This window comes from Carex rostrata, chromosome 7 (assembly GCF_964058835.1).
Source record: "Carex rostrata chromosome 7, lpCarRost1.2, whole genome shotgun sequence".
Lineage (NCBI taxonomy): Eukaryota > Viridiplantae > Streptophyta > Magnoliopsida > Poales > Cyperaceae > Carex > Carex rostrata.
In genome coordinates this window covers 12,534,177-12,606,265 of record NC_135924.1, presented here as the reverse complement: position 1 = coordinate 12,606,265, position 72,089 = coordinate 12,534,177, and the positions used below count along the sequence as shown (strand labels likewise).

The 72,089-nt window shown below is 33.8% G+C and overlaps 4 protein-coding genes, 2 long non-coding RNA genes and 1 other non-coding gene across 10 annotated transcripts; 6 read left to right on the top strand and 1 right to left on the bottom strand.

The window, feature by feature from the left end:
* The first annotated feature begins 10,072 nt into the window (after positions 1-10,072).
* Positions 10,073-12,442, top strand: LOC144556953 (uncharacterized). The gene is made up of 3 exons (XM_078305466.1): positions 10,073-10,453; positions 10,839-11,049; positions 11,214-12,442. Exons 1-3 carry the CDS (start codon positions 10,074-10,076, stop codon positions 12,399-12,401), a joined length of 1,779 nt encoding a protein of 592 aa, XP_078161592.1. The 5' UTR covers position 10,073; the 3' UTR covers positions 12,402-12,442.
* A 21,377-nt stretch (positions 12,443-33,819) lies between these two features.
* Positions 33,820-60,742, top strand: LOC144557305 (uncharacterized). Its single transcript, XR_013512599.1, has 3 exons — positions 33,820-34,370; positions 59,186-59,805; positions 60,656-60,742. It is a non-coding gene; the product is annotated as an uncharacterized LOC144557305 (long non-coding RNA).
* LOC144557660 (U6 spliceosomal RNA) lies at positions 33,841-33,943 on the top strand. The gene has a single exon (XR_013512742.1). It is a non-coding gene; the product is annotated as a U6 spliceosomal RNA (small nuclear RNA).
* On the top strand, positions 35,446-38,463 carry LOC144557307 (uncharacterized). 2 transcript variants are annotated; one of them, XR_013512601.1, is made up of 4 exons: positions 35,446-36,254; positions 37,347-37,438; positions 37,524-37,614; positions 38,152-38,463. It is a non-coding gene; the product is annotated as an uncharacterized LOC144557307 (long non-coding RNA). The 2 variants fall into 2 exon arrangements; XR_013512600.1 differs by having other exon boundaries at positions 37,524-38,463.
* MED8 (mediator subunit 8) lies at positions 38,776-43,479 on the bottom strand. Of its 3 annotated transcripts, none has more exons than XM_078305865.1 (14): positions 43,342-43,479; positions 42,755-42,813; positions 42,086-42,438; positions 41,875-41,999; positions 41,652-41,776; positions 41,399-41,582; positions 41,189-41,302; positions 40,660-40,691; positions 40,227-40,526; positions 39,833-39,889; positions 39,511-39,699; positions 39,377-39,415; positions 39,229-39,277; positions 38,776-39,126 (listed from the first exon to the last, which is right to left on the bottom strand). In XM_078305865.1, exons 3-14 carry the CDS (start codon positions 42,268-42,270, stop codon positions 38,954-38,956), a joined length of 1,572 nt encoding a protein of 523 aa, XP_078161991.1. In that variant the 5' UTR covers positions 42,271-42,438; positions 42,755-42,813; positions 43,342-43,479; the 3' UTR covers positions 38,776-38,953. The 3 variants fall into 3 exon arrangements, with proteins under 3 accessions (XP_078161991.1, XP_078161992.1, XP_078161993.1); XM_078305866.1 differs by having other exon boundaries at positions 42,086-42,341; XM_078305867.1 differs by having other exon boundaries at positions 40,227-40,523; positions 43,342-43,472.
* On the top strand, positions 44,677-47,555 carry LOC144556603 (uncharacterized). The gene is made up of 3 exons (XM_078304982.1): positions 44,677-46,372; positions 46,480-47,296; positions 47,368-47,555. The coding sequence occupies exons 1-3, from the start codon at positions 44,771-44,773 to the stop codon at positions 47,553-47,555; spliced, it is 2,607 nt and encodes an 868-aa protein (XP_078161108.1). The 5' UTR covers positions 44,677-44,770.
* LOC144557304 (protein-tyrosine sulfotransferase-like) lies at positions 53,036-58,608 on the top strand. Its single transcript, XM_078305868.1, has 11 exons — positions 53,036-53,373; positions 54,265-54,344; positions 54,896-54,965; positions 55,076-55,247; positions 55,341-55,848; positions 55,946-56,201; positions 56,815-56,870; positions 56,986-57,045; positions 57,812-57,931; positions 58,010-58,162; positions 58,337-58,608. Exons 3-11 carry the CDS (start codon positions 54,911-54,913, stop codon positions 58,451-58,453), a joined length of 1,497 nt encoding a protein of 498 aa, XP_078161994.1. The 5' UTR covers positions 53,036-53,373; positions 54,265-54,344; positions 54,896-54,910; the 3' UTR covers positions 58,454-58,608.
* Positions 60,743-72,089: the final 11,347 nt, after the last annotated feature.

The window sequence follows — 72,089 nt, the reverse complement described above, 5'->3', positions numbered from 1 at the left end:
TCCCAACTATCAGAGAAGTTCGTAAATATAAGATATTACCAATTACTAGCATTCTCACTGTAAAAAGCTTCCAGCTGGTTCATTTTATCATCCATAATTAATCACATTTCGACTTCGTAGGTCGTAGCTTCTGTGAAGAATTTTAAAATAAAAAAGAAAAATTAAGCATACTTGCCAAATGGAAATGGTTCCTAAATTGGAGAATTGCAGAACAGCCCCTGCTTCACGTGAGAGTAAAATCCCACCATCGTAGATATTTAACATTGCAATTACTGATGTAATTATGTAAAAATATCCTTGGTGCAGTCCATGTATTTTTCGTTTCTGTTTCCGTCCACAGTTATGCACAAAGCAAATAATTATAATAATAATAACAAATAAAATAAGAATAAATTAAATATTGTTAAAAGAAGGAACTGATCCAACAAGTTTGCGAAAGTTTGACGCCCAACTCGAGTATGCGAACAATCATTTTATTTTTTGACTTATTCGCATACTATCGGAATCGGACCGAACCGAAAAAAACTAATTGATGCTTGCTAAAATTAGGGTTTCACTGAGAACTAGTATGCAGGTGAAAGTAAGCTGAAACCAACGGGACAACGGGCGTAAATTCCCCTGACATGATCCATTTTGAAACTTTTATCTCTGAAATGATATTCATTTTCGGCCTTGCTCTTTAAAGTGAACTTTTCTAAACTCTTAAAGTGAACTTTAGTTATTCTTCGCCAAAAAAGTGTGCGTAATTTTATTTTTAGTTATTACCTTTCTTCGCCAAAAAAGTGTGCATAATTTTATTTTTAGTTATTACCTCGCGTTTAAACTTTACAAGTAAACTTTAAAGTGAACTTTTGTAAATTCTGCAATAAGAGTTGCCTTTTCTGTTTCACAGAGGCAATTTTGAGAGATTTTGCTCAGTCCAGGTGTAGGTGTGAACTGGATGTCAATGTTACTATATAAAATTAGTCTTATCCAAGTGAACCTTTCAAGAATGAAAATAGCATGTTATGATCATTCCTGCTCATTTTATGCCTATTTCTGTATGTTTCAATTAAATTCAGCGGTTAAATATGCCTATTTCTTTATGTTTCAAGAGTAAGAACAATTAAAGCATGTCATTATTTCGCACACCATTAAATGAGAACATGGACAAACTTGGCAGAAATAGAATAGTATAACATGCTTAGTTATTGAAACAAAATAAAATCAACCTGGTAGACAACTACAGCGCAAGATAAAAGGATAAACTCAATATCAAAATATGCAAAATAAAAAAAAAATCCGATAAACTCGAGGTACCGGTTATGATTTATGAAAAGCTAGGGTTAAAATGTCTCATTGTTTCTTATTCCTGTCAAAAGAAACAAAAAGACAGATATAAATATGACCCATCAATATTTAAACTTACTGACAGCTCAAACTAAAATTCCAATTATAATCAAACAGTGTTATTTGGTTATATAGCATTGCGTTATAACTAACCAATTTGGGTTGACAAGAAAGTACTCTTTTATAATAAAATATGTAAAAGTAATTCATGAAGAAAAAATAAATATGTAATAGATAATACAGCACTAAGCTAGTTAATTTACATAACCAATCGAGCAATATAATGCGCGCAGTGCAGTTAAAAAGGTATTTGTAATTCTTCTATTGAACAATCAAGCAATAACAAATTATTAATAGTTTTCATTGCTAGAACATACATGTATGTATCCCATATTTGGAAGCTAACCCAAAAAGAATAATAGTAAACCATGTTGACAAATTCAAACGCCTAAAACTCACATTAACATGGCTCACTGCATCTCGAAGATCCTCATATCTTCTCTCGATCTCAAAAAACCGAAGCAACCTCGTGAGCTCAGAATCCTGCGTACCACCCTTGAACGGTTTTATCATGACAACATTCTCCCATTGCTGAACCTGTTGCCACTGGTCATCGATGATAATGCACCTATCAAGGCTCCTACCAGTCAAAGCAAGATTCTTAATACATATCCTAATTTGATTGTTTCTTTTGCACGAATCTCGATACAACCGGTGTGCGATGAGCCCATTTGGGTCGAGCCAGTCGATGATAGGGGAAGCATAATCTCTATCTCCAGCCGTAAAGGTGACAATCTCAAAGTCATTATCAGTGGCCATCTGGAGCAGCTTATCCACGCCGGGCCGCTTGATAATGTAGTGAGTTTTAGTAGCAAAGTTGTACTGATCAGGCGGCTCTACTTGGTGAATCAGTGTGTCATCCAGGTCGAGAAAAAGTGTTTTTCGGGTAGTTGGAGGAAGAGGAAGAGCCGGCATTGGAGGAGAACTTGGTAAAGAGGGAATAGTAGTATTCATGGTGGATTATTAATTTGGTTTGTGAATAATAGAATTATGAGGGAGAGGTTAAGTTTCTTTAATTGCCTTTCTAATTTGGTACAATATATAATTAAGGAAGAGGAATGCAATATATAGGAAACAGTTAAAAAGAGTTTATATTTGGCAAGTAGAGCCTCTCTTAATTTCCTAAATATAAAATACTTGCATTTTCTGTCTATTATAGCACAGGAGCAATTTTTAGAGCAAGATTTTCATTGCTTGGTATTTTTATAATTAAGCAAGATTTTCATGGCTTGTATAATTTAAACGAAAAATATATATAACAAACAAATCTCATGTACATATATATATAGGAAGGTAATTATTTGCTTCAAACTAAACTGTTCTATTAAAAAAAGGAAGGTAATTATATGGCCATCTATTTTTTTAGATAAAACGAATGAAATTTTGAAGACTGAAACTAACATGTCACCTTTCTTGCAGATTTTATATTTATTTCCCTATGTTTCAATTAAATATTTAAAAATGGCTACTCATAGAAAAATATTTAATTACATTCCTTTTGTACAGCTGTATCAATAAATACCATAAATAGAATAGTACCAACTGTATCAAAATAAAACCGTTGAATTACATGTAATATAATAGTATTATATGTAAAAATAGCTCTTTTCAATATACACCACATGAGTTAGGACTTAGGAGCACCTTAATTGGAAAACCACACAGAAGATTGCTCAAAAGAACGTTGCATCGGATCTTCCGATCCTGACCCGCTTGACCCGGTTCCTCTGGAGTCGGTTGGGCTATGATTGGCAGATTGGGTCTGGTTTGAGTCTGGGCCATATAATCAGACTTGGGTTCAGTCTGGATCATAAAACCCTTCTTCTCTCTCTCTTTTTCGCGCTTGTTCCCGTTGCCTCCTCTCCCTCTCTCTTGTTCCTTCCATTTCTGGGGCCTGACGAGTGGATGAAGGAACCAACACCTCTCATGGCCTGGGTATGTCCTTCTGAGTACACACACCTCCTTTCTTGTGAATTTGGCGATTTTGAGGACTACGGTTTTGAAAATCTTGAATCATTGCGACTATGGCTGAGAGAGAGGGAAGCTCGGGTCCGAGTGTGATTTGAGATCGTACCATTTCATAGCTCGAGTCTAGACCCGAGAGGGAAACTTTTGTGATGTGAACTGTGAAAGAATAGGTTGGAAATTTGTCGTTCCAATTGAATCGAATAGCAAGGTCATGACTTTATGATCTGAGGTTTGCCATTTTCGTATGGCTTGTTTCTCAATTTATGTGTGTTTGTCGACATCTGTTGCCTCTGGTTTGTTTGAGTCTTCTATGATGAATTCTAATTTTTCTCGGTTGCTTAGAGAAAGAGTTATGGCTCTGGCCCAAGACAGATAATTTCTACCATTGAGCAAATTATGGGTTAGTCAGAGAGGAATTAGTAGCATCAAACAATTGATGCCCTTCTTGAGTTATGTTTGCTTTTTTTTTTTTTTTTTTTTTTTTCTGATTTTTTGTTATGGGTTTTGTCTTTGGTTATGTATCAGTTTTACTGGTAAGAGGCGTTTTTATGGGTGTTGTTGTGATTTTGGGTTTTATGCTGTTATCCCACCTTGTTCTGATACCATGTTGAAATTATGAAATCTGAGGAGATGAATTTTTGTATATTGAAAAGAGCTTTATTTTTACATAGATACTACTCTATTTGTATTACATGTTTCAATGGTTATATTTTGGTAGTTGGTACCGGGGTACTCTTGATCAATCCTAATCTGTCGATCTATGATGGAGGGCTAGGATTGATTCTATTCTACTCAATTATTTTAACAACAATTTATCTCTTCAATGTCTTCATCATAATTTCCATCTCCATTAAAAGTTCAAATGATTCCTGTCAAAAGAAACAAAAAAGACAGATATAACAAACTATTAATCAACAATTGTTCTTTGGTTGTTATATAACTAACCAATTTGGGCTGAAAAAAATAATATACTCTTTTAGCATTGCATTATAACTGGTGCGCGAACCCAGTCTGCGGTGGTGGTAGGATACAAAATCTCTTCCCTTAGGTGGTATTCATTTAATTGTATTTTATGGTAGTGGTAACTAAAAAAAATTCGGTCCTATGGGTTTTCAAGGGTAAAATCAATTTATGGGCATTTTTTCTTTGAGGGTGTTCGGCACATAGTTATATTTTCTAATTCAATTTTCAAAAAATTACTTTTTTTTTTTTTTCCTTTCAATAGTAATACTTATTGGATAAATAAATTAGGCCGGAGGTCCTTTTTTTTTCAATTGGTGGAGCTGCTAAGTTGCTTCATTGATTTTATTAAATTTACCATTCAAAATGGACCACCGTTTAAAGAAACAAATTTAATCAAAATTCTAAGCCCAGCTGAGTACAATTATGTAAACAAAGCCTCCATTTAAATTAATTTTGTACCAACTAACATCATCAATCAGGGCATTTAAATCAATTCTGTATTTACCGAAGAAAAAATTGAGCAACTAATAGTTGAGCCTTTCAACTCTGACGCATATAAAAATCAAGCATTCTTAAATAAAGACTAAAATTAAAGAATAATTTTAACTTGATTAAAATTAACAATCAAACACAAAAATAAAAATTTAATGCATTTCAACTGTACAATAATAATTGATCAATCACAAAACTAAAAATAATTAAACAAAACAAAATTTAAAATTACAAGAAACTTTAAACGAACAAAACACAAGACTAATTTTTAAGTTAAGTTCCTATTCTGATGTCTACCATAATCATACCACATAAGCCTAGCAATTTCATCATTTCCTGCCTGATGTTGATTGTTAAGTCTTTCAACATCTTCGCCGTACTCTTCATCTCCATCTGGTACATCCACAGTATCATTTGGATCAATTTCCAAATTAGCATCCGCAGTCCAAATGGCATTGCCATTGTGATATACAATAAAATTGTGTATAATATATGTGGCTTGAACTACAATAAAGTAGTCATGATCACTCCTTTGTCACTTTTCAGTGTGTTGTCAATTTACTAATTTATCACTTTGCAGTGTGGTTAGTTCACTATGATATCACTTTTCAGTGTGTTGTCAATTCACTAATTTATCACTTTGCAGTGTGTGGTTAGTTCACTATGATATCACTTTTCAGTGTGTGGTCAGTTCACTCATTTATCACTTTGCAGTCTGTGGTCATTTAACTCTGATATCATTTTTCAGTGTGTGGCCACTTCACTAATTTATCTCTTTGCAGTGTGTGGTCATTTCACTTTGATACACTTTGCAGTGTGTGACCAGTTTACTTTGATATTACTTTGCAGTTTGTGGCCAGTTTACTCTGATATCACTTTGCAATGTATAGTCAATTCACTCACTTAAATTTTTTTAGAATATAATATGTATAGTTATATTGATCATAATTAGTGATTAGTATCAATACACTTAATATAGTTTAATTTTAGTATTACATCTATAGAAAGAAAAATAAATCAATATCCTAACAAATTTCTCATGCATTTGCTGAACACCTATGCTCTAAAATTTCTCATGAGTTAAATTAATGAATAATTATAACAAGCCCCTCACCCCTGTCCCCCCATTTATCCTCGCACTCTCTCACTTCCTTAACTGTCATATCCCCTCACTTATTTGGCTAAAAATTTCCATTTATCCCCGCATTAAATTAGAGTCATTTAATACCAATCCCCGCATTAATTATGCTTTCCTCTAATAACAATTCCCGCATTAATTATTCCTTTAAAAATAATTTCCGCATTAATTATACTGTTATCTAATAACAATCCCCGTTAATAAATGTTTATTTGTTATTTTTGAGAAGTATTTATCCATGTAACATAAAGTATTTAGCCATATAACATAAAATATTTATCATTATGTATGAGAGTATTTATCATTGATGTTTACTGTAAGTTGCAATTTGTTTGAGAAATATTTATCTATGTAACATAAAGTATTTATCCATGTAACATAAAATATTTATCCTTATACATGAGAGTATTTATCATTATGTCTAAGAATATTTATCACTGATGTTTTACTGTAAGTGCAATTATGTTTGAGAAATATTTATCTATGTAGCATAAAATATTTATCTTTGTAACATATAGTATTTATCCATGTAACATAGAGTATTTATCATTATGTCTTAGAGTATTTATCATTGATGTTTTTACTGAAAATTGAAATTATGTCTGAGAAATATTTATCTATGTAACATAAAATATTTATCATTATGTGTGAGAAGTATTTATCATTGGGTGAGGGGATTGTTTATTTAATGGTCCCCAATTGTGCGGGGACAATCCAAAAAAAAAGGAAATTTTGTGCGGGGATAACTGACAAGTATTTATGAGGGGATTGTTTATTTAATGGTCCCCAGTTGTGCGGAGACAATTCAAAAAAAAAGGAAATTTTGTGTGGGGACAATTAATGGATTGATTTATTCAGTCATAAATAGAGATCATTGCATAGGGATTAATACTTTGCAAATTCAGGATAAATACTTTGATGCTTCAAGTTAAATACTAACATTTTTTGCGGAGTATTAATGATTGAGCGATCCCTCCCATGACTTTTTTGGCAGTTAGTGCGGGATTTTTTGCGGGGATAGACCTGCGGGGATTGTTATCATGATCCTAAATTAATACCTTTGGTTTTGACAAATTAAAATTTTCATTCCCATAAAATTTCCATGTTGCTGAACGGGCCCTTAAAATGGTGTTAACCTTACCAAACCAAGAACTGTACACTGCCAAATCTGCTTCTTTCTTTGCTGTTTAGATTTTTGAATTTTATTTTATGTTATAGATAAAAAGATATGATAATATTCGGCTATCTAAAGTTATAAATTTTGGATTGAATATCAACTCTCTAATCAAAAAGATATGAATACAAATTTTCCATGGAAATTGTATTATATTTCTGATTGGTCATGATTTCTTTCTATTTTTAAATGTCATTAAGGAATTTTTGATTTGATTGATAATTGATTAATCATGCCTTCATTTCTTTCTATTTTTTTATATCATTTAAGGAATGTTATTTGTAATTTCATATGGCATTTTGTTAGAGATTTTTTTTATGAAAATATGTTAAAAATAAAAAAAATTATGTCATTTAGTATATTATTTAAGGAATATTATTTATATGTAGATGTCATTTAATATGGTATTTAAGAAATATTATTGTCATTTAATCTAAATATTTTATGAAAATATGTTATTTTGTACAAAATTTTATTGTTCTCTTATAATATATATTTTCGTTACAACATACATGCACAGTACTAATATAATATGATTTGCTAATTGTTTAAGAAAATTGTATAATCCAAGCTGTAGTACTTTGCTGCGATGGGGAGTATTCCAAATGTAATATATATGTTAATTTAGAAACGAGAAACAGTTTGTTACTACAATATTTTTCACAGCTGTTGCTCTTTTTTTGAAACAACTCATTCTTTCAATCTGATCTATATATAATGTCAGCTTCTTTTTTTTTTTTTTTTTTCTTTCAATATATGCCAAATAAAGCTTCTAAATTGAAGGTCTTCTGAAGCCTTTTTTTTTACCTAAAAACTTGAGATCCTAAGTCATTTAATTGCACTTTCTTTTATACTTAAAAAAGAAAAATAAATTATTTATATAAAAGACACTAAAATTTTACTTATTTTAATATGGAGACAGGCTCTGTTTTGATATGTAAAATACAAAAATTCTTTAGCTTCATTAATTCTCAACTCTTTCAGAAAAGGTAGAGGGACTAGAATAATACGGTACCTATTTAGATAAGTAGAAATCTAAGAAAAAATAATATCATTCAAGAGAAGTAACTTCACAAAGAATATTTTCTTTTTCTAGTACCATATATGTCATCTGAATTGGTTTTCTTAATTTATTTATTATTGTAAATAGAAAGCTGGAGGCAACGAATGATGAGGAAAATTAAAGAACCAGCAGTCAATTCTCTGGGGTTTTTTTTTTTTTTTTCTCTAACATCTCCTTTAGTCTTGAAAATTGGTACAAATAATTTACAGATACGGATACATATACGATTTATACAGATACAGATACATTTTTTTTATTTCAAAAGAACGTAGATACGGATTCCAAGAATCCCACTCGACTTCTCTCAATGACCTGGAAATTAAACACGTATTAACAAATTTCTTTCTTTTTTTTGCTGAAACTATTAAACTTTTTGTAATCAAATTTCATTTTCGAAACCTACGTCAGACGAGCTATAGAGCCAGCCAAATTCTAATAAATTATAAAAAAGTTACGCTTGACGGTAAAACATTTATTATATCATGAGTAAATAAATGAGATATTATTCTTATATTTATATTGAGGAGGGTTTAAATGGACCATAATTTTTGTGCCATAATATGCTCCATATTTTTATTTTTATTTTCAAAGTCCGAACAGTCGATTCGAACCGCTCAACATGATCTTCATAATAAAATTTGCTTGGAGACCAATTTTTATATTTTTTAAAATTTGTTTACTATTTTTTTTATAGGTACAAAATCACTTTTTTAAAGAGATTCTCGACCATCCGATAAAGTGATATTGTACATATGTAAAAAAAAATAGTAAAACAAATAGTAAAAAAAAATCTAAAAAAATATAAAATTTGGTCCCCAAGAATATTTTATGATGAAGATCATGTTGAGCTGTTCGGATCGACTATTCAAATTTTAAAAATAAAGATAAATGATATGAAGCATATTAGAGCATAAAATCATGGTGCATTTGAACTCTTCTCATTTATATTTTATACCTTAAAAGCATTTTAACTTCATGTACTAGCTGTTTATATTTAACTGTAGGAGTGTTTATATTTCATAATGACATAAAAAAATATTTGTCTGAATTATATTCGTATGTATTTTTCTTCTAATGAAAAAAATAATAGTTAAAAAAAATATTAGTTATGTTATATTGTATGAATTAAGTGAATTATATCTATATTCATATACATTTATATTCGACAGGTATTCTTATCGGTTTAATATTCATTTTCATTTTAATATCCGATCATTATACGGACATGGTTTTACTATCCGATCCATTTGCACCCCTAGGTTTAACCGAACACGTATCATCTGTATTAATTAATTCATCTCGGCCGTTGATATTAAACAAAGCTAATCCAGCTGTCTGATTTTAACAGAGGGACTCTTTAATGTTAGTACGGATCTTAAAGAAGATCAGATGGTCCAGATACATTAACTGAAAAGATAACTACAAGCTGCACGTAGAATGAATGGCACACTGGATCCAGATGAATGAAATCAGGAATGGAAATCATTCTGATATTCTTGGAGCGCCTCTTCCATTATACAAAGATTGTATGATCTTCATAGTTCATAGATTTATTTCTTCTATACTTAGATAATGTGTAATGTTATATATTTCTATAATTAGCTAGGCAAAATCAGAGTGTATATATGATTCTTTCTCTGATTAAACCATAAGGCTGTAATCTATATATATAAAGCATGACATACAAATTGTATGTATGCATAACATTGTACTAAATTATTCAATGAAATAAAAACAGTGGAAGGGGTTGGGCGGAATGTGGTGTTAAACTACTTGTTTAATTTATTTTTACATAATCCTAATTCTCCGCCTCTTTCTTTTGCCTCTTTTTTTGGGTTAGGGTTACACCTGATCTCTTCCAATTAATCTCGTAGTTTAATTGGATGATGGATGTGGATTCATCCATGGCGAAAGAGCAGCATATTCGGGGCCTCTATACCTTCGAGCTTTCATCGGCTCAATCGGCAGATGCTCCATATCCACATGGCCTTACACCCGAAGCTCTGATAGCACTTGGAGAGGAGGGAGCCCAAGTCTTAGTGTACTCAGGGTCCCGCCGTATGATGTTCCATGGATCCAAGGCGATTCAGGGGAACTCGGTTATGCCTTGTTTCGTTCACCACACCTGCTCTGAATCTACACCAATTGGAGAGGGAGAGGGGGTTCTTGGCAGTCCAGATGCACCAACAGTTGAGTCTGATGATACAGATATATTCGCTGATGTTAACCCCAACTATCATAAGTTCATCGTGCAACAGGAACAAAGGTTATTTCTCTCTTGTACTATATTGCATTATTGCTTCCTTTCCTTTTGAGACCTGACAATATCTATTTGGGTTCTGATTAATAAGATTTCTCCATGTCTTCCAGGAAAAGTGTTGCTCAAGTAGATAGAGCCATACTGCATTAAATTAATCACAGTATATTTGTCAAACCAAATGAGTTACCAACCAGAAAGTTACTCTGTATGACTGTATGTCAAGAAAAACTGAATTAGGCTATGTAGAAAGTCAAAGCAGTCAAATGGGGTTAGGAGAAATAATTGAAATTGTGAAGTCGGTATTGCTCTAAAAAATATGATTAAATTTCATTTATCATGATCTGCATGGCCACTAATTTAAAGCTGTAAACTTTTGTACCTTTCAATTTAGCACAATGCGCTTCTGGAGGCCGACAAAAGATATGGTACTGGTCATCAAGAGAGTGATAGCTCAGTGTCTACGCACTAATGGGATATTTGCCGAATTATTTCCCAGGGCTAAGCGAAATAGGAAGCAGCAACTGCTAGAAAAGGAGGGGGGTTCATGTGAAAAATCTGATGTAAAACTGTCAAGCACCATCAATAATTCTAGCCTGATAGTTGTAAGCATTCTATTCTTGGCCAAGCATTATTATAACCATTCTTGCTGGTACTGAACTTGTGAGTTTACGGCCACTCTAATGACTCTGGATGTGTGTGTGCGCGCACGCGTCCCTTGTGAGCTCACGGCTGCTCTAATGACTCTGATTTGTTTTCTGCTTGACAGATAAAGAAAGATGCAGGAAACATCAATTTGTGCCCCTGCAATTGTTGTCGAAATCCAACTCCATTAACTAAGCAGGTGATGAAACGGGTGAGGGAAAAGGATGAGGGTTGTGCAATGGTAGTTGTCTTTGTGGAGTGGAAATTGAGCACACCTGCCTTATCGGCGCTCCCCCTTGTACCTTCTCTCCACAGTGATCTTCCTTGGTTTTACATGGCTAAACCTTTGACAAGCCGAGCTAACCACCTTTTCGGGAACATTATGGCACGGCAGAGCTTTTTGGTAGCCAATTCAGGTTTAGAATCTAGTTCTCGTTTAGTGTACTCCAAAGATGGATGGTTGCTCTTGCGTGGGCAAGAAACGTTGTATTTTGGCAGGGGATCGCATGGATTTGCCAAGCCGAGGTACCCAGTGTTTTTATTGAATCCCATTACTGGGGCTCGCGTGGATTTGCCAAGCTTCCATTATCCAATTGGGCGTGCAAAATTCTGCACCACATCCCAGGGCACTCTGGGAGTTGTTATTTTTGTTTGTTTTATGACAACCGGTGTGAGGGTATACATGGTTCGACCTGGTGGTGCATACTGGGAGGAGCATCCTTATATCTTCAAACATGGTGAAATTGGAACAATTAAGAAGGTTTTATTATGTGGCAGCTCTGTGTACTGCTTTTTCACATTGCACTGCCTTATTTTCAAGCTTGCAGATCTTAGCTGGCATCTTCTAACAGGTGGGAGCCTCAAGCACGATCTCGCCCACTACGAGCCTCTTGAGGTCGAAGGAAAAGTTGTGGTGGTCGGCCATCCAGAGTATTTCACCAATCCTCTGTTGGGATGGGGCTCAATACCTTCCTTTAGGATGGACATAAGTGGAGACAAGTTTGATTGGGTAGAGATAACAGGCAGCGATGCAGGGTGCATCTGGTTTATCCACCGTCTTCAATCCTTTTGTGTCAAGACTGCAGGATCTGTGCAGAAGATATGCTGGTTTGCAGCAAGAGGATTAAGTGCACCGAAATGTGGTACTGCATATGCATTACATTGTTTGAATTTGACTACACGTGCCCACTGTAGGCTCACCGCCGACTCGGTTTTTAGCAGCCATCATGCATGGGTTGACCTAAGCTGCCCCTCTGACCCTAGTCTATTAGATCGTGGGATAACCAGCGATGATCTTCTTCCTGGCTTCTAAATTGACATCATATTTATACATTCTGTTATCTACTTCTTTTTTTTTTTAAACTGACATCATATTTATATATTTTGTTTATATATTATGTTTACCCCTTGTCAATTTTGTGTTCGTTGCATAAGACTGCAGTGCTATGCTTGTTCTTTTTTCCAATGTAATACCTGACTTTTGGAGCTGTTAATTACTAGTGTGATCATATCTGAACTATTTTGATTTAGAATTGCTCGTGTTTGCTCCTGGTAGAAATGCTTGTGTTTCCTTTTCTATGCTTGTGGGTTTACTATGAGTACATAATTATGTAGCATACTAGAATCAACCGGTGAGATTCTCAGATTCAAGATAGCGGATTTAGTTTTATTTGAGTATCATCCCTTGCAGCTTATAGTTTGAAAATAATCTCACTTGATGTCACCTTCTTGTCACCCTTTTAAAAAATAATCACAAAAGAGAAAGAAGCATGTCTGAATCAGATGGTAAGCAAGACGGATGGGCCAGGATGCATTTGGCATCTGAAAGAGATGCTATTGGTGTGTTTTCTGGTTTAAAACTGGGAATCGAATCGTTGTAGTTGGAACATAAGAATGAACTTTGACCTAAACTTAGTTCCAGTGACTAAACAAGGTTAATTTATGGTTGATACTGAAATAAATATACAAGGCACTGGTTTGATGACAACATTCAGGGGCGGAAGATAATGCAATTGAAAGGTGGCTGAGTAAACCCCAATATTTTCATTTTTTTTAACTAGTACCTAGAAATTTTACTAAAATTTATATTTGGTATGCCTCAGCCCCCCCTATGATGATACGTAAAATTTAGAGGGTTGCAAGTGCAAAAGTAACATCAATTTTTAATTGTTTTGAGATGGTTTCACATGACCCGTGACCAAAGTTGTGTAATATTATAATATAGAGCATTCTTTTTGGGATGGTTTGGTGTGACCGGTCAAAGTGCTTTAATATTAAAATATAGAAATTTACAGGTTAAAATTGAAAGAAGACTGTTGCACGTGGAAATAAAAAAAAACAAGTTATTGTAAGTTTAGAAGAACGAAAAAAGCAGTTATAAAAATAAAAAGCAAAGAAAATAGTGAAGAATCATATTTTGTATAGTTTTTGAATTTTATTATAATATTTTTTGAGTATATGATGTTTAGTTGGTTAGCCGCCCCTATACTCAAATAGAATATGCATCAGTTGGACCCCAGGGGAAGAATCGATCACTATCAGGAGTGCGTTTTGAACATCCATACTTCCATGATGTGCATTTCATTTCCCTAATTTCAGGAATTTGAAATCTTCATATATATATACTAGTATCGTGCTCGTGCGTTGCGACGGGGCCATATTATATAATTGAATAGAATATGAAAAGATTTTGTTATTGATATTCGCACAAAATTAAGAAAAAAACAGAGATCCAAATAATAAATAACAGTAAAAGAAACAACAATAAATGAAAAAAAAAAATATAACATGAAATTTTTTTGAAGTATTATTGCCATTGATCTCTTCGATATAGTCCAACATTTTTGAAAATAAATAAATAAAATATAAAAAATGTATTATAATTGTCCAAATTGAAAAAATATAATAAAATACTATTTTTAGTTTTGACAAATTAACAATAGATTGATGAAAACACACAGCATTAACTTGTTGACAGTGCAAGCTGCTGAAACCCAAGATGTTGCTAAGTTGCCTGAAAAACCAATACATGATAGACTCCTTTATAGAATAATTAAGAAACAGGACAGACAAAAACACTTTCACCAAATTAAATGTTCAAAGGGGACATGAACCAACGTAGGATGATATTGAGAAAGTAAAACAAAATAAATTTATTGAATAAGCAAACTAAAATATGTAATTTTATTTTTATAGATGCGCTAGATCTGTAATTGCTCCACCTCATAGCATGGGTAAATGTTAATTTTTTTTAGTACTTTGGGCATTTATGAAAAAAATTGTCATCGCACGAAGGATCGACAAAGCATTATTTATCAGCTAGTGGGACCCACTTGTTTTATTAAATCGTGCCACAATGTCAGACATTTAACACCAGCCGAACTGTTTCCTTCAGGATCATGACACATGTTCCATCTAACGGCGCCAATATGTCGTGTTGATTTCACAAGATCGAATGCGAACCGCTCAACCGTGCACTACCGAAAGCACCAAAAACATAATCAAGCCACATGTGAACCGTCTGATAAAATAATAATTACATCTGGACCGTTAGTTTCTAGGGTTTTTTTTTCTTTTTTGGAAGAAGGCATCGGGAAGGGAGGGGTGGGATCGGGGAGGGAGGCGCGCCTAGCGAATTTTTTTTACAGATCTTAAAATCGAAGTGATGCGCAGTAAGTATGGCATTACGTGTAGCGGGTAAATATTTAACTAAATATAGACTTTTACATATAAGAAAAAAAAATTAATAAAAAAAAGATAAGTTATGTGATTGAAGGGCTGATATTCAATCCGAAAATTCTACTTTTAATCACAACCCTTGCAGAATCTAGACATTAAGCTCCTTAATAAGGAGGAGAGATATATATATATATTTATTTTTAATTACAGAAATCAGGTATACTAGATGGCTAAATTTGGTCACCAAGCACATTTTAATATAGAGATCATGTTGAACAGTTTGAATCGATTGTTTAGACTATGAAAATCACAAAACCGAATTGTTGTAAGATGTTGTAACTTACAAATGTTGTAAGTGAATCCCTCTGATTTTTTTATTTTTATCCAAAAATTAAATTGAATTTCAAAAATCAACCGAACCGCATTTCAAATTTTAAAAGTACCCAAACCGCTAAACGGTTAACCGGACCCTAGGTTCGGTTAACGGTTTAGCGGACCAAGGGTTCGGTTAACCGTTTAGCGAACCCTTGGTTCGGTTAACCATTTAGCGGACCAAGGGTTTGGGTTCGGTTAACGGTTAACCGGATTCGTTGGTTCGCTGAACCGTTAACCGAACCCATTTTTTTTTTTTTTTTTTTTTTTTTTTTTTACTTTTTACTTTTTACTTTTTTTTAAAACAGAAAATTTTCAATTTTTTTTTCTATTGAAAATATACATGAAAATTCGTATTTAGATTTATCAAATTTACACCAAAAATTTTTGTAAATCAAATATGAAATTTAAAATTATAGAAAAATACACATACACATACACATACACATATACATATACATATACATAAATAATATACAGTTACCAATTTTTTTTACTTTTTTTTTACTTTTTTTTTACTTTTTTTGAAATATACAGTTACTAATTTAAACTGAGAAATTCATTTTGATGGTTCATGATTACGGATCTTATACGACGAATTTAAACTGAGAAATTCATTTTGGACGAATTTTGGATTAATCCGAGAGTAATTTTTTTTTTGGGATTAATTACTAATTTTAATCGGAGAATTATTAATTTTATTTAATTCTTTGGTTCGTATAAATTTTGAGAATTATTATTCTTGAATCAATTCATAATTATTCTCTATAAATTTATGGGAGATGCAAAAGTTGGAGACCTTTAACCTCCCAAGAGGCCTCACATGCGCATCTCTATTTTTGCTATATTGGATCTAATACAACTTAAGATGAACAAAAATTCGGTCCAACCTCAATGACAGCCATGCGTTTTGGCAAAATGGGCCGAACTCGCTGAATTTTGGCCAAAAGTTGATTGCATGGCTAATAAAGGGGAAGGACCGAACTATGTGTTATATGTGTTGTATTGGATCTTGACTATATGTTATATGATAGGATAAGATGGGATTGCATGTACAAAAAACTATATGTGTATATATGTTGCACAAATTGTATTATGTTGGTATTTTCTATGATTTTATATGAATTCATATATAATTTTCGGCCTAATTAATTTTCTGTTGCAGAAATTTATTATATATATTTTCATATAAATAATTTTAGACCTTATTATTATTATTATTATTATTTTAGACCTTAATAATTGGATGTTGCAGAAACTATATATATTTTGTCGGAATATTTATTTTATTAATATTCTATATAATCTATATACACTAACCCTAAACCCTAAACACTATATATTCTATATAATCTACATATACATATAAAATAAAATTCGTATTTAGATTTATCAAATTTACACAAAAAAAATTTGTAAATCAAATCTGAAATTTAAAATTATAGAAAAATATACATACACATATACATATACATATAAAATAAAAAAATACATATACATATGCATTTAAAATTTTCTGTTTTTTAAAAAAAAAAAAAAAAAAAAAAAAAAATTGGGTTCGGTTCGGTTAACGGTTCAGCGAACCAACGAATCCGGTTAACCGTTAACCGGACCCATGGTTTGGGTCCGGTTAATGGTTAACCGAACCATTTTGAAAAGGTCCGGTTAACCGTTAACCGGAAATTTGGTCCGGTTAACGGTTAACCGGTTTGGGTAGATTTCAAATTTGACATCCGGTTCGGTTATTTTTTGAAATTTAATTTAATTTTTGGATATAAATAAAAAAATCGGTGAATCCCTTCTCATATATATAAATATATATCTATAAATAAAGCATAAGATAAATCTATCTCATATGCAAGCCTATACTACATGCTGTTTATTATCATAACTTTTATTTATTGAAAATCATGAGAGAAATGCATGGAGGCTCAAGACAACAAGCTATTCAGATGAAAATTTATATGAAATAAAGTATAATTAAACATGTTCCTTTATTTATTAAATTTAAGTACATTACATAGCTGGGTTGATTTTGGCAGCACCCTCCCTTATGAATAGGGCTGCAAATGAACCAAACCAAATCAAACTTACCTCAATTTGAATTTGGTTTGAATTAACTTCGAACGAACTCAATTTCAAATCAAATTTTTTACGACAAGGAAGAGTGATCGTAGTCACCGAGAATAAGAGGTGAAAGTCAGCTAGGGTTTCAGAACTGAGAGCGAGAGGTACGACTTACGAGTTATGACTTATGGCTGGACGGCCTTATATTTTAACTTTTAAGTCATCAGCAAACATAAGTCATCAGTGGAAATCAACAATGGTACGTCTTTAATTTTATTATTTTTAAATGGTACGGATAAAAAAAATTGGCCACATCTCTCATATTTGCAAACACCCAGTATATTTTACAAGGCTTAGCACAACACCATTAGATTCCTCAAGTATAATGTTGCTAAAGTAGCATTCTAAGGAAGGCTTGAAGAGTATCATTACAAGCACTTAACCATAGATTGAATTTTCAATTTTTCTGATTTTTTTCGGTGCCAGAGATATGTAATAGAGATATGTAATAGGGTAATTATAATATCCCCGGCTTACCATCCCCCATCTATCCCCCGTCAAAGTAGATCAATTTTCTAACTGTAATTATCAGTTTCAACTAATTTGTGGTCCCTACAAACTAATATTTTTCTTTACTGCAGGGGTCTTCAACCATTTTCAATTAGTCAACCTACCTCCACCTCCATGAGAGCACCTCCACCATCTCCATAGATCTGGTGACATCCCAAATTGTTGCGTGCTTCATCTTCTTCCCTTCTACGCCTCCATACACGCTGTCTACTGACCCGACCACTAGAAATCTTACCATCTCAAAAATCTCCTCATCCTCTCCCACCGGATCCTTCTTCCCTGGAGCTTGTCGTTCGTCGTCGTCAGAGGATCGCTGGAGGATCGCCGAGGATCAGCGGCTAGTATTAATTATGTTAGACTTCGGCCTTCTTTGCTTCGCTTCTTTGTGCCGAGAACCACCGTCACAGTAGCACCAACTAGGGCTGATGTTGATAGGGACTCTGACAACTCAGGTGGGGGCGGAGCAAGGGCTGACGTAGACTGCACAGAGTCCCTAAATCGCATGGTCCTGAGCTTCATGGAGGACAATATGAGATGAGCACCTTGCACACCACCTGTTTGATAAAATGTCTGAGAGAAGGTTCTTAACTGAAAGTCAATTTTTTTGTCAGGTTATGTTATGATATAGAATAGTTGTTAACTCTATTCAATGATTTGTTCACTATATTATGGATTGTTCATGTATTTTTTAGAATTCAAAATTAGTGTATTTCTGTTTTATAAGGTGTACATATTTTATTTTTGAGGTGTGAATACTTGATAGTTTTGAATGAATACCTGATATAATAGGCATAAGACAAAATATACTTTCTGTTGTATTAGATGTACATGTTTAATTTGTGCAATGTAAATACTTGATTTGTTTGATATAAATACTTGATTTGTTTGATCGAAGATTGTACTGTTCGTCTAGCAAAGACTAAAGCTTCAAGTAACGAGTTATTTTTAAAGAACAAAGCTTCATTAATGATGAATTAGGTTTCACTAAGAAATGACAGAAAAAAATTTGAAAGAAATAGAGGTATGAATACTTGATATTTTAGTTATGAATACTTCATATCTTAGAAATGAATTTTTCAACGTGTATTTATGAATACTTCATATCTTAGGAATGAATACTTCAACGTATATGTATGAATATTTTTTATATTACACATTAATATCATCAATTTTTAAAAGAAATTTGTAACAAAATACATTTACCTAACAATATGTTGAAATAAAATACTTTACAATGTAAATATTCACACATCAATGTACGAGTGTGAATACTTTCTATTAAATTTGTTTTTTTTTTATAATACTGTTATCGTTACTTCAATAGTTTTGTTTTGAAAAAAATAGAGGTATACGAATAAATACTTTATGTCTTAGAATGAATACTTCAATGTGTATAAATGAATACTTGATATCTTAGTGATGAAGACTTGTACAACGGACACCTCGAAAGTATGTCATCGTGGATCTCATTTGAAAGATAAAATTGTGTAGAAAACATTAATGACGATGATGAATATTTTTTACATTTGCACTTGCACGATAAGGGTGAATACTTTCTCGATAAGAGATGAATATTTGTGCAACGGACAATTCAAAAGTATGTCATCATGGATCTCATTTGAAAGATAAAATTGTGTAGGAAACGTTCGTGATTTTAGATTTGCAAAATTCCTCACAGATCGTCAGTAATATTGGTTAGATTGAACGGAGAAAAAAAAATCATCTCTAAAAACGTGTAAAAGATGGATGAGTGATGTGTTCAGTTTTTAAAATTTGCACTTGCACGACGAGGATGCATACTTTCTCAATAAGGGATGAATACTTATGCAACGGACAACTCGAAAGTATGTCATCATGGATCTCATTTGAAAGATAAAATTGTGTAGAAAACGTTCGTGGTTTTAGATTTGCAAAATTCCTCATAGATCGTCAGAAATATTGGTTATATTGAACGGAGAAAAAAAAATCACCTCTAAAAACGTGTAAAAGATGGATGAGTGATGTGTCCAGTTTCTATATTTGCACTTGCACGACGAGAATGAATACTTTCTCGATAAGGATGAATACTTATACAACGGACAACTCGAAAGTATATCATCATGGATCTCATTTTAAAGATAAAATTATGTCAAAAATATTTGTGGTTTTAGATTTGCAAAATTCCTCACCGATCGTCAAAAATATTGATTAGATTGAACGAAGAAAAAAAAATCCCACCTCTAAAAACGTGTCCAGTTTTTTTTTTAAATACTTGATATATTAGGTATGAATATTTGATGTGTTATATATGAATACTTGATACATTATAGATGAATACTTGCGCGCGCCAGTTGTAAAATATTTCAAATATTATGTGGTCCCAAAATAGTAAGTGGTCCCCCTAGGTAGTTAGTAGTTATTGAAGTAGTTAATGACTGGGGGATGAAATGGGGGATTGTTACGGGGGGATAGCTAGATGCTCCCTATGTAATATATTATATATATATGCTACTCCCAAAAAAGGAAAATGAAGTATTAGATTATTTGATGACCTCCGGAAAGTTCTAGTTTTAAATTACTGAATTGACTGGTAAGCTACGAGTTAAAAATGGAACACACACATGTGTGTGTTAATTAAATGATGTCCGTCCTTTATAAGATCGCTACAAAAGTTCAGTGTTGTTTAATATTGGATACTTATATTAGGCAACTAAGATTGTTTATAAATTAATCTCTTATTAAAGGTTAAATCAGTCCTAATTTTGCAATCTTGTTTCATTTAATTTTAGTCCCAACTATCAGAGAAGTTCGTAACTAAATATAAGATATTACTAATTACTAGCATTCTCACTGTTAAAAGCTTCCAGCTGGTTCATTTTTTCATCTGAAATGAGATTCATCTTTAATTGGTTGAACCCTGGTTACTTTTAATAAAATATTTTTAAAAATGAGTAAAAATAAAAATGTCGGTAGATACTATATTTGTATTACATGTTTCAACGGTTATATTTTGGTACCGTGGTACTATACCTATTTGTGGTATTTATTAATTAGTACAGCTGTACCACCTACTCTTGATCAAACCTAATCTATTGATTTATGATGAAGGGCTAGGATCGATTCTATTCTACTCAATTATTTTAACAACAATTTATCTCTTCAATGTCTTCATCATAATCTCCATCTCCATTAATAATTCAAATGATTCCTGTCAAAAGAAACAAATGAAAAGACAGCTCAAACTATTAATCAACAATTGTTCTTTGGTTATATATATAGCATTGCATTATAACTAACCAATTTGGGTTCAAAAAAAAAAAAATTCTTTTAGAATCAAATATGTAACAGTAATTCAACAAGAAAAATAAATATGTAATAGATAATACAGCACTAAGTTGACGATACCCAACGAGCTATATAATGCGCGCAGTGCAGTTCAAAAAATATTTGTAATTTTTCTATCGAACAATTCAAGCACAAAAAGAACAAGAGTAAACCATGCATGTTGACAAATTCAGAGGCCCAAATTAAAACTCACATTAACATGGCTCACTGCATCTCGAAGATCGTCATATCTTCTCTCGATCTCAAAAAACCGAAGCAACCTCGTGAGCTCAGAATCCTGCGTACCTTCCTTGAACGGTTTTATCTTGACAACATTCTCCCTTTGAGACACCCGCTGCCAAAGATCATCGATGATAATGCACCTATCAAGGCTCCTACCAGTCAAAGTAAGGTCCTTATTAATAGGTATCCCTCGTGTGTTTCTTTTGCACGAATCCCGATACAACCGGTGTGCGATGACCACATTTGGATCGAGCAAGTCAATGATAGGAGAAGCATAATCTCTACCCCCAGCCGTAAAGACGACAATCTCAAAGTCATTATCAGTGGCAACCTGGAGCAGCTTCTCCACGCCGGGTCGCTTGATAATGCAGCGAGTTTTTGTAGCAAAGTCGTACTGATTGGGCGGCTCTACTTGGCGAATCAGTGTGTTATCCAGGTCGAGAAAAAGTGTTTTTCGGGTAGTTGGAGGAAGAGGAAGAGCCGGCATTGGAGGAGACCTTGGTAAAGAGGGAATACGAGTATTCATGGTGGATTTGGTTTGTGAATTATAGAATTATCAAGGTGAGAATAGAGATGAAATAGAGGTGATGGAGGAGAGATTTTCTTTAATTGCTATCCTGATTTGGTGCAATATATATATAATTAAGGAAGAGGAATGCAAAATTCGGACTCAATTTTTTGAGTTAAATTTTAAAAAGATTTTTTCTAAGTTCGAAGGAGTTGCATTTTCTGCCTAATATTAATTGCACAGGAGCAATATTTAGTGCAAGATTTTCATTGCTCAGTATTTTATAAGAAAGATTTTCATGGCTTATATAATTTAAGTAAAAAATATAACAAACAAGGCTCATATATTAATTATCATAAGACAATTTTGAAATTTTAAAATTTATACATGTAAATAATAAGATGATTTTGTGACCGTTAAAAAGGAAGGTAATTATGAGGCCATCCGTTTTTAAAAGAAAACTAGAGAAACATTCAAAAATAAAACCACCATGTTCATGTTTATTTCCATATGTTTCAATTAAAATACGGAAACTAATTAATAGCAAAATATTTACATTTACTTTTTAGTTTGAAATTTTTATGGATCTCTATTAGGCAATGTTATCAAAATCGGGCCGCACATCAATTATAAAGTTCCAAATTAACGGTTCACTAATCGAACCGATGAGTCAACAGATTCAATTATTAGTTTTTTAAAATATTTATATAATTATGAGATATACATGTTATTATAAAAATTATCATTTATGTAGTGTAAATAGTATTAAATAATGTACTGTAAAAATAAATTTGCAAATTATTAAAAATTGCAAAAAATACATTTCTTTAAGCTCAAATATATAATTTATACTTACAATTATTAAAATAAGACACCGTTGGAACACTTTGATATAATTTTACATTAAAGAGAATTATAGTTTTATACTTTATTTAGAATTGAATAACTACACGAATTTCATTTTTTGTGATCAAACAAACTTCTGACAACCTATATGGCATTCAAAATTTTTGTAAAAAATATACAAGGAGTTGTAATGACTATTTGATCAAACACAAATACATAATTGTCTAAAAATAATATGTTACATAACACAAAAACAACACATACTTGTTCACAAAAAAATATCTACACATGTTACATTTTCTTCTCAAAAGGTGCTTACATATTCTCTCTCAAGAGGAATCATGGGCAACTATTTTTTTGAATTGGTTCACAAATTGAAAAACCGATTTTTGTTTGTTTGGTTCACCGGTTTTCTTGAAAAACCGTCGTTTTTTTTTCCAGTTTACATGCATGTTTGGTATTTTATTCGAACCGAACCGGATGTGGTTCCAGATCCAGTTTTTTTTTTTTTTTTTTTTTTTTTTTTTCTGATTTAACTATCAGTCCGGTCTGGTTTTAATAACAGTGCTCTTAGGTGATGAACATATAATCTTGCAATTTTATAGTTATTTTCTCATTTTCTTTTACTTGTAATCATGTTCTCCTATCTTACTACGTAAGTTTCTTCCTTATCGTTGAGACTAAATTTTTTAGACATCAAATTAAGTGGGTGGGTAGAAATCGTTGGACATGAGAGGATTGGTGAGTAATACAGAAACCGAATCGTCTGCCCCCCGGGGGGCAGGAAATTCCTGCCCCCAGAGTCTCTGCGGGGTGGGACCGGTTACTGTTTAAGGGTTTAACTATTGTTACTGTTTTTAAATGGACCCCACCCGCAGAGACTCTGGGAGCAGGAATTTCCTGCCCCCCGGGGGGCAGACGATTCGGTCTCAGTAATACATGCACTAGCTTGTTTTAATTTTTAATTATACCTTTTTTTTTAATTTGAGCTTAATTATTAGAAGCCGTGCTTTTTTTGGTTTTCAAGCTGAAGCAGCTAAAAGAGTTCAAGTAGACGGAAACATTAATTGATTCAAAATTGTAGAACATATTTTCTTCACTTATAATTCTAAAACATGGTTTCCAAAAATAGCATCCCTGGTTCATAATGAAGATACTTTTTTGGAGAACAAATAAGAACCTTCAATAAATTTCTCATTCCATAATTATAATATTTTTATTTATAAATATTATTAAAAAAAAAAAAAAAATAGAAAGAATATCTAGTTGTTTCGACATATTTTTAACTCGCATCAAGATTACAGCGCTACGCTGCTAGCAATTGCTAAAAATTTGTTGGGCCATAAAAGCCCAAATAAATAAAATCAATGAAGATTAGAGCCTCATATCGAGGTGAGTTTCTCGCTTGGACCTGGTTTACGATTTGTGTTGTAGAGAACCGCACTAATACCAACATGGTTCTTACATGGTCTATGCCTCTGTATGTAGATTTTTTTCAATAGAACCTGTTTATGTTTTTTTTTTTAAAACTTGGTAGTAGCTACCAAAGTTCGTGAGGAGGAATCGAACTCTTGATCTTTGGGTATAACAATTTTAGAACATTTTTTTAGCCAATTGTACTACATTCCCTTTCTCCAATAGAACCTGTTTATGTTAAAGAACAAATCTTCGTAGGCGTTTTTATCATTCCAGATATATCTAGGAAAATGCAATTGCTAATTATAATAACAGGAACTTGTTATTCCGATCTTGACCGTTCAAACTTTTCTATATGTGAATCTTAAAGAAGTAAGTTTTTCATGCTTCAACGGTTGATATCAGAATAACAGATTCCTGTTATTTCAATAACAACAGATTTATTTCCAGTTTTAATTTACAGACCTTAAACAACAAATATATATATATATATATATATAGTACGGCTAACGCGCTTCCTCTAGCATATGGGCCGAAATGCTTCCGGTGGAAATTTGAAATTTCAAAATCCAAAAAGTCGATCTGAACTGTTCATCTTCTTCTCCATATTAATATATGCTTGGAGACCAAATTTTACATTTTTCTGAAATTTTTTACTATTTATTAAGCCATTTTGAAAATCGCTGATCCAACGGTAGCTTCTGATTTTTACTGTTTGGTAAGCCACCGTTGGATCAGCAATTTTCAAAGTGGCTTAATAAATAGTAAAAAATTTCAGAAAAATGTAAAATTTGGTCTCCAAACAGATATTAATATGGAGAAGAAGATGAACGGTTCAGATCGACTTTTTGGATTTTGAAATTTCAAATTTCCACCGGAAGCATTTCGGCCCATATGCTAGAGGAATCGCGTTAGCCGTACTCTATATATATATATATATATATATATGGCAAAGGCCATAGAAGCATCATATTTTTTGTACCTATCTTAATAAATAGTAAAAAAATTCAGAAAAATGTAAAATTTGGTCTCCAAGCACATATTAATATGGAGAACAAGATGAACGGTTTGGATCGACTGTTTGAACTTTGAAAATAAAAATATATTCATTTTACAAATAGGTCCTTTGGTCCATAGAAGCCTTTGCCATATATATATATATATATATATATATATATATATATATATATATATAGTGGCTAATTTGCTGCCGGCAGTGCTGCCACTGTTTTTTCTATTTTTTGATGTTCAAACGACAAATCTAAACCGTTAGATGTTTAATCTATATTATAATCTACTTGGAGACCAAATTTTACATTTTTTGGAATTTTTTTACTATATATTAAGCTGGTTTGAAAACCGCTGATTTCAATGCTGCAGAAATTTACTGAAATCAGCGGTTTTCAAACCAGCTTAATATATAGTAAAAAAATTCAAAAAAAATGTAAAATTTGGTCTCCAAGTAGATTATAATATAGATTAAACATCTAACGGTTTGGATTTGTTGTTTGGACATCACACGGCTAAATATAGTCCCGGCAGCACCTCTGCCGAAATGCTGCCAGCAGCAATTTAGACAGACCCTATATATATATATATATATATATATATATATGGAGTACGGCTAACGCGCTTCCTCTAGCATATGGGCCGAAATGCTTCCGGTGGAAATTTGAAATTTCAAAATCCAAAAAGTCGATCTGAACCGTTCATCTTCTTCTCCATATTAATATCTGCTTGGAGACCAAATTTTACATTTTTTGGAATTTTTTTACTATTTATTAAGCCACTTTGAAAATCGCTGATCCAACGGTAGCTTCTGATTTTTACTGTTTGGCAAGCCACCGTTGGATCAGCGATTTTCAAAGTGGCTTAATAAATAGTAAAAAAATTCCAAAAAATGTAAAATTTGGTCTCCAAGCAGATATTAATATGGAGAAGAAGATGAACGGTTCAGATCGACTTTTTGGATTTTGAAATTTCAAATTTCTACCGGAAGCATTTCGGCCCATATGCTAGAGGAAGCGCGTTAGCCGTACTCTATATATATGTATATATATATGAAAACAACTATTCAATTAAGTACTTCAATATTTAATTCTCTTCGTTACTTGAGCGGAAAAAAATATTTTTGTGATTGTTGAAATTATATGGAATTTAGCTTTAAGTTCGCTAATTAATTTTTAAATATTTCTGGATGATTAGTGGGACCCAGTATAAATAACCTGACTCCGGTTCTTTTTCTGAATTATTAATTTTTTTTATTTAGAATAAATTATTTTCTAAACAAGTAATAGAGTAAACAAAATTCTTTTGACTGCTTCTAATTAATTAATATTATTCTCCGTGTAGTATACGTGTTCCTCGCCCTTAGCATTGTGTTTATGCACAACAGTCCTTAGTCAAACCATATATTAATTTTGGGTACCATATATATTGGATAAAAACACATAAAATAAATAAATACAAAATAATTCATATATATTGGAACTTCTGGACTGTTTCGATCAGCTAGGGGAATTCTCGATAGCTTGCAGATCACACAATTAAACACCCAAATAGTCACCAACGAACTGGCCGGTTTGACTAATCAATTGCTAGCTGGACGCTGGTTCACATTAAGGAAACAATCCTATTATTTTCCTTTGTTAATTTTAAGGAATCTCCTACGTAAAATCACACTATATACGCGCTAGCTCATTTAATTCTAAGTAAACTTCCTCTATAACCGACTATATATAGCCTTCTTATAAACCAGCATTGCACACCCAGATCATATTCTCTCATAACATAAGTTCATCAATAAACCATAATTAAAGATCATCCTCTTACAACTCGATCAGATCTGCATTCAAACAATGAGTTCTCCTGCTACAAGAGGAACGGGGACAACTAAGCGGCACCCAGCATGCCCGGGAAAGAGCCGATGCCAACTTCAAGGCTGCATTCACAATTCTTTCACAATGCCCGGGAAAGAAATTTCCATTGATTTATATGAAGTTAATGGCAGGCTTGGTGCTTATCCTTCCGCCAGGTTCGCTGGAGGTTTGTTATATCATCAGCTACTCGGGGCTGCGTATGAAGTTAATAATGAACCCAAGGAAGCCATTGGCACGATGGTGCATACTGCGCAAACGAAGATTAGGGAGGTGTCTGACATTGTAATGGACAGGATCAGGTCTTGCTTGAGTTATGAAATGCCAATGTAGGTCGTAATTAAACTTAATTAATTATCAATTCATGTGTAAATGTGTATATAGGATATATATTAATTATATATGTTAGTTTTTTGGTGTTATGGTGAATTAAATAGTGTATGAAAGGAAGTAACTGTAAGCATATATGTGTACATTAGCTCCTGTAAAAAAAAAATGTAATATTCTTTTTATTGATTAATAAAAATAATTATATATGATAGCAACTTGAAAATTATTATTGAATTATGAACTTATTAATATGATAGTAACTTAAAAATTTAATCACAAAGCATATATAGCAAAAATATATATAATGTTAAGTTTCGTGTGGATCATTTAAATGCATGTACATAATTTAAATAAAGAAATTAATAACGGAATATAATTTAAATAATATAATATGAAGCTCTAAAATAAAGTAAACAATAGTTTGAACATAAATAATTTAGCTTCACAACTTAGATAATCAACAAATTTACAGCCAAAATTCAGAATGCCTTGATTTATATTGTTAATAATCATGATCAAAACTCATCTGTAAAATAACTCTAACAAGTTTGACTAGAATTTAAGGACTTGCATATGTATTATAAAATAAAATAAATATCTAGATCTAATTAACATTAGAAAATCTGTATTAGGTTATTGTAATTCTTCGGAATTAGAATTGGACCTTTTCAAATAGAATCAAATTTAAATATTTCAACGGAATAAGTTGGACTGAACTTTTATGAAAAACAGTTCTACTGATCCTGTGGATCGGTGGAGGCAGCTACTATACTTATTGTGCATACTTATTATGCTTACTTTTTTGCCTTCACAGATTCACAGGATCGGTGGAGCTGTTTTTGCCTTCACAGATTCACAAGATTAGGGAGGTGTTTGGCATTGTACTAGACAGGATCAGGTCTTGCTTGGGTTATGAAATGCAGATGTAGGTCGTAAACTTAATTAATTATCAATTCATGTGCAAATGTGTAGGATATATATTAATTTAGAGCAAATTGTCATGAGTATTGTAAATTGACCTTCATTCTTGACATGAAAATTTTATATAATTTGACTTCCATAGTTTGAAAATCTGACTCTGTTCCTCGGTAGCAAGACATCTCCCATGATTACACATTGCCGAAACTCTGTACATACCATTCACATATCTTAGAGATGATCATTCACCGGCCTTCCTCTGCTGCCGGCTTAAGAGGCTGGCCTGAATCAAACTCAGCTTCTATCCAAAACTGAGCACAAAAAAATTTAGATCTTATTGTCAAATATCTGTTTTGAGACTAATTGTTAAAGATTATCAAATACATAAAAGAACCGCAACATTGATCAACTATTTTGCGAGTATTTGCAATTTTTTCTTGGGTTTGTCTATAGTGTAGTAAAATTAATTTGACTGTAGTACAGTAATTAATTTTAATTAAATTCTGACCTTTAATCGGAGGTTTTCATCTTTAAGTTGTTTAGGGATAGAATAGTATTTCTTTATCCTCCACTCTTTCTCGCCGCTCCCTCTTCCTCTAAACAGTATACTTCTAAAAAAACGAGATCCAATAATGAAATGGCACCCGGAGTTGTGTTTGTCCGATCGGGAGGGAGAGAAACTGTTCTTCCTTCCCCAATCGATCTACACTTTGTCACGTTCATGCTCAGTTGCTCACGCCTTTCTCAAAACAACAACTGCCACCGTTAGCCTGCTCAAACCCCCCTTTCTCTCTCCAGATCCTGCCATAGAAAAAGGGGGCAAAAATGTCAAAGCTTCCCTATTCGACTGGGGATGCAGACTACGACAATGCCAAATTTCGCCAGCGCTTCCATTTCAAGGTCTCCTTCTCTCAATCGATTCGATCGGATTCCTTTGACTTGTTCTTTCAATTTGTTGTTAGTTCAATTGACATGCCACCGCTTCTTGAGCATTGTCCAGTACATACTGGTACTCATTGTTTTGCTCTGTATAATTTATTCTGAAAGTGGACTCTTTTAAGTGTTGTGAAATTAGCAAGGCACTGATGGAACAACATCAAACAGTGGAAAAATTGGATAGAAGGGTGCATTTGCAATTTTGAAAGCTCATATGCCGTTGTTCATTTTTAAGTGTTGAATTGTAAGAACTCTGCATCCTTTGGTAAATGCAGAATGCTATTTGTACTTTTCTCTATGTTAGTGTTTGCTAGTTGCTACGTAGTAGTATGTACTGTGCATATACAGTGTGTCTTTATAGATTGCTGAAAAAGCATCAGACCTGGAACTCAATGGCCAACCACCCCAACAATTCAATTAGATAAAAAGGAGAACACGGGCAGCATAAGCCGAGATCAGAAAACAGCATTGTTAATTATGCAATTCACAATATGGAGAGAACAATGTGCACGTTGCTTCACAGAGTCTGCTAAAACTGCTGAAAATCTCTTGCAAGAAATTAAGTGACAACTGCAATTCTACGAGAAAATGGAGCAACATCCGAACCGGAAGTAATCCTTGAACCCAATAAGCATTGTCAGACAAGAAAAAAACTTTACCGGTAAAAAAATAATTGGAGTCTGGTTGGTATTTACACATGAAAGGGAGGTCAGACAAGAAAATAACTTTACTGGTAAAAAAAAATGGGTCCGATCGGTATTTGCACAGGAAAGGGTGGACTGGTACCATACTGGTACGAACAAGAGATGAGACAGGAAGTAGTGGCTATTTGGCAGTAAAACCGCAAATCAGCCACTTCTGGCAACAATAGACTTAATTCAGCTTTAATTTATTTTCTGCAAAATAAACTGTTTTATTTTGTCTTTATTTTTATTGTTTTGGTTTTTCTTATTTGCTCTATAGCTCAACTGTTTGAGCACCTTTTTCTTATTTAACTTTTTCAATCCTGTGGGAACAATCTCTGTAACCACAAGTATTAATGAAATGAAATTTGGGCATGAGTTGCATGACCCATATTTTTCCTCAAAAATGAGATGTTTTGTTGCTTTTGCATGGTGATGAAGCTTTAAAAAAACAATCAAGGCATCTTATTTTATTCCGTGGTGCTTAAGTTCTTATCTCTCTTATTTGGAATCCTGATGTAAAGGTTTGTATTGTATTCATCTCATGGTTCATTCAACATTTTTCAGTTTTTAAGTAATGAGGTATACAATATAAAGGAGATGAACATAAGCTGAGGCCTCTTTTCTCTGTTGTATAGTCATCAGTAAGGCCTCCATGATTAAAGAGAATAAACTATGTGATAACTTTTAGCAAGCAAACAATAACATATGGAATCGACCAAAATTAAAATAGGAGAGCTAGATGAATAGATGTTATGTAATTTTATTTTGTTATGAGGAAGACTAATATTAATAATTTTTATAAAAAAAATAATAAGTCTAAAGAACAAAAATGAAAATTTTCAATTAATAGGGATAACCCCTTTTAGTTGAACTATGTTCCGCCATATTCACATATGCGTTTATCAGTTCCAAAATGTATACACATTTTTTTTTTTTTTAAGAAAAGGCGATGATCATGTTCCCAAATTCCTGACACAAGATGTGACGTATTTTCTCCACATATTCACAAAAAATGTGAAAAGAAGAAATTGTCAATAATACTAATGCCGACTATATTTAATTTTTCGGATGAATATACCTGGAAAAGTGCCAGAAAATGTTGTCAAGAACACATATTTGATTGGTCTTTCTTTAAGAAGAATGCAATAAATGTTAATTGTTTGGCAAGCATGCAATTCAATTGCCATTTACCGACATCAGAGAACAGACATGGATTTGCATTAAATTTCCAATGATTTTCCTGTCGGAGATTGTCAGCGTTTTGGATGCAATTAATTTATAGTGCGAGTGCCTTTGAAAGTTTGAATGGTCAAATATTATTAGATGAAAAAAATATTTTAAAAGTATAATTGTGCAAGTTTTTACGGAAATAAATCTAATAACAGGAATCTGTTATTCTGATCCCAACCGTTTAAATTTTTTATATGTGAATCTTAAAGAAGTAAGTTTTTGATGCACGGATCTCGACAAGGATCAACGGTTGATATCAGAATAAAAGATTCCTGTTATTTCAAATAACAACAGATTTAGTTCCAGTTTTTACAGACCTTAAACAACAAAAATATGTATATGACAGCAACTATTCAATTAAGTACTTCAATATTTAATTCTCTTCGTTACTTGAGTGGAAACATTTATTTTTGTCATTGTTGAAATTATATGGACTTTACTAATTAATTAATATTTTTCGATGATTACTGGGACCCAGTATAAATAACCTGACTTCGGTTCATTTTCTGAATTATTAAAGTTTTTATAAAAAAAAATTGTTTTCTAAAGAAGTAATAATAATAATAAGGTAATTAAACAAAATTCTTTTGACTACTTCTAATTAATTAATATTATTCTCCGATTAGTATACTTGTTCCTCGCCCTTAATTAGCTTAATTTGTGTTTATGCACGGTAGTCCTTAATTAGTCAAACCATATATTTTGAATAAAAACACACATATAAAATAAATAAATACAAAATAATTCATATGAAAAAGAAGTAATTTAATTGATTAAATAGGAACTTCTGGACTGTTTCACCCGAATTCTCGATAGCTTGCACAACACACAAACACCCAAATAGTCACCAATTAACGAACTGGCTTGACTAATTAATCAATTGCATGCTAGCTGGCATGGTTCACACTTGGAAACAGTCCTATGATTTTCCTTGTTAATTTTAAGGAATCTCATACGTAAAAACACACTATATACGCGCTAGCTCATTTAATTCTAAGTAAACTTCCTTTATAACCGACTATATATAGCCTTCTCATAAACCAGCATTATTGCACACCCAGATCATATTATCTCATAACATAAGTTCATCAATAAACCTTAAAGATCATCCTCTTACAACTCGATCAGATCTGCATTCAAACAATGAGTTCTCCGGATACAAGAGGAACGAAGACACCTAAGCGGCATCCGGCATGCCCGGGAAAGAGCCGATGCCAACTTCAAGGCTGCATTCACAATTCCTTCACAATGCCCGGGAAAGAAATTATTTCCATTGATTTATATGAAGTTAATGGCAAGCTTGGTGCTAATCCTACCGCCAGGTTCGCTGGAGGTTTGTTATATCATCGACTCGGGGCTGCTTATGAAGTTAATAACGAACCCAAGGGAGCCATTGGCACGATGGTGCATACTGCGCAAACGAAGATTAGTGAGGTGTCTGACATTGTAATAGACAGGATCATGTCTTACTTGAGTTATGAAATGCCGATGTAGGTTGTAATTAAACTTAATTAATTATCAATTCATGTGTAAATGTGTAGGATATATATTAATTATATATGTTAGTTTTTTAGTGTTATGGTGAATTACATAGTGTAGGAAAGGAAGTAACTAGTACTGTAAGCATGTTGTACATTAGCTCTTGTAAAAATTATGTAATATTCTTTTTGTTGATCAATAAAAATAATTATATATGATAGCAACTTGAAAATTATTATTGAATTATGAACTTATTAATATGATAGTAACTTGAAAATTTAATCACAAAGCATATATAGCTAAAATATATATAATGTTTCGTGTGGATCATTTGAATTAATGCATGCACATAATTTAAATAAAGAAATTAATAACGGAATATAATTTAAATAATATATATGAAGCTCTAAAAATAAATTAAACAATACTCTGACCAATTATAGTCTGAACATAAATAATTTAGTTTCACAACTTAGATGATCAACAAAAATAACTCTAACAAGTTTGACTAGAATTTAAGGACTTGCATATGTATTATAAAATAAATTAAAAATCTGGATCTAATTAACCTTAGAAAATATGTATCTGTTTTAGGTTATTGTAATTCTTGAGAATTAGAATTGGACCTTTGAAATTGGTACACACAGATTAATTAATTGCTGGATTGGAGATTGTATAAGTTGTTAATTATATAGTACATGTACACCTCCACAGTCAGAATAATTGTTTGGAATAATTTGAACTTTCTTTGAAAGTATGGTTATGTTTTCTAGGGGCATTAATTTATATTTTTTATTATACAAAATGAGTATACAATTATATCTTGTTTTATAAATTTCTTACCCACCATATTTATTTTCTGGCACAGCCTATGTATGAAATCCAAAATGATATATGCCTGCGCAAATTGTTATTATAATTAATTTAGCTGGTTTGGATGACATTTGACAAACAGAGCTGAGCTGCCTGAGCATCATAATTTGATTTAGTCTTTACATCCTCAATTGCTAGCAATTTGTTTGGGCCAGGAAAGCCCAAGCTAGAGCCTCATACCCAAACGAGTTTCTTGCTTGGACTGAGTTTACCACAATTAGTGCTATAGAGCACCGCAGAAGTACCAACGTGTGGGTCCTCCATTCAGGTTCATTTCAATGGAACTTGTCTATGTGAGAACCAACCTCCATACGCGCATATCACGTTCCGGAACTCGGAAAACGCAATTGTGTTAGTCCCACGACAGGATATCAAAATGTTAAGAACGCCAATATATACGACACTCTGGTGCATTCTATTGTCTCTTCGGAGACATCCGATAAAATTGGAACGATACAGAGAAGATTAGCATGGCCCCTGCGCAAGGATGACACGCACAAATCGAGAAATGGTCCAAATTTTTTTCTCATTTCTTGCTTTGCTATGCTACTGCTTTCCCTTTTTGCATATCTTTTCATATTTGTTTAGCTCGGCTCAGCTCGTAGTTAGTTTCAATCTGTACAAGTTTTATCCGCTTTTAACTTTCTGGCTATTCAATTTGAATTTGTTCGTCTCTTCTTCCTTGTTGATATCTTCTCGAACTGCACAGTTTGATCCCTGGTCTTTTCTTTAGATTTTGCTTTTCAAATTTTTCATCTTTTCGCTTGCCTGACGTTCGATTAATTAGACAGATTTTCCGATTGTACTGAATTGCTTTTCTTTTTTTCTTTCTTTTTTTCTCTCTTTTCAAATTTTCCTTCTTTTTTAATTCGATTTTGTACTTTAAGCTTTGTGCGTGTCATCAATTCTCCAACAGTTTCATTTACGCAAGCACTGACTCCTCAATTGCAGTATGTGTCATTACTTCTCCGTTCTTTCTTAACAATTTATGAAATTTATGGTGTAGCAATTTGGTGCTATACCTGCTATACCTTGTGCTGTTGGCTCCTTTTGCATAGTGATTGTTCCAAATCATCTCCTTGCATTTTTGTTAATTCATTGAAATGTGGTAGTACACACTGAAAATGTGCAAATCAGTCTCTCCCATTTATTTTGTTCAACTTGATAAAAAATGTGATGGAATTACAAAATGACCACACTTTAGTATGGAAAACAGTATCCTTTTTTGCCAGTCAGTTGTTAGTTACTACTTTCAATTAGGATAATTTCTTGTGTAAATTCTGTTGATTCTATATTAAACTCATAAATTGATAACATAGCGTTCTTAATAATCTTGACATGTATTTCTCCTAACTCTCATATTTTCACTTTTTTTTTTTTTTTTCCTTTTCTTTTCTGAAAGTGCTAAAATTACCCTTTCTCGCTTATCTGGTTTGGATCTATTAGCGAGCCAAGTCTTGTTGTACGCAATAGTTGGGACATACATAACAGGTGCATGGATACAATATCTTGATGATATCAAGGCCGTAAGGTATGATGATTGGTACCTTAATTGTAAATTAGTGGTTGGTAATAGAGTTGCCACTAACCAGGAATACTTTTGTTTAGAATTGGAAATAAAAGAAGTCAGCGTGCATATTTATCCTTCTAAATAGGCTTATTTGCAATTCACATGGGAAGCATTGGCTTGGTAATGCATGTTAATATAAATTAGTTTCTACTGTTGCTCTTCGATGTGATTATTTGTTTATTATTTTTCTTTCTGATTTGGTTTTTCAGGCTAACTGTTGTAGGAAATTTATTATAACCTGGTCCCTATGCAGTAATCAGCCTGTATGGGTCGGCATAATTTTATTATTTCTTTTATACATGTTGATCTGGTCTGAACTGCTTAAGTAAAATATGTTAATTTGTATAAATATTTATAATCTTTAATTTATCAAGATGGAGCAGCTGAATTGGTCAACTCAGTACAAGAGTTAAGATATAGGGTTGGAAGCATCAAATTCCATGTCAAGGTAAACATATAATTTCATTTTCTTTTAAGCAAATATGTTGAAATCAGACCTATTTTCTACAAAAATACTAGATCGAGCAAATAAGACTTGATGAAGCTTTAGAGAGGATGGGCTGTTTGCATCTGTAACTTATTCTTTTTTTTTGGGAAAAAAAGTGTTGCATCTCTGTTAGATTCTAACCCTTTGCTACTGAGGGCTCTTCGATCAACTACGCTGTCACTATCTCAATTCATAACAACATCACAAAATTGAAGGTAATTAGACTGTACTACAATTCAGTTGCATTATATAATGCATGGTAGCACGAAATGAATCTGTACCCTTTATTTGATTTAGGAATACATGTTTTTTCTTCATTATTGACCGGACTGAAACTGCCCTTGGTTGTATATGCATATATTATGTATACATGTATCTAAACCCAGAACTGCAATGCATGGTGTGGTGGATTAGTCCCTTTTTTATTGGTTTGCTTTCTGGTGTGGAGCTTGTTGAAGATCATGGTGAAAAGGTGGGCATTCTCTGATGTAGTGTTGTATGACAACCTCTACTGCTTAGGATGTATTATCTCAGCATCACTTCTCTTCTGTTACTATTTTTTTTTCTGGATGAGTCGGTGATGAAAAGTTAAATTAGTTTGTTATTTAAGTTCCACAGTTGATCTTGTGAGGATTGTAAATAGTATTTGAATAATAGACTGAAGTTGACTGTTGTCTAGAGAGTTGCACAAATTTTACCTCTTTAATTATTTTTTCCCATTTCCAGTTGGTTGTTGCTTGCGTTGTGGAAAAAGATGCATCACTGTTAGCTTCCTAGGTAAGTTAAATCAACCTGTACTGATTTTTATTTTTTATATTTTGATAACCAAATCTGTTAGAATTGGTGCTTGCTGCAAGATGTATGGAACATTTATTAACATTGTAGTATTATATGATCTGATGACCTCTTAAAAGTTCTATTTATGAATTCCTGAATTGAATTGATAAACTTCGAGTAAAAAATGGAACATGTGTTCATTAAATGATATGTCCGTCCTAGATAACATTGTTGCATAATTTCAGTGTTGTTTAATATTGGATGCTTTCTGTTAGGCAACTAAGATTGTTTACAAAGAATTCTCTTATGAAAAATAAATCAATCCTAATTTGGTACTGTTGTTTTATTTAATTTTAGTCCAACTATCAGAGAAGTTCCTAAATATAAAATAGTACCAATTACTAGCATTCTCACTGTAAAAAGCTTCCAACTGGTATGTTTTTTCCTCACTTGCCAAATGACTTCCAAAATGGAGAATTGCAGAACAGCCCCTGCTTAATGGAGACGTGAAAGTAAAATCCCACCATAGTTGATATTTAACAGTGCAAATACTGATGTGAATATGTGATCGTGTAAAAATATCCTTGGAGATATTTAACAGTGCAAATACAGTTGTATTTTGTTTCTTCTGTAGCTTCATATTTGTTGATGCTTATTTTGTTCTCTAGAAAAGTGTTCTTTCTTCCTGGGTTTTTCTTTTCTTTTCGCGTTGGTATTTCATTAAAATGCAAGTAAAAATCAATTTTTCCCCACTCAAGTACAAATATTTAGGAATTACATTAAACGTGTAATTAAGTAATTAGCAATGCATGAATATACTAAAGCTCCCAAATCAAAATTAGTAACAGTAAAATTAGTTTAACAACAATACCAGGTACTGTTATCGTCACAGTATCAGTATGACTCTTAAATTTAGGGGGCTCTTAAGGTCAGTTTAACTCATATTATAGCATCCATATATTCAAAGTGGAAGGAGTTGTATGAATTAGATTAGCACATAGACAATTCAGATTAAGTTAAAATATATCCAAATCGGAACAGAGTTATTTCTATATAAATCTATACTAGTCTGTAACAGACTAATTCATGCAGGGAAGTAAGACTAGAAGGGCTTGAGGCAATGGATTACTATGATCATCTCAACAATAATGCACATGCCACTGAATATATATGGCGATGCGTAGGTTAAGCCCTTAATTTTTCTCATTAATTATTCATTCCCAAATGCATGCATGCATGATATATATAAATGTTAAGTTACTGTTGAAGGTTGACAAGGCATATTTGGAGACCCCTGGCAAGATAGCAATAACAAAGAGAAGAACCTATGTCGTCTTCAAAGAGGGCCTACCTGATTGCGGTATTTCATTTCCCTTTTTCATGTCATAGCCTAATAGGTTGGGGCATTCAATTCAATTCAATGAACTATATATATATATATATATATATAGAGGTTAGTTAAGATCAAAGTGGTAGTTCCTGAGCTTTGGTGCTACCAATTTGTTTTTCAATTTTTAAAGTTCAAAACGACGATCCGAACCGTTCAAGTTGTTCTCCATATTAAATTGTGCTTGGAGACCAAATTTTACATTTTTTTTAATTTGTTTACTATTTATTAAGCCACTTTGAAAACAGCTGATTCAACGGTGGCTTCTAATTTTACTGTTTTGTTAAGCCACCGTTGGATCAGTGATTTTTAAAGTGGCTTCATAAATAGTAAAAAAATTCAGAAAAATGTAAAATTTGGTCTCCACGCACAATTTAATATGGAGAACAACTTGAACGGTTCGGATCGATGTTTTGAACTTTGAAAATTGAAAAACGAATTGGTAGCACCAAAGCTCAGGAACTACCCCTTTGATTATATATATATATATGCGCGCACACATTTGTGCAGTGTTATGGAATCCATGGGACAAGCAGGCAAAGAAGTTGCCAGATTTTGGAGACGAGGAATTTCGAAACATGTTGTGTTTGCGACCCGCCATAATAGAGAGCACTTAAACTCAAACCGGGTCAGGAATGAACGGGCCGAGTCCACTTCACTGTCGTCAATTCAAGTTATTTTAGTGGCCCACTTGAGCCCAATAGGCCCAGTAAACCCGCCATAGAACTCCATGTCTCAATTTTCTCTTTCTTTTTCTGTTTTTGTACAGCTATAAATAATATCTTTCTTTAATAGCTTTAAATAGCTTTGCTTTCCCTTTAATATGTTCCATTGGATGAATTGCAATACCCATTCATTTGCTTTTTTCGACCTTTCCAAATGTAATTTACAATTGCTGTAGTAAATTTCAGAGAAAAGAAAATTTTATTCAATCCGTCCTTTGCAATTGGTGGAATATATATTTGTTTTTCATATGTTGTATATAAAGATTTTCAAATTTGATGCAATGGTAAAAACAAATTCATAAAGCAATGTAAATTTGAATACTTCAATGTATTATTCGCTCTCTCTCTCTCTCTCTCTGTCTCTCTCTTTTTTTCATTTTTTCTTGTTTTTGTTAATGAAATGATCAAATGAACAACATTTTCAAGTTTTTTAATAATCCAAAGTATATAATACAAAATAACAAAAAAGAAGAGGGTATTACACATAATTAGTACTAAATTATAATTAACACTATCAGAGGAGGAAAAGGTAAGATGACAAGTTTAAAAAAAGAAAAACAAGGCAAATGGGACAGTGTTGTTAGTTGTTACTGCTGATTCTGTGTCCTTTGCTGTGATAAATTAGGGTTCTGCTGCATGCCCATCATTCCTTGTTGCATGTTTTGGGGATTTGTGTTCATGTTTGAAAACATGCCTTGTTGTTGTGGTATACCCACCATTGTACCTCCTGCATTTCCATTTCCTGGCCCCATCCCAAACACTGCGATTATCAATTCAACCACCAAACATTAAATTCAAACAACTCTTTCACCATCAAATCAGAGAGAATAATCAGAAAGCCATAATGGTATAACAAACATACTTTGATCATTTAAAATTTGCGACGGCAGATTCCTCTGGGTTAACCCAAACTGTTTCACAACAAAAACTATTAGTCACCACAACTTTTCATTTTGGCAACTGACTCCTCCATTCAGTATGTATATTTGGCAAAGAAAAAATCAACTCACCTGCATCCTAGGTTGCATTGTAGCCGACATATTCGTAAGCTGAAAATATAAAGACCATGAAAGAGCAAATCTCAGGTTTAGAACATACAACATCTGAAAATCCGCTCAATAAATAAAGCAAATTTGACATGTACCATCTGAGAAGTTGGGGAAGCTTGTGCGGTGCCATAAAGGGGGTTATTGCCAGTACCACTGAATTGCCCCATACTTCTTAATTGGTTATTCTGTACCATGGTTTGTTGCATATTAAGTGCCGACTGCATATTTCTGTTCTGGTACTGTTGGGCAAGAGTTGGTTGAGTGTACTGCATTTGTCCCTGGACCTAAACATAATATTATACGAATATCTTGAGAATGCTTAACCATGTTTTTATTATCTTTAAATATAATCTCGAAATGAACAAACAATAATAAAGAATATGATCAATGCCGCAAGTAAAAGAACTATGGATTGACCTGGTGCAACTTCTGTTGAGTTTGCCCTTGTAAATCATGCAGCTGAGGCATTGTTCCCTGCAACAAAAGAAAATGTCTACAACCATTAAAGATTTAATAGTATTTATAAGTTCTATCAACTAAAATAAACAGCTATTTTGGGTGATTTAGTGATTACCTAAATAGCTCAATCAAGAATCGAATATTAGAAACACCCCCCCCCCCCTCCCCACCCACCCACTTAAACCAATAGAGAAATAAAATAAAAAAATTGAAAAGGACTATAAACTTTAATACTTCAGCTGCCTCAGACCAACAGAAAACAGACAACAAATCGGTTATCCTTGCGAAATATCAGTTAACAGGCGACGAAGGAAAAAAACACAAAATAATAGAAAGCTGGTGTAGGACCCACCTGACCAAGAACAGGCTGCTGGTTTGCACCAACACGCATCTGCTGATGCTGGTTAACATGCTGCATGATCTTCTGCTGCCTCTGATGCTGTAGCTGCTGCGGCGAAGCAGCCATGTTGGTGCTGTTGTTCATTAAATTCGCACCTGACCTTGGGGAGTTTGTGTTGTTATTATTATTCAAAGTATTATTATTAGCATTATTTGTGTATGGAGGCATTGGTGGAGTCGACACATTTTCAAATGTGGGCCCTGCAGGGGATGGGACTGACCTTCCTCCAACCAATTGTGAGCCAGGAACCTGCTGTTTTTTTTTTGGTTTCAACTCTTTAACTTTTAGTGCATGTAATAAATCTGTGCTCTATAATTCTTATGTTAATGAAGAAGCCTAAAAAAATATATAATATAGCAGAATAGTTTATGTTTTAAGCTTAGACCTGCTGCATAGGAGCTCCCTTTGGATAAACACCTGCAGTACAGAAAATGACTACTGGTAAAACTATCATAACAAGGATCTCAAAATTTTGAAGGGTTCACCTGTCAGAGCTCAACATTTCATGCATATCCCCTATAGAAAATTCAATCTAAGCCTCCACTTTCTCAAGTTTCTCAAAAATACCCAAAGATATTTCCCTTCTCTCTCTCTATCATCCATTCGTGTGTAGAAAATTAAACAATGAAGCATAGTTTGCATCTATTTTTAAGAAAAATGGGTTTATTATGAATAAGAAAAGGTGTGTCTTCTACTTTCACTGGATTGGATGGCACACACCCAAGTATCAAATAGGGTTAAAGCCCTCTCAAAATTCAAAATATTTACTTTTAGAGTGCAATTTTGTTATGTATTATGTAATTCTTTTTCCCTACCAAGGCCACAGAAAACCACCAACTCCCCCAAAAGAACCACTATATAAACATAAGAGGAAGAGATTTACAGAACAGAAAAATATCAGGAATAATACATACCAGCAGAATTGTCACCAAAATTATTTTGGGTCCCATCTGCAGAGCCAAGCACCTCCACCAAGTGACTAGGAAGTGATGTCAGCATCTGCCTCTGATCCCCTTGAATCCTTAATCCTGATACATAAACAACGCTTGTAAGAATTCTAATAGAAGAAACACTTCACTTCACACAAAGAATGATGATAAAAAAGAGTGATGAAGTAAAGACACCTTCTCCGTAATTAATGGCAGCTCGGAGGGAATTCTCCTGCTCCTGGATTTTAGCAGCTTGAGCCTTGTCTAGTGTTGGCGCGAGGTGAATCCCCTGCCGTGAACCAAGCCCATGCATCTTGCGACATTCTGCTATTACCTTTTCTGCGGCTTCGCATGCCGCTCCTATCATATCTATTCTCATCTACATAAAAATGTGAAGAATTGAGTTTTGTTCAGGTACCTTCGCAAGGGAAATGGAGGTAAGAAATACCTTGAGCATCTCGATTTGGTTGTGTATGGGATTCTTGGTAATTGTGTTAAGCAATAATTCTCTCTTTGCATTATCCTCTGTTTCCATCTCTGGCAAAAGCTTTGATGACAGCATGACGGGCAGTACTAGAAAGAAAGTAGTATTTCATCTCCTGTCAAGTTAAGTTGGAATGGAAATATACTAGAATAACAATTGAATAAGTGACCCACATAAGCATACTTACTAGTGGCATTTTGAGCATTGACATTTCTTGGATAGACAACAAAAGCCTTGGAGACCTTTTTAATGTCTTCTACTATGTTGAAAAGCTCCATACTAACCATTGAAAACTGCCCCAGCGCCTCTTGCCTACCATTTACCATTACCATTGAATCAGAATTGAATTACACTGGCAAAGAAAGGCACTGAAAGGCAAAGCTTTTAGGGTCAATTACCATTTGGGAGAAGCATTTGTGCGAGAATACATATCGAAATCCTCTAGTATACGAGATATTGCCTTGAACAGCCCCACTGCACGAGCCTTAACCGATTCCAGGTTAAGCTGCTGTTGCACACCCGCGCTCAGCCTCTCCGCAGCCGCAGCACCTGGTGCTGCTGCTGACACCGCCGTCGACTCCATTTCTTTCTAAATCTTCTCCTTTCTTCTTCCCCTCACCCTCTTACTTTGTGGCGCTCTCAATAAGGTAATCCCTGCGGCACTTATTTTTTCCAAGATTTAGAAACTCTGTACAAACACTTCCTGAGCAGTGGCGAGGCTAGGAATTCAATTAAGGGTAGGCAAGCATAACTATATAAAAAGTTGTAAAAAAAAAAATTTAACATAAATGAACATCAAAGGTTTCAACTAAGTCAAAAATTTATAACAAATATTCTTTTACATATCAAAAAACAAGAAATATATTAATGCTACAAAATTAAGTCAAGGGCTTGATGACACCAGTCAGGGGTTCCACAAAACAAGGGGCCAACATAATCAATTCAAACTTTTTAAGTTTAAACAATTGGCCATTGCTGAAGTATACCATGAAGAATCAATACTGTACCTAATAGGCAACTACAAAAGTTTCTTTTGTTCCAGATAGCATAAAGAAATTGAATTGTACCTATGGATTGATTCTGGCTCTTCCAAGGGTATACCTAGATTGACTTGCACTGATGCTATCTGTGAATTAAATTTACACAAAAATTCATTTTCAAACCAAGAATAAGCAAATCAAAGTACACAATTTAAAACTCCTACGTACTCTAGTGAAGAAAACTGAAAACCAGATCTTCGGCACCCTTTTCCCCTAAACCCCCCCTAGTACTTGTGATCTTGATGTATATCTTGATTAGCTTCTGATTAATTATATGTTTATTGGATGCAACTTGTGCCTTTTCTGTTAGAAATAACCGATATATAATATATGATGCTATACATACAACCAAAGTAATTAATTAATTGATACTTTGCAGTGAAACAAATACTGCCCAGACAAGGACTTACCAGTGGGTTCCTGCTTTCAAATCAAACAATTACACAATGGATTGAACTCAAATTTTCAAGCAAATTAATTGACCAAGCTCTTGATTTTAAAGGTCAGAATTTCTTTCTGAGCAATATTGCCTATAAAAGGACAACCTTTGCAACCAATTGGATTATAAAATTGACCAATCACATCAAGAAGCAAAGAAGAGAAAGGGGATTTACCGAATAGCAGTACTGAGGCGCAGGAGAGAGCAGTACTGAGGCGCAGGAGAGAGCAGTACTGAGGAGAGAGCGACTGAGGGGCAGGAGACGCGCACCGTGCGGCTGAGCGTATTCTTTCCTTCTTCTTTTCCTTCGCGCAGGAGAGGCGAACAGAATTTCTTTCTTCTTCTTTTCCTTCGCGTAGGTTTGAGTTTTGGGCTGGGGTAGGCAAGCCCATAATAAAAGCCCGGTCCAGAATAATGATAATAATTAATACAGTTGTTTTTGGAATTTGTTAGCTTCGTCATTTCTAGAAATTGTAGGCTACTGAAAAGCGGGTCTCACAATAAAAATTTTATTTCAATTTTAATTGCTCTTGGATGAATTTATTATTTTTAATTGTTCTTGACATCTATTAGTTTCTTGAGGTATTAAATTGGATATATAAAAAAGATACTTCAAATATTTCCAACAAATAATAGTTAAAGATTAGAGTTAGTTTTAAATACGGCCATTTTTATTAATATTCTTAAAAAAATAGAAAATTTTAAAAATGCCCCTCTCTCTAATTTTTTTTCATACATGCCCTGACCGCCTGGGCCTGGGGCGGCCCAAAACAGCTAGTGAGGCGCCCCAGGGCCCGGCGGCCCATACCTTAAGTGAGGCGCCACCCCCTGGGGCGCCCCACTAGTCCTGTGATTTAAACGCATTTTCTGCCTCTGTCACTTCCCGATCTCAGACCTTCTCTGGAGGCGATAACTGGGGAAAATAGGTATGTTTTCTTAATTATAATAATTAGTAATTATAATTATAATAATTAGTAATTATAATTATAATAATTAGTAATTACTGTTCCAAATTTACTGTTGCACTTACTGTAGCGTACTGTACATTACTGTTGACATTTACTGTAGCGTACTGTACATTTACTGTTGACCTGTACTGTATCGTACTGTACATTATTGTTGGTATTTACTGCAGCGTACTGTACAATTACTGTAGCAATTGCTGTACACCTACTGTAGAAAAATTGTAATTTTTTTTAATTTTGTTTATTTATTTTTCAATTAGTCATTTATTAATGTACCCATTATTATGTCATGTAATACTTGTAAATTTTTTTTTTAAAATGTAGTTTGTTAAAGAAGAGATGTTAGTTGCACTGTATGTCGGCGGCAAGCTAGAAAGGGATGAAGATGGCGTGCATTACACGAAAGAAGTCGCATTTGGCTTCGAGATTAATGAAAATACCACATTTGAGGAACTGAAGCAGCTAATATACGAAAAGACATCTGTAAACCCCAACAGGTATGAAATAGAGTTGGCTACACGGATTGACAACTCACGTGGGGGGGGGGGGGGTAGACCTTACTTTGTTAAGTTTCCAATAACAGATGCCAATTTGTGGAGAGTTGTGTATACTCAATTTGTAGCTTGTGGGGTCCCGGTAATGGACATATATTCGAAGAGGGTTCCCCGCACGAGGGCTGGACCTTCAAGTTCGGCTGGGGCTGGACCTTCAGGTTATGACAACCAGGGGTACCATCAGCACTCCCCTTATGACCACCAGGAGTACCACCAGCAATCCCCTTATGACAACCAGGGGTACCACCAGGAGTATCACAGCCCCGGTAATGACAACCAGGGGTACCACAACTCCCCAGAAAATACTGAAGAGTTACCACTACCACCCAGACAGACACCCATAATCCCTAGATTTCCAACTATGCCAGAGTCAGGACCGGTACCCGTTAATCGAAATGATGTTGATGTTGATGTTGATGCTATTGATGCCGTACCAGAAAGAGAAATGGAAACGGGGGATGAATACCAAGGGGTTTGGGAAGATGATGACTTATCAGATGGTGATGCAAATGTAGCAGGGTTGTCCAGGGCAGAAAAATTCCCGATTAGAGGTCGGGGGAATAAGCATCCGGTTGCCACATTCAACGACACCACAGCTTTCGAAGAGGCAGACATTAGTTTCTTTGGTCCTCGTGTTGTATACAACAAAGAACTTGCCGCAGGGCAAGTTTATACCAGCGTAGACGAGCTTGTAAAGAAAATATATGAGACTCATGTTCACGGCAACTGGGAATGTATAATACACAAAAGGGACCGAACAAGGTTAGTTGTGCTTTGTTCAACTCACCCGCACTGCGAGTTCCGCCTTTTTGCAACCCCTGCGGGTTCAGGGGAAGCATGGATGATTAAGAAGTGCGAACCACCTCATACATGCAAGTCTGCGTCCACAAGGACAGACCATTCAAATCTGACAGCATCACTAATTGCCGATGCAATTGAGGAGGACATTAAGTTGGATCCATCGATGAGCATCAAGGCGGTGGCTATGACCGTCAGACACAAATACAAATATGTAATCCCAAAATACAACAGGCTGTGGAGAGGTCGTGAACTTGCGATTTGCAGGATATTTGGTAGTTGGAAGGACTCATATGGCTATCTGGCACCATTGCTCCAGGCCATGGCAAGTACAAATGTCGGCACCGTATATGAGCGATGGCATGGCCCTTTTTTTGATAAAGACGGTGTACTAATAGAGGGAGCTAAACAATTCAAGGGCATAGCATGGGCTTTTGGTCCTTGTATCCAGGCTGTGCCATACATCAGACCTGTTATCAGCATTGATGCATGCTTCATGTCTGGCCGTTACGAGGGGAGACTACTCATAGCATGCGCATATGATGCTGAGAACCAGCTGTTGCCTTTGGCGTTTGCAATTGTTCGTAAAGAGGACGGCGAGAACTGGGGATTCTTTATGCAGTTTTTAAGAAGACGGGTGATTGGGGAAGGGAAGTTTTTCTGTGTGATATCAGACCAGCACAAAGGAATAAAATATGTTTTTGATCGTGAAGATTACGGTTGGTCAACACGTACTGGCCAGTGTGTGCACAGGTTGTGTATGCAACACGTTGCGGAGAACCTTTCCAAGGCAACCGGAGGCGACACGTGGGTTACTGATACATTTAGATGGAATTGCAGAAAGAAAAAGCCGAGAAGGGTGGTAGAGATGACTAGCAGTTTTGCAAGGGTACATGCATTTCAATTGTTTACATATATTATTGTACTTTAAGAAAACAATTTTTTTTTACTACAATTGTTTACTTACATTATTCTATTTCCTTATTTTCTATGTAGTACATGCCAAAGGCAAATCTCTACTTAATGAAGGTGGGGAAAAATAATCCCCGAGATGTCAACGAAGATCCAGCATACGAGAAAATATATCAATCCCGGGATGGAGGTTGGCGTTGGGGAATTATGACCACCAACGGATCCGAGTCGCTGAATGCAGTATTCAAGCAGAGCCGGATGTTGCCTGTGGCTACAGTTGTAGAGGACACATTCTACAAGTTAAATGCCTGGTTTCAGGAACGGCGTGCTAAGGCCGCAGAATTAATAAGGATGAACCAGTCATTTTCAACAAGGGTGGAGGAGAAACTAAGACGACACAGAGACAAAGGTGCAACCATGACCGTGATCCCGATGGGTAACGATGGAACAGAATTCGAAGTGCAAAATCCAAATGAGTACGTTCCTACCACCCGTAAACCAGACGGCACTATGGCGTTTGTCAAGAGGGCTTGCAAGTACGTGGTTAAATTCGGAGATGCCAGGGCGGTAACCTGTACATGCCAAGGACCCCAGCTAAGTCACATACCCTGCAGTCACGTGATGGCGGTATGCCGAGTGAGGAACTACTGTGAGGATCACTATGTTGCTGACATGTACCGTACCGATTACCTTGCTTCCACTTGGGGTGGATCTTTCCATTCTTATCCTGATCAGCATGAGTGGCCTACATATGTCGGAGATAGAATATTACCTTCAGAAGGATGGATAAGAAAGGGAAGGAGGAGACACAAGCGTATTGTAATGACCATGGACGAGATGGGTGGTAGGCGACCGTCGGGAAATCGGGCTCGCCGTTCTGTTTCCGACAGGCGCAGGGCAGGTACGTAGAATTGTACAAAATTTATTTATGCTTTAATTATATTACTAACTGAATTGCATTGTTACATTTAGATGCAATAAACGAACACAACGAAAGAGAAAATGCCAGAGTTGTCGCTGAAGCAACCGGTAGAACACAACCCCCTCCTCCTGTAAGCCAATCATCTAGTAGCCAAGCCTCTACAAGTAATGCCGCACCTGCCACTGGTACCAGAAGAACTAGTCGTTTGTTAGGTTTATTCAGACGTGGTGGCAGATAAACTTGCTATTTTGCTTATGCGAATTGATTTATTTGGTATATGTGTATGTGTATGTGTATGTGTGTATGTATATGTATATGTATGTGTATGTGTATGTGTATGTGTATGTGTATGTGTATGTGTATGTGTATGTGTATGTGTATGTGTATGTGTGAGTTTTTTTGTATGTGTATGTGTATATATGTATGTGTATATGTGTATGTGTATGTGTATGTGCATGTGTGTATGTGTATGTGTGTATATTATACATATAGTTCACCAAAGAAATAAAAATAAAAATTAAAGTTATAAAAATTTACGACATCACTTCGTAAATATATCAAATATTATATTTTTTGGCATACACATACACATATACATAATATTTTATTTTTTGACATACACATATACATAAACCCAACACTTTTTTCAACAAAATTATTCAAATCAAAATACTAAGATTTCTCAAAAAAAAAAAAAAAAAAACCAAATTACTAATGGGGCGCCCCAGGGGGTGGCGCCTCACTTGGGGTATGGGCCGCCGGGCCCTAGGGCGCCTCACTTGGTGTTTTGGGCCGCCCCTGGTCCAGGCGGTCAGGGCATATTTAAAAAAAAATGAGGAACAGGGTTATTTTTAAAATTTTCTTTTTTTTCAGGGATATTAATAAAAATGGCCGTTTTAAATATTTCCAACAAGCAATAGTTAAATATTAGAGCTGGTTGAAAAAAAAAAACACGTTACATTACTTTATTCATAAAATTTGAAAAAAAAAATTACATTACTTTATTCATAAAATTTGAAATGTTTATAGATGTCTATGATCATTCAAATTATACATTCTAGAATGTTTACATTATAAAATTAGGTTTAAAAACTTTCAAATTTCAAAAGCTGACAAAAAATAAATCTGATTCCTTAATAAAACTAGCAAAATTGAATTCAGGTCCAACTGAAGAAAGAAAAGACAACACAATATCTAATTGTGCAGAATTATTAATATGAATAATCAACGAAATAATAACAAACTATAGCATTAGATGAAAGCTGCACTTACAAAAAATGAAAGGTACTTTTATGAAATATTCAGGTCATATTGGATGATTATATTGCATAGTGTTGCTCAGTTAAAAATTAAAACATAAATACTAATTATAATTGTGCCATGTTTTTTAATATTTTTGTACGATAAAACTTTATATTACCGTAAAATAAATTAATTTTGTGAGAATATTATCTTAAACAGAGAAACAAAATATCATCTTTGAGAACATGTCATGAATGAAATTTACATGTCTATTTCTTTGGACTGATATTTAGACTATCTTTTAATGTTTTAATGGATAGACAATTTTATCCCTAAATTAGTTTCTCTATGTAGATGTTATTTATTTATGTATTTATTAACAAGCTTTAAAGAATCAATTTTATTGTTTATCACAATACCTAATAATTTTAGTATATTTTTCTCACTCGAAAAAAATAATGTATTTTTTTAATGAGTAATGATTTCATCCCCGCGTTCCAGTCCCCTATCTGTCCCCCTGCGTCATTAACTACATATGGTAGTTAATTAATGATAATTATTAGTTAAAACTAACTGTTAACTGCTTGACTCCTCTCACTCCCGATCAACAAAAAAATAAAATCTTCACGGCTTCTGCCTCTTCACGACCTCCACCTCTTCTCTTTATAATTTTCGGTTACAATCCTTATAATATTAAATTTTGATAAATTTGTATTGTAACTGGATATAATTTTCGGTTACAATCCTTATAATATTAAATTTTGATAAATTTGTATTGTAACCGGATATAATTTTCAGTTACAATCCTTATAATATTATGAATACTTTATTAGTTAGATATGAATACTTCATTTGTTAGATATGCATACTTCATGTTAGATATGAATACTTCTTGGAAGAGGTGGGGCGAGAGAGATGAATCTGACAATGAATTTTGAATGGTATAAATTATTTCGAACATGTATGAATACTTCGTAATCGTCAGTATGAATACTTCTTGGAAGAGGTGGGGTGAGAGAGATGAATCTGACTTTGAATTTTGAATTGTATAAATTATTTCAAACTTGTATAAATACTTCACAATTGTCAGTATGAATACTTCATTTGTTTAGATATGAATACTTCTTTATTTAGATATGAATAATATATAGATTCGCTGTAGTGGTCCCTAATCTTGGCAAATGTCGCTTTCAGACGATTGCGGTCCCCAATCCAGACTGTCACAATACGTCAGCGGTCCCCCTGGTCGTGACTGGTCCCCTCCAGCTTGTGTTTACATATGACGAATGATTCTGATAATAAGTATGAATACTATAAATTCGTAGGTATGAATACTATACGTTTTGACTATTAATAAAATAGCATTAATCTTGCTCTTTGGTGGTAGTTAGCACGTTTTAACTTTTTTTTTTTGTCTTTTAGTGCGGGGGACAGATAGAGAATTGAAGTAGGGGGACTGTTAGTCGATCCCTTTTTTAATATCTTGGTTTTGTACAAAGCTAAAACATATTCAAACTTTTTTTTTCTATGTAAATGCTACTTACAAAAAATAAAACACCATCGAGTTCGATCTCCTTTTGTCTGTTTTTTTTCCCGCTTAGGTTGCGTACGCAAAAGAGTTGTTAAAAATGAAAAATTGACAATGATGGGTGAAAGATATTGGAATAATGAAAATAAAGATTGCTATAAAATTTTAGCTTGCTATGAATATTAATATTCTCATAAATCAAATTCTACGTGCATCTCAAAAACAAATTCCTCACCTCATACACATTATACTTTAAAAAAAAATCAATAATTAATTTTCATTATCTCATCTGATGAAAGTAAGTTGAGAATATTACTTTTAATTTCTTGTAGATTACAAAAATGTTAATAACACAAAAAAAGTAAAGAAATTGAAAAGATAGCCACAACAAAATAACTAAAAGAATGGAATGAGTTTATAGTACTATGCATATCACGATTTGGTCTGTGATACGGATCAATGTTTCATTTTTAAAGTTATAATAGGTAATCTGAACCGTTCAACATAACTCCATATGAATATATACATGCAGATTAAGTTTCTTATATTTTTTGAATTTTTTTTACTATTTTTAAAGATAGGTAGAAAATCATTGTTTTTGGATGGTTTTTCAGATCAATCAATTTTCTACCTATCTTAAAAATAGTAAAAAGTTTCTAAAAAAATATAAAAATAGGTCTGCAAATACATATTCATATGAGAACTAAAATCTAAAATATTAAGTTCATTTTATTTTGTCAAATTAGATGTTTTTTAATATTTTAAAAGTTGAACTTCAAAAATTCATAATAAATCAAAATAAATTTCCAATAATATGAAATTTATGTCCTTTTTGGGTATTTTGAAGTTCTCTACATGCCAGTGAGGTTTACTTTTCATTTCGATCCTTCAACCAGTCTGCATTGACTGGTTTACCAGAACATGTAAATTTCTTATTTTTTGGTGTTTGTGTTGTACCAATGGCACATATGTTGTGCTTCGCTACTGAGCCCATGCTTGGTCATGTACCAAGGGCTGGTTTTGGGTGTCAACAACATGAACATAGGTTTGGTTAGTTTCATAACAGTGCTCAGATCAGTTCAGACCATTGGTAATTGTACCAAAAACAAAGAAAGGGGGATCAAACTCCAAGAATCCATTCAATTAGCAAGTTCAAATGTCAAGAGGCTGTCATAGCCTAAATTTTTGCAAGAAGGTCCATGATTTGTTTGAAATCATGTTTTTAATGTTCTTTTCACTTGAATTTTTGGACAAATCATCAAGATGTCATAAGGTTAAAGATGCAAATGACATGAGATAGCTCATAGCTGAGCTATTGCTTATTTGCACTCTAACCCTTTATCTCTCACTGTTTTGCAAACAAGTCCTTAAAAGTAATGTTATTTTAGCAATTTTCAGCATTATAACATTACTTTTAGGGTTTAATCCTTGCAAGAACATGTTCATTTGTTGAGGAATTAATAGAGGATACCAGTTGGCTCGACTCTATAGTTCTTGTGTGTTTTAACTTTTTATTTAGTCACTTTGTTCCCTTTAAGCAAATATTTTAGTTAAAATAGTCAGAGAATCAGATATGAGAGGATACCAGCTGGCTTAACTCTCATATCTTCATCAATGAACTATTTTAGTAAGAGATTCAAGGGAGTCAACAAAGAAAGAAAGAAAATTGAAGAGAAGAATGAAAGGAGCATTCAAAGCTCGGTTTGTAACATAGTGCATAAGAACACATATTTTTATATTTTTCTTAAAATATCCAGAGAATAGAAATTCCAAAATAGTGATTTTGAAGAACATGCTTATATTACATTTTTTTTTTTTTTATAAAAGTCAGAAGCTAGAATTGGAAAAGCAAAGAGAAGTAATAAAAGTTTATTATATTTATTTTTATAACATAAAACAAAAGAAAAGGGAAGGAGTCAAATAACATATTTTTTTATATTCTCTTTAGGTAACACTTGTCAGATTTCAATATGTGATTTTTCTTAACTTTACTTGATTAAATATGTACAGATGAAGAAGGTTCCTCAAGTGAAATAGAAGCTCACAGAGAAGACCTTGCTTCTTTATTTATCTATATTTTCATTAAAGGTTTACACCTATCAAAACAACAATATTCTAAACTTATGTTACTCAAATCAAGAAGTAGAGATCAATAAGAGACTCCAAAAGGATCAAGGGATCAATAGGGAATCGAAGGAAAAAGGAAAAAAAAAAGTGAGAAGAGCTCAAATACAAGGAAAAAATAGAACAAAGAAGCAAGAACTCAAACAAAACAGTGATAGTAAAATTAGAATTTTAAGTTCCAAGTAAGAGCACTTTATTCATTCATCATTTCATGCATACATATCATGACCCTTTGAGGCATTACATTGCATAATTTCTTAGCTAATTCCTATCTAGTTCCTATTTGGGTTTGATTGAGTTTAACAGCAATTTAGCTGCTGTTTTTGTCTCAAAGAGAGGGTATTGATTTGGGAGTTTTTACTATATTTGAGATATATGAGATTTAGCAAGGCTTTGCTATGGTATTAGTCTATGATCCAAATTGTGTATCTTCATTGCTTCTGAAATACTGCTTATATAGCCTCAAGGCTAGAACAACATTAGGGTTTTAATCTTGCAGCTTCATCTTGATCGTTCATTACATCGAACAGTTGGCGTGCAAGATGAGTATGAGCTGGATTGATGAGTTAGCAGCTATGGCATAAATTAATGCGCTGTCATCATCTATTTTCTATGGAATCGAAAAAGTTTCTATCTTTCTAGTTCCTTAAAAATATCTATTACTTTGAAAAAAAGTAAAGCTGTTCAGTTGGGTCAGCAACTGCATCAGATGCACAGTGGGCGTCACAGACGATCCTAAGGGTCAGATTTGTTTACTGTACAACTCGATCGCCCTTCACAATAGTTCATTCACAAACGATCCCTTTATAATTCATACCTCCGACTCCGAACCTTCCCTCCTTCTCCCCCTTTCGCCCGCCGCCATTCTCTCGGTGGGGATGGAATGATTTCCCCCCTGATCGGAACCAGCTCTCTCTTTTAAAACGAGAGTTGATTTGAGAGAGAGAGTGCGCTAGTTTTATTCCCAGCGATACCCTTCTGCAGCTAAACCTTCGGCTTCGCCTTTCTCTCGCTAAACCTTTGGCTTCCCCGCCAGAGTGCTCTCCACCTAAGCGAAAGAATAGGAAGAAACAGGAAGAGCTTCTACGAAGCCCTCTGGCTAGGGATACCCTTCTGCCATTTCCGATCCAGGGTCCTTAACTCTTTTCACTCAAATGCTCAGGTTAGGAACACTTCTTAGTAGCAACCATTATTTCCATTATTATTATATTGATTGATTATTTTATTAAGAATTAGATTAATTCAATAATTGTACGTAAATATGCACTTCAAAATTGAAGCATGTTAAGCTACGAGATGACTCTCGGATATAATTGAATTGGAATTTGAGGAAATTAAAAGGAATATGGAAAAATCTGAAAAAACTTAAGATTTGGTGACAAAGGTAACATGACTTGAGCACAAGAGCTTTTGCGAAATTCTGAAAATTATTTCATTAATCACTGATCTGAATCCATTACTCACATATTTGTCCTTATATAGCAATCCTAATGCTCTAATTATATTTAAATCCTATAATCTAGATTAAGCAAATTAACCAGAGCTTGACACATCAAGAGACATGTCAACACTTCATAAACTTGCAAAATTTAAACTCTCTGGTACAATAAATCCTCATGTACTATACGTATATGCCATTAGTGTCTTGCACTTGAAAGTTATGTTTTTCTAATATAATGTTTATCCTTTGTGAGTTATGTAGCTGATATGGTGTATGCTGAATGGTAACCATGAAACATGTCTCAAAGAAAAAAACATGCCACTTTCAATACATGATATCTAGATTCGATATGTTGAGGAAGGTACTGGTCTAACCAGCAGAGTCTTTTTTGGTGGCAGTTACTATTTTTTTAGTCTGTTTGTCCTTCTTGTGCTCTTTTTCATCTTAAAATGGCAGTTACTATTTTTTTAGTATTTTTCATTTTTTTCATGTATTGACATTGTTAAAATTGTCGAATGACATAGTAACATCTAAGTAGCTTTTCAAACTGGTATTATCTATTGCAACCTTTCTCTTTCTTTATATAATGTCGAGTGATCTCTTTCTGTGAAGGAGCAAGTACTTTCGACTCCGGCACGTAGGCAGAATTCCTTCTACCAGTTTTTGATAACAGCCAAGGAGGAAGAAAAGGGGTGAGTCCTACGACCTCTGGTATGTTGATTTTGCTTTTGTTCTTTTGCTTCTATGTTGTGCTATGGTACCTGCAAGGCTGCAACTGGTAAGTGGGTCAGTCACTAGTTGTAAGTTTTTTTATGTGGGTTGTGGCTTGTATAATTCGTTGTGTGATGTCTGTGTATGAATATCCGAACTGATGAGCCTAGGAGATGCTCATGTATGCTGCCTCTGTAACAACAGCTACTCTTCTTGTAATTCTCGTTAGAATGACAAACGTACGGGCCTTTTTGTCAAAAAGAAAAAAAAAAGAATTACATGGCATCTGAAAATTCAGTTTGTACATGTGTATATTTTAAGGGCACAAGTGTCATTTTTACTCAAATGAAATAATTTCTCTTCTATTATGTGTACGTTCCAATCAATAACTTGAAAAGAATTCAATTCTTTTCCATTTTGATTCCGATCAGCAAAGTTCAATTGAAAATCATCTCTATTGAATTCTATTGAATTGAAATCTATTGAACTTAAAAAAATGTTGGTTCCAATCACACAGTTTGTGATTTTGTAGGTCACAAAGGATCCCATGACACCGCCTTTGCAATTAACCTTGCTTTTGCTCTTCCTCTCCCTCTCCTCAGGTTACCTCACTACTTTCCTGTTTCCTTTTTATGGTACAAATTGACCTACTGCTACTGCTACTGCTACTGGTACAAATACATGCAGCTTATTCTGTTATTTTTCAATTCAGTGGTTCAAGTCTCCTCCATCGATGACAGTTATGTGCAGTGTGAAAGAGTGGTCAACAAATGGGCAGAGTTATCAGCTCAAGAAAATGTAAAAATAGAAGACAAGCTAACCCTAAGAGACTTGTTATTTTTCTTGCACATACCTAGAACTGGTGGCAGAACATACTATCAATGGTTTGGTTGCTTATTATCAAATTCATTTCATATTCTTTTTAACTTAATTCTGTAATAACCATACTAACAATACTTCAATTCAATCTCTTCCAGCTTTTTGAAAAAACTATACACTTTTGATCAGGAGTGTGCTCGATCATATGACAAAATACGATTTAACCCCACTAAACCTAATTGCAATGTTGTGGGAACTCACGATGACTATAGCTTGATATTGAAGCTTCGGAAGGATCAAACATCTGTAGTGACAATTTTACGGGACCCAATTGAGCGAATCTTCAGCACATATGAATTTGCAGTTGAAGTGGCGGCGAGGTTTTTAGTTCATCCGAACCTGACGTCAGCACTGGAGACGTCCAATAGGGTACGACGTAAGTCATCTACAATGGTTAGCACATTGGACATTTGGCCTTGGAAGTATTTGGTCCCTTGGATGAGAGAAGACCTTTTTGCCCGTAGAGAAGCAAAAAAGTTGGGGAAACTGAAAAGAAAGGCATTATTCAGTGATGTGTATAACACGGAAGATGTGGCCATGCCGTTGATTGAATTCATCAGTCATCCTGTTGCCCATGAACTCATTCATAATGGAGTCACATTTCAGGTACTTTTAACGGGCATGGAAGTCCATTTTTGTTAGTACTAGATGTTGTTTTGTCAGACACTTACTTAAAAAGTAAGTTGAATAATTGGATGAACAGGTGGCTGGACTAACAAACAATTCTTATTCGGGCGATGCACACGAGGTGCGACACTGTGTGAAAAAGCACCCACCACTTGGACAGCTTGTACTTGGTGTTGCCAAGGAAAGGTTGGATCAGATGCTGTATGTGGGACTCACAGAAGAGCATAAGAAATCAGCTCGTATGTTTGCCACCATCGTCGGTTCACAGATCCTTTCCCGTTTTAACTCAACCACTCCCTCTCATTCTCAACCAGAGTCCACTGACCAAACTAGTAATTTTTTTTTTTTCATTTTGTTTCTGATATTTTCATTACCGCCCCTTTCCCCTCACTACTATCTGCTCCTGAGGTTTGGTTTTAATGATTCTCATGTTTGACGAGTTAAATTGTTACGAATGGATCCTAACCCTTTGAGTGTTCAATTTAAAATTCGCATTGTGTTGGGTTAATGTTGTTTTGAACTGAACCAGAATATCTTGGGCCACTTTATATAGTTCAGTTTGGTTTGTATTGTTAGTTGAAAATCAATGAATTTATTTATTGAATAAACCAGATATTTGAAATACTTTAGTATATGCGAAAAATGCATTACATAGTACGTACCCAAAATTGAATTATTAAAGTATTAGGTGCAAACTATGCATATTATGAATTTAGTCGAACCAAATAAACAAAACTCTTAATTAATGTATTTTGTTCTGTTGGTATGATAGTTTTTCCAAAGTTTGTGCCAACAGAGGTTGAAACTTGAACCAAATCTATTTTGTTCTGTTCGGTTCCTAATATTTCTAAACCAAGGCAACAGAGGTTAAAAACGGATACTTTGGGAGATCTATTATTGACCAAATAAACCTAACCTTGTTTTTATAAATTGGTGTCACTGCAGACTCAGAATCTTCTTTACAAGTTGTACCAGAGAAACCTGTTGAAGAGACTAATCATGTACAGTAAACATAATCTTCATGAAATAAGAAACACTTCTCCATTCTAGCTTATTAAATTAAATCCAACCATTTTAATCTTTTTCTTCTTCTTACAATTTCGTATTTATTGATAGACTACCAGTGTTGAAGATGAAGTATCTACTACTACAAATGCAAATCCTCCCAAAAAGATTGTAAATTATTTTTTTCTCTAATCCTTTTTTTTTTCCTTATTTCTAGCATTATACAAAAATTAAATAATGGCCAATTTCATTCCGTTCATCGATTTTAAACAGAAATTAATTGCTTATTTTGATCATGTTTGAGCATCTATTATGACAATCAATGCAAATCAAATGGTTTCAGTCATAATAACATATATATATATATATGAGTAAGTCTACCATACATTGCAATGCATAGGCATCTTTGTGCATTGGACTATAAATCACTAGATTCAAAGTCCAAATAACCGATCCAAACCGTTCATCTCGTTCTCCATATTAATATGTGCTTGGAGATCAAATTTTACATTTTTGGAATTTTTTTACTATTTATCAAGCCACTTTGAAAATCGCTGATCCAATGGTGCCTTTTGATTTTAGTGTCACCGTTGGATCAGCGATTTTCAAAGTGGCTTAATAAATAGTAAAAAAATTCAAAAAAATGTAAAATTTGGTCTCCAAGTACATATTAATATGGAGAACGAGATGAACGGTTTGGATTGGTTATTTGAACTTTGAATCCGGTGATTTATAGTCCAATGCACAAAGATGCCTATGCATTGCAATGTATGGTAGCCTTACTCTATATATATTATATTTAGACATTAAAATTTCACTAAAATTTATTCATGAAAAATGCTTTATCTGCTTGGGAAAGATGTAATATGTAAGAGAAATGAACAAATATGTGTAATTTTGCCGAAAAGAAAGACTAATTAATGTATTGATATTGCAGTTGACAGAGGAACAGTTGATGGAGGAATATGAAGAGTGTGTAGGAAATTTGCGTAATTCTCAAAGGAAGAGACGATATATGTCCCTGAAGAGGATCTCTCCTGTTAATTTCACCAATGAGGTACCAATAATGAACCAGAATAGATTGGTACCTATTTTAACCTTGAATTTTAAGATTGATTTAACCTTGAAAATGTAGGCACGGGGGTTGGTACCAGAAGTAGTGCTGGAGGAAATGAAAAATCTGAACAGTCTTGATATGCAATTATACATGCATGCACAGTCAATTTTCTTGCAACAGCAAATCCTCGTGGACAATCTCCACAAGCAAAAGCAACATTTGGCTAAACAAGTCAGTAATCTTTAATCACTACTGCTGTGAAACGAGAGTCTTGAATTAAAAAAATATCTTGTACATGAAAAATAATATTTAAACAAGTCACAGCTGATAAACACCACTTAGAAGTTGAAAAGGTTATAATGGGTGAAACTTATACATACATATTTGGTATCTGTATCTGTGTAGGTATCAGGAGAAATAGAAGCTCCATGGAAATTTGTGCTGCTATTGATGGTGCTTGTGCCGGTTAGTTTATTTTTTGTTGTTGTAATGCATAAAAGGACATCTAAACTAAAGATCTGACTTGTGAGTGTGCCTATCAAATTTGTTTAAAAAGAAGAAGGGAAGGGAAGGGCCAATTTTTGTTGTATAAAAATGTGATTCATGAAGGAAGGAATAGAAGGCTAAGTTGCTGCCTTTTGTACAATGGAAAGTATATTATGTTTTGGTGTTGTACTGTTGTTGTTTGCTCATTGTTTGTATGCTCGTGTTTTAAATCAATTTTTTTTTTAAAGCTTTCCTTAATTGAAGCACGAATAGCAAACTTTGTAAGTTTTATTTAATTTAGGCCTTGAAATAGACGGTTGAGATGGAATTCACATCACATCCTCCCCGGTACCCTAAAAGGGAATCTTTTAGAATTAGTGGATCTGGACCGTTCTTTTAACTTTGCACGAATCTCAAGTCAAAGCCCAAATAATACTGCCCCTTGCGCTATTCCGAATCTCAAAGCGGCTGAGAATAAATCTGAACCCGTATTTAATTGGAGAGGATACTCCCTTGTATTTAATTAGAGAGGAACTGGAACTCTGGAAGTGGAAGGGAGTGTTGTGCGGGTGCGATCCTTTATTAATTAATTACTGGAAGGAGCTGGTCCTTTAGTTACTACTTTCAATTAGGATAATTTCTTGTGTAACCCTGAATTCTGTTGATTCTATATTAAACTCATAAATTGAAAACATACGTTCTTAATAATCTTGAGATGTATTTCTCCTAACTCTCATATCTTCACTTTTTTTTATTTTTTTCTAAAAGTGCTCAAATTACCCTTTCTCGCTTATCTGGTTTGGATCTATTAGCGAGCCAAGTCTTGTTGTAGGCAAGAGTTGGGACATACATAACAGGTGCATGGATACAATATCTTGGTGATATAATGATGTTGAGGCCGTAAGGTATGATGATTGGTACCTTAATTGTTAATTAGTGGTTGGTAATAGAGTTGCCACTAACCAGGAATACTTTTGTTTATAATTGGAAATAAAAGAAGTCAGCATGCATATTTATCCTTCTAAAGGCTTATTTGCAATTCACATAGGAAGCATTGGCTTGGTAATGCATGTTAATATAAATTAGTTTCTACTGTTGCTCTTCGATGCGATTATTTGTTTATTATTTTTCTTTCTGATTTGGTTTTTCAGGCTAACTGTTGTAGGAAATTTATTTTAACCTGTCTCAATGCAGTAATCAGCCTGTATGGGTCGGCATAATTTTATTATTTCTTTTATACATGTTGATCTGGTCTGAACCGCGTAAGTTAAATATGTTAGTTTGTATAAATATTATAATCTTTAATTTATCAAGATGGAGCAGCTGAGTTGGTCAACTCAGTACAAGAGTTAAGATATAGGGTTGGAAGCATCAAATTCTACATCAAGGTAAACATATAATTTTCTTTTCTTTTAAGCAAATATGTTGAAATACTATCTTGTGCAAATATGTTGAAATCAGACCTATTTTCTACAAAAGTACTAGACTGAGCAAATAAGACTTCATGAAGCTTTAGAGAGGATGGGCTGTTTGCATCTGTATTTTTTTTTTTTTGGGAAAAAAGTGTTGCAACAGATTCTAACCCTTTACTACTGAGGGCTCTTCGATCAACTACACTGTCACTATCTCAATTCATAACAACATCACAAAATTGAAGGTAATTAGATTGTACTACAATTCAGTTGCATTATATAATGCATGGTAGCACAGAATGAATCTGTACCCTTTATTTGATTTAGGAATACATGTTTTTTCTTCATTATCTAATGCTTACCCATATTTATATATTATGAAAATGCACCCTCTTTTTGTGCTCCTAACGTGCACCCTCCTCTTATATCTTCATTTTCAAAGTTTAAATAGTCGATTCGAACCTTCCAACGTGTTCTTCATATTAAAATGTACTTGGAGACCAAATTTTATATTTTTTGGAAATTTTTTACTATTTTTTCAGAATTTTTGAAAATAATCACTTTGCTGAATTTTTTATTATTGTTTAGTTTAATAAAAAATTCTGAAAAAATAGTAAAAAATTTCCAAAAAATGTAAAATTTGGTCTCCAAGCACATTTTAATATGAAGAACACGTTGGAAGGTTCGAATCGACTATTTGAACTTTGAAAATGAAGATATGAGGGAGGGTGCACGTTAGGAGCACAAAAGAGAGGGTGCATTTTAACCCTCATATATTATATTGGATTAAAAAAAATATATTTATATATTATATTGTCCATCTCAGGAAACTCTCCTTTGGTTGTGGCAGGGACTCTGACAGAAACAAACGAGAAGAAAGAGAACAACAAGCTAAAGAAAACCTGCCACCCCCTCCCGCCGATTCCCGAGGCAATACCGGCTGCTCTCACTGGCAGGACTGGTGGCATCTACATCCCAGGTTCCCACCCCACCGCATGGCACAAATGATGCGTGATGTCGATACAAGTCAAGTGAGCCCTACCAGCGGTTCAGCTGGGATGCTCTGAGAAAGAGCATCAACGGTCTGGTCAGAAAGGTCAATGTCCCCAAGGGTAATCTTTGAATAATCATGCCTTGTTTTATTTCTTATGGGAATTGTCTGAGCATTTGGGCATATGGATTCTGAATGACCCCGCAATGCAGGATTCATTGGAGTCAATCTTCCCAAAAGATGGTTCCAAGAATACACGGTTTACCATCAATTTCTTCACATCCATTGGTTTTGGAGGCATCACCAAGAGTCTGAGAGAGTTTCTCAGCAGCATGCCCCGTCTCAATGCAGCAGAAGCCTGCATCTGAGTCAGAGGATGAATCCAGGTCAAGTTCGGATGACACCAGCGGGTCTAACGTTCGGGGTCAGAGTCAGAGTCAGAGTCAGAGAATGAGAGCAAGAACACCTCCGATCAAACCTTGTATTATTGTAGCCATTTAAGCCACAGAACTCCTCCGATCAAACAAAAAGGACAAAAATTTGGCAGTTCATTATTGACTGGACTGAAACTTCCTTTGGTTGTATATGCATATATTATGTATACCTGTATCTAAACCCAGAACTGCAATGAATGGTGTGGTGGATTAGTCCCTTTTTTATTGGTTTACTTTCTGGTGTGGAGCTTGTTGAAGATCATGGTGAAAGGGTGGGCGTTCTCTGATGTAGTGTTGTATGACAACCTCTACTGCTTAGGATGTATTATCTCAGCATCACTTATCTTCTGTTACTTATTTTTTTCTGGATGAGTCAGATACAAAAAAGTTAAATTAGTTTGTTATTTTAAGTTCCACAGTTGATCTTGTGGGGATTGTAAATAGTATTTGAATAATAGACTGAAGTTGACTGTTGTCTAGTGAGTTGCACAAATTTTACCTCTTTAATTATTTTTTCCCATTTCCAGTTGGTTGTTGCTTGGGTTGTGGAAAAAGATGCATCACTGTTTGCTTTCCAGGTAAGTTAAATCAACCTGTACTGGTTTTGATTTTTTATATTTGATAACCAAATCTGTTAGAATTGGTGCTTGCTGCAAGATGTATGGAACATTTATTAACATTGTAGTATTAACTATTGTCATAGGTTTCACAAAACACTTGCTATGCTGCCTCTCCTCTATACATACATGGTTCCAATGTCAAGCTCTTTTTACCAAACGAGTCGCAGAAAGTCCACCATTTTTATTTCTGTGCAATTATAGTACCTTGCATCTGCGTTCATAGTAAACTGCATCTGCAGCATCATATTTGTTGATGCTTATTTTGTTCTCTAGAAAATTGTTCTTTCTTCCTGGTTTTTTTTTTCTTTTCACGTTGGTATTTCATTAAAATGCAAGTAAAAATCAATTTCCCACTCAAGTACAAATATTTAGGAATTACATTAAAAGTAATTAACAATGCATGAGTATACTAAAGCTCCCAAATCAAAATTAGTAACAATACTAAAATTAGTTTAACAACAATATCAGGTACTGTTGTCGTCACAGTATCAGTATGACTCTTAAATTTAGGGGGCTCGAAGGTCAGTTTAACTCAAATTATAGCATCCATATATTCAAAGTGGGAGTTGTATGAATTAGATTAGCACATAGACAATTCAGATTAAGTTATAATATATCCAAATCGAAACAGAGTTATATTTCTATATAAATCTATACTAGTCCGTAACAGAAAATATGATCTACAAAGGCACATTCTAGTCTGTAGCAGCACATGCTATTGTACACCAGTACGCACTATTTCTGTACCAGTAGTGATCAGGTAGGTTGTATGCTGGAGGGTATGTTAAAAAAGAACCATATAACAGCACAGTTACATCCTTCATGCACTAAGACCCCTGACTCAGTACAAACTACACAGTTCACTATAAATTCACATTGAATCCCTCGTGATGGTTCGTACTGAGAAGAGAATTTCGAAATATAGCATTGCTTCTTGTAACAAAAATTTGGTAAAAAGCAAATTTGCTCACTACCAGAATTCCAAAAACAATAAAGTTAAGATATAAAATCTGAATGAAATGACATATATAATCTAAACATTCCCTCCCTTTGACCAGGCACCTTTTTTCAGGCATGTGTAACAGCTGAGTTAAAACATAAACAAATAAATTGAACAATAAAGCCATAATTAACTATGGGCATTGCCAGAATTTACAAGCATCTATCCCATATTAATAATCTAGCCAAAGAAGAAAAATATTTAATAATAATAAAATAGGTTCACAAATTCTGAGGCCCAAACCACTTATTGACATAGCTCACTGCGTCTCGAAGATCCTCATATCTGCTCTCAACATGAAAAAAATGAAGCACCCTTTTGAGCTCAGTATCCTTCATATCACCTTTGAACGGATTTATCCTGACAACATTCTCCCTTTGCAGCACCCGCCGCCAGACGTCATCGATGATAATGCACCTATCAAGGCTCCTACCAGTCAAAGCAAGATCCTTAATAAACATCCCATGTTTGTTTCTTTTGCACGAATCCCGATACAACCGGTGTGCGATGAGCCCATTTGGGTCAATCCTGTCAATTATAGGGGAAGCGTATTCTCTAACACTGGCAGTGATAATGACAATCTGATAGCCCCAATCAGTGGCCACCTGAAGCAGCTTGTCCACGCCAAATCTCTTTATAACATAGCACTTTTCGGTAGCAAAGTCGTACTGATCAGGCGGCTCACCAAATACATGGCGAATCAGTGTCTCATCCAGATCAAGAAAAAGTGTATTTTGGGTAGTCGGAGGAAGAGGAAGACCCGGCATTGGAGGAGCCTCTGAACAAACATGGACGAGATTTCGTACATCTATAAAATTTACCTGTGCCTCGAAAAAACCAAACAATCTCCAGAACTCACCATCATTACTATCTCCAGTAAACGGGTTTACCTTGATTGCATTACGCCATTGCTTCACACGTAAATTTGGGTCTTTGTCTATTATCACAGATCGATCCTGCATCCTTCCTGTTAGTTTCAGGTCCATAACAGCCTTCTTGTTCCCGATCTTGAGTAAGTAGTTATCAAACAACTTATGAGTGATTATCTCTCCAGTCGGGTCGATCTTACTTAGTATTTGAGAGACGTATTTTTCCGGCCACCAGGTGAATGTAACAATCTCGAAACATGCTTTCTTGGCAGCATGGAGAAATTGATGGAGTCCAGGGCGCAAGATAACATATAAGGTTGAGGTCTTCTCTTTTTGTACCAAATCCAGGGAGAAGTCGTAACCACCGGGTGGTGGATTTATACTTGTGTGGATTATGGTTCTGAAGACACTAATAAAAAGTGTCTTCTTTTGAAAGTTGGGAAGGGGAGGAGGGCTGCTCTTGCACTGAGAACTTCCTTTAGAGGGAATTGGAGATCTCATGGTGGATTTGGTTTATGAATAATTGAATGATAAGCGAGAGAGAGAGAGTAAGCAGAGGAGAGATTATGTTTCCTTAATTGCTTTATTCTGATTAGGTGCAATATATATAAGAAACAAGAACGCCATATTAGGAAACAAAATGTTTCAAGTTACTTTTAAAATTCATGAGGCGGTCTGAGGTCTCTCTCCTTCTCCATATATAGAACTAAAGTGAATTTCTCTAAATTCTGAAATAAGAGTTACCTTTTTTTTCATATATAACACAACGGTAATTTTAGAGAAAGAATTGCACAGTGCAATTGTTACTGTGCGCCAATGTTACTATATAAAATTAGTCTATTTCTATTTTATTCTTGGCTGGAGTTTCTAGTCACATCCAAGTGCGGTCTAAACCGTTAGATCCACGTCAAAATTTGTATGGACGATTTAGATTCATTGAGCTGTTCAAATTAATTACTAAGTTTTAAATAGGTTCACACGAATCTCAATGCAGATGAAAGTAGTCTTTACATGTATTTATATCCGATAAGCTTATCCGTTAGATTAACGAAAACAATTCTTTAAACTAGTGAACCTTTCAAGAATTAATGAAAACAACATTTTATGATTATTCTTGCTCATTTTATGCCTATTTCTGTATGTTTCAATTAAATTCGGCGGTGCTAGGAGGAATAGCAAAACATTTGTATGTTTCAATTTAATATATGTCATGAACATATTACCGTCTAATTTAAACTTTTCTAGTTTTTCACTTATATTGCACAAAAAAATAGAAAATGAAAAAATAATGGTATGACTAAATATATACTATTGTGAGATTTGAATCTTTACCAAGAACTGTTCCTTGTAGTGCTTTAAATAGTAACCTCTAAATTTAAACTAAAAAGCCAAATTTAATCTAACATGCATATTGAAACAAAATAAAATTAACTTGGTGGATAATTATATTTGCATACCAGTATAAACTTTTTATATTAGCGGTTTTGTCAAAACTACCAGGCTTGAAACAAGGAATTAATTAATTAACTAAAAAGTTGTAAAATCCAAAATGCACATTGAAATTGTACAAAACAGCAATGTACTTGAGAGATTCACAAAATCAGCAATTGTAAACCACAGAATTTTCTAATTAATTAATAGAAGTACAGTCAATTACATCCTTCTCATATTGACATAAAGAAAAGTTTTTAAAAGACTTCTCTTTTGAACCAAAATACAAAATAACCTTCAAAATTTAGCAATTGTCCTCCTCTTGTTACAAATTTCATTCCTTTTTTTTTTTTTTAACCATCATTCATTCCTATTCCTATTGATGGTAGCTAGTAAGATATTTGACAACTCTTCGTCATCATATTTTCTATCTCCATTAATGAAAATGAGTCCTGTGAAAAGAAACAAAAATTAAGACAGATATAACAAATATGACCCATCAATATTTGAACTTACTGACAGCTCAAACTATGATTATTTCGCTTTCAAAATAAAATTCCAATTATAATAAAAAATTCTTCTTTGGTTATATAGCATTAATTGCATTATAACCAACCATTTTGGGTTGAAAAATAAATATGTAATAAATAATACAACACCAAGTTACATTGACCATAACCAAAGTAAAGAGCAATATAATGCAAGCAGTTCAAGTTTTTTCACTTTTGGTCAAACCATTTAATTATTATTCATAAATGATTTTTTTATTTCAGTTTTCGAACTTGTAACCACTAATACATAGAGCATTTTTTTTTTTACTAGATCAAAAACTGATTCTCCACTGCAGTTTAAAAAGCATTTGTAATTCTTCTATGGAGCAATCAGGCAATAATAAATTAATAATAGTTTGCATTGCTAGAACTATATATTGGTGTTGCTCGGTTCCAATTTAATTGGTTTTAAATCGAGCATTGAAAGTTTGGTTTAAACATTTCAATTTTTTCAGTTAAATGGATCAGTTCGGTTTATTTTTTAAAATCGATAAAATAGTTTGGTTCGCTTCGAAATTTTAGAACTGGTTAGACTGACCGAAATTTTTAAAACTATCCCTGTACAAATCAAATATTTAAAAAAAAAATCTAACATAATTTATATTCTCTAGTTTGATTTAAAACTGATTAAACTAAATCAAAAGAAAAAAAATGTAAATTCATCTTTAAATAAATAAAAAAAATTAAATATTTTTATGATAAATATTTTATTTCGGTTTAACCGAAAAATCAAAATTTACTTTGATTTATTCAATTCGATTCTTATTCTATTTTGATTCAACTTAATTTGATTTTTAAAAACCGAATAAAATTCTAATTTTTCTATTTTAATTTGGTTTGAATCGAATAAACACAACTAGCTAGAAGATACAAGTATGTAACCGGCCCATATTTGTAAGCTAGCCCAAAAATAATAATAAATAGTAAGACATGTTGACAAATTCAGAGGCCCAAATTAAAACTCACATTAACATTGCTCACTGCATCTCGAAGATCGTCATATCTTCTCTCGATCTCAAAAAACCGAAGCAACCTCGTGAGCTCAGAATCCTGCGTACCTTCCTTGAACGGTTTTATCTTGACAACATTCTCCCTTTGCGGCACCCGCTCCCATAGGTCATCGATAATAATGCACCTATCCAGACTCCTACCAGTCAAAGCAAGATCCTTAATAGCTGGCCATTGTTTGTTACTTTTGCACGAATCCCGATACAACCGGTGTGCGACGAGCCCATTAGGGTCAAGCCAATCGATGACAAGGGAAGCATGATCACTACGCCCGGCCGTAAAGATAACAATCTCAAAGTCATGATCAGTGGCCACCTGGAGCAGCTTGTCCACGCCGGGTCGTTTGATAATGTAGATATTTTTTGTAGCAAAGTCGTAATGATCGGGTGGATAACCGATTACATTGCGAATCAGTGTGTCATCCAGGTCGAGAAATAGTGTTTTTCGAGTAGTTGGAGGAAGAGGAAGAGGTGGCATTGGAAGAGCATCTGAATGAACATGAACGGCATTTCGTACATCTATAAAATTTTCCTGTACCTCGAAAAATCTAAACAGTCTCCACAATTCATCATCAGTAGGATCTCCCGTAAACGGGTTTACCTTGATTGCATTACACCATTGTTTCACATGTAATTTTGGATTGTTATCTATGATCACAGACCAATCCACCGTCCTCCCTGTTAACGTCAGGTCGAAAAGAGCCTTCCTGTTCCAAGGCACGGGGTAGTGTTTAAAAACCAGCAACTCAGAGATTAACTCTCCAGTCGGGTCAATCTTCCTTAGTATTTCAGGGACGTAACCTTTCGGTTGCCAGGTGAATGTAACGATATCGAAACAATATACATTCTTGACAGCTTGAAGAAATTCAATGAGACCGGGGCGCAAGGTAACATACAAGGTCGAGAACTTCTCCGTTGGTGGCAAATCTAGTGCGAAGTCGTACCCACCGGGCGGTGGATCTGAACTTGTGTGGATGATGGTTTCAAAAATACTAATAAAAAGTGTCTTCTCGTGATAATAGTTGGGAAGAGAAGGATGGTCGCTCTTGCATGGAGAACTTGGTAAAGAGGGAATAGTAGTATTATCCATGGTGGATTTGGTTTGTGATGAATAGAATTATCAGAGAGATAGTAGAGATGAAGTAATTGACTTGCTGATTTGGTTCAATATAAATGAAGAGGAAGGCAATATTTAGGAAACAAAAAATATCTAGTTAATTTTTGGGAAATAGAGGAGAGATTAAACATGAGCTCTCCTTTTCCATAAAACTTTTATTAGTTATATATTACAGCCGTTTATAAGGAGAACTTTTCTAAATTCAAAAGAGTTGCCGTTCCTGCCTGGAGCAATTTTAGAGCAAGATTTTTGTGCCAAATATACTCTCTTAAATTAGTTCTATTCGTATTTTTTCCTTATTCATTGAATATTAATCTCATATGTATTCTATACTTATCTGGTACAATTAAACGAATAACCAAAAAAAAGTACGTAATTATGGAATAAATTAATGATTTATATATTTTTAACTAAAAATATAACAAACATGTACATGATATCACAAAATGAATTAAAAAATATACAAATATCCTCATTCTTATATTATGCACGTAGATGTCCTGATCCGCCAACAGCTATAATTGAAAGATTAAATTTTGGATTTAATATCAGCCCTCCAATCAAATATCTCAATTCTTATATTATGCACGTAGATGTCCTGATCCGCCAACGGCTATGATTGAAAGATGAAATTTCTGATTTAATATCAACTCTCCAATAAAATAATATGTCTTCTTTTGATTAAATGCATCTATTTTACATGTAAAAATCTAAATTTAGTTAGAAATATACTCACCACACATACTGCCACACGATATATTACAACCAAATTGAATAGAGAACAAAATTAGAGATAAAACCAATTTATTCATTTCCTTATTTCTCATCTTTAGCTATATCTCATTCCTTATTTCCTTATTTAAGAATTATGATGGATGATTAATTTATTTTTAAGAATATCAAATGCTGACATCTTTTAAAAATATTTTATCTGCATTTGATATCTCTAAATTTAATACGTTACTCAATTTAAGCTATAGTGAATCTTTTTACAATTTTGCTTCTTCAACTTAGATAAGATAAAATATTTTTTTTATTAGTATGTTCAGGTTTGTTCTTAGTTTCAGTTGTTAATTATATAGAGAACATATACTGAGGAGGGATTTTAGTAACATTAACTATAATTAGTACCACAAAATGGAATAACTAATTTATTAATATGAATTCACTTTGATTAAATATTTTTTGTTATTTTGACTTTTGCCTATGGGATGTATATATTTCTATAAGTTATTTGTCTTTTTTTTTTTAATCAAAACTCTTTACTTGCATCAAAGTTTGAAATTTAAATTGTAAATCAAACTCTTGATCTTCTTCATTTTATAATATGTTTCCGTTGCAACTTACGGGTACAATACTAGTTACATATAAACGTCTCACTATGAAGTAGATCAGTTTTAATGGATTAGATTCGCCATTATTTGAAGTCTATATAATAAATTTTGAAAACAATAACATGACATGTAGCTATACTTGTAATATTCCGTCACGTTAATTATTTTTTATTATTTTATCAATATAATTCTAGGAACAAAATAATATTCATACTTTACATTAGTATATATGATCAAACATATATAAGAGATATGTACATATGCTATGGAACGTATATAACTATTAAGAAGCTAACATGATGATCTACAATTTTACGTTATATGATATTACAAAATTGTAAGACATTATATTCAAAATTATTGTACCCAAGTAGAGTTAATAATTATATTCCGAAATAAAAAAATAATAATAACTCATGGATAACTGATGACTGGGAGTATGTTTCTCATAACGTTGTCATAATAACTAATTACTATATATAGAAATCTGACAAGGAGACCAACGACTTTTATATTTTTTGTTATTTTCCATATTTTAAATTTACAAGTGTCAAGGTCATGTGTATAATAGATATATATGTGCATATTATGCTTCTGCTCATATATCAAGTTCTCTTAATATACTTACTATATGTTTAATTTTAAAAAGATCGTTTTCATCACCTATCTAATTCTTGATCCGAAAATTACCATCTTTCAAAATAAAATAAAAGAGAACAACAACAGAAATAATTCGTGCTTCCAATTCGTATATACATCAAACATTAAAGCTTTCCATATCCATTTCAAACAAAAAAAGAAGAATATTATTTTCTTAAATTCTCCTTCCTTAAAATTTGGTCTTTCCTCCTTTGTTATCCTGTCTACATGACGTGCTTTCCTTCGCCAGCTAACAATCTAACGCCGCCCTCTCTATAATAGCCTCTTCTCACCCTCTAGCATGTTAACCCTAGCAGCCCCTCACCCGTCCTCTCTCTCTTCTTCTCCTTCTCTATCTAGAACCCAAGCCGTCCAAGATGCACAAGAAGCCGTAAGGACAGCCATCGCTGCTGCATGCCGTGCGCTGCTTCCCCGCACCAGCCACCACAGCCCATGCACCATGCCTTATCCTTTTCTCATATGTTTCTTGCTTCCAAGGTACACCCAAATCAAAAGTTAGTTATTAAACTATTGTACGATGATTATCTGTCTAGATGGATTTATTAAATAATAAAAGTAGTAAATAGTTAGTTAATAACATCATATGTTAACGCTTCTTCTGTTATTCATGTTTCTGTCTATTAAACGTATCTTCACTTCACTATCCTCTTAAAATTATTATACTTTTTAAATAATATCAAACATTATGTTCATTTTTGTTTCAAAGTTTATAAATATCTATCTTAGTTCACATTTATTTTATCTTTATACTTTGCCGTTATTCATTGACTTTTAATTCTTTGTTGAAGTAACTATATCAATTTTTACTAAGTACTCAAATTATTTTAACACTGAGGATATATAAATAAAATGGTAATTACTAAATAGCTATATTTTAAAGAACTTGATTAAAGAAAGTTATGATGCATATTATATATATAGTGTTTCTTCTGGAGACGTTGCAAACAATCTTTGATTTTATTTTTGGTTCTTGAAAAATAAATAAATTAGATTACAACGTCTCTCTATTTAGATATGTTCAAGTCTTCGTTTGCTCTTTTTCCTTAATCTCTTATTTTTAAATGGATTTCAAGTAGGTTGTAAATGGCAAAAATGTATTAAGTATTATAGACAAGTGTTGTCAAACGATGTTAACTAGAGTCATGTTTACGTAATTTAGGTTCAAATTCCGAAGTGTTAGAAGAGTGGAAGAACGAATAGGAATCTACTACAATAACAGGTGCGGACTTCCTAGACTTTATAAAACTATTTTACTTCTCTGTTGTCATTCAACTGTTTATTATTATTGCATTAGTTAGATTTATGCATGTTGTTTTCGAACCATTCGTATGAATTGTGTAGACATAAATAATTTGCATGAAATGATAGGATTCATATATTGACCAATGGACTTGCATGAATAGGATGTGTTGAGCATGGCATGAACTGTGTGATTGACAAAATGTGTTTTGAAAATGAACGAATATGATAATTGAACAGGGGCCAATATGCTTGCATATTGGGATGTATACATTGGGTCTAGTGTTCGACTGGACCCCTCGTTAACGTGATTGTAGGCGAAAGCGGTCTTGTCATGGGTCAAGATCTAGCGTCTGGCGGGAGTTTCGCGGTTAGTGAGACAGCCTCCCGCTATTGGTTGGACTTCCCAGTGGGTTGGCGGCCTTTCCAATGTTGGTTGGACTTCCCATTGGTTTGGCAAGTAAATGGTTAATTGCAGAAAGTGAAAAGATTATGAAAGTAAACTTAATAGTAATAGATGCATTGCATTAGGAACACATATGCATTTTGTTTCTTATCATATTTGTGAGAATAATGTAAATATTTTATAAGCTCTGGGCTGGAACTAAATCCCGCACTGAGAGAAGGTTCGATCTCTCACCCGTTCCACTTTTATGTGGGTTCCAGGTAATGAAGAGGAATGATTCGAACAAGGACAAGAGTGAGACTAAGTGGGAAGACTTATGATTGATAAATTGCCACATGTTGTTTATTTTTGTTTCCATAATTCAATAATTGATACATTGAACAGGCATGGCAGTGCGTGTATTACTAGCCATGACCGCCATGATCGTTTGTTAAACTCATTTGATTATTGAATAAATGTGGCTTTATTTAATTGTTATTGATAACGTATGTGATGTGTATACGCCTTACGTAGAAATACGTGGCAGGTTGTTCTGGGGTGTGACAAACTATTGATAATTAAGACGCTAGCCAAACTCAATTATAAGTATTGATCATTCCTT

Coding starts and splice junctions, on each gene's coding strand:
- MED8 (XM_078305865.1), bottom strand. CDS start 42,270: ATGGAGTCGACGGCGGTGTCAGCAGCAGCACCAGGTGCTGCGGCTGCG. Junction 40,692..41,188: donor TTTTGGTGACAATTCTGCTG/GTATGTATTATT, acceptor TCTGTACTGCAG/GTGTTTATCCAAAGGGAGCT. Junction 39,278..39,376: donor CAATGCAACCTAGGATGCAG/GTGAGTTGATTT, acceptor GTTGTGAAACAG/TTTGGGTTAACCCAGAGGAA.
- LOC144557304 (XM_078305868.1), top strand. CDS start 54,911: ATGACACCGCCTTTGCAATTAACCTTGCTTTTGCTCTTCCTCTCCCTC. Junction 55,248..55,340: donor GGCAGAACATACTATCAATG/GTTTGGTTGCTT, acceptor AATCTCTTCCAG/CTTTTTGAAAAAACTATACA. Junction 56,871..56,985: donor CTGTTGAAGAGACTAATCAT/GTACAGTAAACA, acceptor ATTTATTGATAG/ACTACCAGTGTTGAAGATGA.
- LOC144556603 (XM_078304982.1), top strand. CDS start 44,771: ATGGACATATATTCGAAGAGGGTTCCCCGCACGAGGGCTGGACCTTCA. Junction 46,373..46,479: donor TGACTAGCAGTTTTGCAAGG/GTACATGCATTT, acceptor TTTTCTATGTAG/TACATGCCAAAGGCAAATCT. Junction 47,297..47,367: donor TTCCGACAGGCGCAGGGCAG/GTACGTAGAATT, acceptor TGTTACATTTAG/ATGCAATAAACGAACACAAC.
- LOC144556953 (XM_078305466.1), top strand. CDS start 10,074: ATGGATGTGGATTCATCCATGGCGAAAGAGCAGCATATTCGGGGCCTC. Junction 10,454..10,838: donor ATCGTGCAACAGGAACAAAG/GTTATTTCTCTC, acceptor CTTTCAATTTAG/CACAATGCGCTTCTGGAGGC. Junction 11,050..11,213: donor ATAATTCTAGCCTGATAGTT/GTAAGCATTCTA, acceptor TCTGCTTGACAG/ATAAAGAAAGATGCAGGAAA.